Here is a 72,089-nt window from a genome sequence, read left to right on the forward strand (position 1 = left end):
TGAGTTAACATGTTTTGGCAGGTGTGGTTTTCTATGATGCTTTCCCTGGGCACATGACACATACTTCTCAAAAGTTATAAAGTCTCTGACAGGTAGACCACGTACCATCTCATTCTTCGCAAGACGATTCAGATTCTTAGCGTTAGCATGACCGAGTCGTCGGCGCCACAACATTGCATTCTGTTCTGAGACCTTTGAAAAAAAAAGGCAGGTGACTTGTTCGGGAATGTTACTGTTCATGTCAATTATATAAGCATTACCATCCCGCTTTGATTTGACAAGAATCCACTCTTCTGGGATGACAATGCCTGGTTTTAGAATCCTGCGGAATCATGTCAATTATATAAGCATTCTGCTCTGATACCACTTGTAAGTCCCCAATCTGCTTGTGTATCAATTAGATCCAATTGATGGTACGGAATCCCAATCAATTTGATGATGTCAGATCAAATAGAAGAAGAAGGAGAAGAAGAATAACTTGAATCTTGAATGTATTGATGAATATGATTGAAGTTCCTTACACAAGATTCAATTTTTCTCTCTACAAAACACCTTAGAATAAATTTGAGAAACACTCAACAAGCTGTGTTTTAACTCAGGAGCAAAGTTGACGTTCCCAAAACTCAGCACTCCATTTGTAACGGTTGCTCTCTGAGTGATTTTTCCACCTTCTCCGCCCGCAAAGGAAACATACCCCCGTTAAAAGATTGAATGTTGCTCAATTGGGAGATGTGTCCTGTCATATGCCGGGAGCAGCCGATGTCGACGTACCAAGGTCTGACGACATTCCTCCGCAACTGTCCCTGCAAAATGAGCGGGATCATTTAGATTTGGGAACCCAGGTCATTACTTTCCTAGGTTGACCCTTTAGAGTTATAGATTTATCCTTTAAAACATTAAATTTGGAATAATCATGTAAAACACTTTCATAGGATGACGATGATTGGTTGGGAATTAATTTGGGCATCAACTGACAGTTAGGTTTCTTAACAATCACTGGTGATTTTGAAACATTTTTCTGTTTAGTTTGCTTTGAACATCCGGGTTTTCTACTAGAAGTGGTTGAAGACCCGAATATGCTATTTGACGAAACCGAACTTGGAGGAGCCTTGTTCGATTTTTGCAAATTGTTCGTGACTTTGTTATTAAAAACCCATTTATTCTTTTGAAAACCTGCCCATTTCTTGTTTTGATCATCTCTCCAATCATCATCCCGAGAACGTGTTCTTGAGGAATTTCTAATTAAAGACCTTCCTCTAGATTCGTTCTCTCCTCTTGGTGACATAAAATGTACAAAAATCCTATTTGGCCAGTTCCTAGCTATATAACCACCAGTACCACAATTGAAACAAATCTGTTTGTTATTATTGAAATTTGTACTGACTTTCTCAGATTTATTTTCTTTACTAACACCCTTACTTTTCCCACAAGAACATGTGCAAGAAATAGGTTGTGAGATAAGTAAGGGTGTATCAAATGGCGTGACTTGTGGAATTGGTGTGTTTTCATCAGAAGCATCACAAACATCAGGATTATCAAATAACTCATCAAACATGTCAAAAAAAATTATCTCGGCATGAGCTGATGCAGAAGTATCACAAAAAGTATCATCCTTTTTAACATCAGAAGTAATAAAATTTTCATTTGAAACAGAAACGTCAGGTTCAGACACAGTTTTATTATCAGACACAATTCCTTCAGCTTTGTGCTTTGACTGATCTAAGGATTGATCTGCAGGGGAAGTAGAAATGTTAGTACTTTCAATATTAATAAATCCTCCTGAAACAACACCAGATGGCTTTCCATAAACCATGAAGGGTTCGTTAGCAATCTCCTCATTAGACAAAGGGTGATACTTATATGTGTGATTAAAAGGAAGAGGCACTTTATCATATCCTAAACCTTTTTTCTGGTTATTTTTGAATTGCAAACAATGATCTATCATATTTGATATTTGCAACTACTTCGCTTGACACATCAAAATTTTTTAAAATCAAAATATGTAGTTTCAAATTTGCCTTTTAACGTGTCAAGCTCAATAGTCAACTCAACATTTTGTCTCTTGATATAGTCATAATTTTCACATTTGTTATTGTAGTCTTCCTGAAGTCTCGTAAAGTCCTTAATTTTTGTTTCTAACTAGGCCTTTAGAGGTTTTTGTCCTTTTCTAAGTTGATAGCCTTCATATCTAGGGTCATCTACTTCTCTACGTAATGATTCTATTTCCTCACGAAGAATTTTAACATAATCAACACATGCCTAAGAAGAAGAGGGTAAACTCACCTCACTTTTCTTGGGTTCGGAAGTAGAAGATACCATCAATGCAAACTACAACTCCATCATCTTTTCTTCAGGATCAGCTGTAACATTCTCCTCGGAAGCATCATCATTGATTTGGGATAGGTGAGCATTTTCAGGTCCTGAAATATTCAGAGCCTGAATCTGGTCCTCCCAGTCAAATGACTGAGCAACCATAGCAGTCTCACCATTGACCGCAACACCTCCACGATTGTTTCCCACCACGAGCAAAATGACCCGGCTCGTGACAATTGAAACAGTACAGCTTCCCTTTGTTGAACCCTACTTTCTTGTCAGCATTCATTCCCCAGTTACTCTTCCTTGTCTTTTTAGCAAACTGCTTCACCCTGAATACTGCCATAGCTATTTGCCATGTAATATCCATTTCTTCCACATCTTCTGGATGAATCTGATCCAGATCAGCAAATGATAGCTGAGGTGGAAGCTCTCCAGCAACAAAGGCATTATAAAAATTAATGAGTCCAGTGGCGAGAGCAAGATTTTCATCACTTTCCTTTGAGTTTGAGGAAGAGGCCACAACTGGTACATTGGAGGAGGGAACAGCTTGTGGAGTGGCAGACGACTGGCTATGTGAGTGAGGCATGGATGACGCAATACTAAGAGTTTGAATCCGAGGCTGTTGAACAGCAAGCGCTTGACCCGAGGAAGAGATGAGTGATGAAAGGGCATTATTAGAAGAAATCCCAAGATTTGCAGTCAAATACGAATTCACATGGTTAATCTCTCATTGTTTATCATCAAGATCGCAAGCTTTGATGATCGCCATTGTTTCAGTAAGAGAGACGATTTACATCCATGGTCTTCTTAATAACAGCCATATTCATGTCCCATGATTTTGGAAGAGCATTCAGTAGCTTTTTATTTATCTCGGACTTGGTCAAGAAGATCCTAGATATGTTCATCTCAGTAGTGAGAGTTGTGAAACGCTACAGCTGAGCCTCAAGGGTTTCTCTGGGAATGTAGTTGAACATATTGAATTTTTGTCGCAGCATATCCTGACGACTTTCTTTCATATCCTCATTTCCTTCATATACCTCGATCAAGGCTTCCCACAAAGCTTTAGCTGAAGTATACTCTCTGAATCCTTGAGCTATATCAGGAGATAAAGTCATGGTCAGAGTGGCCAAAGCCCTTTCCTGTTCTTCAACTTTCTCAAAGTCCTCATCTGTATAGTTCTCAATTTCTTTGTCAATTTGTTGTCCTACAACAGTGGTGGTAATTCGGATTGGAACCTTGATGATGCTTCGCCAAACTTTGAAGTCTTTCATTTTAATATACTGTTCAATTCGGTATTTCCATTCAGGAAACCGGTCTGCAGACTGTAGTCTTGGAATACGCGTGGTTGTGCCCATGACAGAGTCCAGTTCGTGATGATGTGTTTGACCTTGAGAATCCATTTTTAATTTTTTTTTTAAATCAAAAGATCAAAAGATTAAAACAAAAATGTCAAGAATGAGTTTGCGGTCAGGCGGTTTACGGTCGTAAACTGAGTTTACAGTCTGTAGTTTATGGACACTTGTTTACGGTCAAGGTGTTTCCGGTCAATGAAGATTCACTGTTTACGGTCTTTGAAGATGAGTTTACAGTCTAAGAACACAATTTACAGTTAATGAATATTCTTGAGTTTACGGCTGTAAATTGAGCTTACGGCCGTAAACACTTGGCTGTAAACTCCCAGAAGTTCACGAAAACACGAATTTAGAGCAGATTCGATCCCTTTTAGTAGCGAAAGTACCAAATGCAATCTCAAACAGTGATGAACACAATTTTAAATGGGCGAAAACTTGATTGAATGATGCTTTGAAACCGGTTTTGCTCTGATACCAATTGTAAGGTCCTGGAAAAGGATCTTACAAGTGATCAATCAATCAAACAATCAACAAGAATAGGAATGGGAGTAAAAGAAGAATAATATCAAGCTTACACACGTTAATAACTCGAAAAACATCAGGTACAACTTGATGTTCTCTGGTCGTGAACTCTAAACTATCAACCACCACAACCGACCAAGACCAACCCTTTATATAGAGGACACGGGCCGTAAATAGGGTTTACGGCCGTAAACCTGTTTACAGCCGTAAACACACTTTCTATCCGTAAACACCAAAACAACCTAAATTAACAACAAAATGACTCAAAAGACCTTATACAAAGTAAAGCCTAGACCAAACCACTAACTGAACCTTTTAGATTTCACATTTCAAGCATACAAAACAAACGGGATTTCAATCCCACCACAGAAAAGGTTTTTACACTCACACTACACGTAAACTTGTTATCGTAAATTATGAGACTAGTCTTCATTGTACTCTTAGGGTACGGATTAAAATGCCTGTTAGTTATAACCAGATTCTTTTGTAGGGAGAGCGTGATAATTGTGTATAGATCTATATTGGGATTGACAACTCACACCCATTGCAGTTTCCAATAGTCCGATCGGTCAGTCGGGGGTGACAAATGTCATATCTATTTCGACGCTTGAAGAACGTCGCGTGCAGGTCATCTCTATTATAGTATGGTTATAGCGACTCACATAGGGAGATAAAGACACACATATAATTTACGAGAATTTCTACTTTAAAAAGGGATTTAGCCAATTAAATCAGCATTCATTGTTGCAAGTACGAAATAACATGCATACACTAGGTCTTGTGATTTAAGACTACATAACGTTATTTAAGGAAAATATTGGATTTTTCTTGGTTATACATATCATTTACAAACAAAGGTTTTCAAACTCGGGATACAACACTCGGTTTTATTTTATCTAATAAAACTACTATACTTACTAGCAATAACCAGGGTTTTCAAACTGTACATCCAAAAGCTTATGAACTCACCAACTTAATTGTTGACACTCTTTCAAAACTACTTGTATTCTCAGGTAATCAGTAAAATAGGTAACTACCAGCTTTTGAGGATGGAACTCTACGGCGTCAACGAAAACATTTTGTCATTATATTGTAATCGATTTTGAAACATGTAAACTTGTGAAATCATGTAACTTTCTCGATTATGTTTATAATGGTTGAAATTACTTTGAGCACTATTATACTCGTTATGATACTACACATGAAGTCCTCCATCCCCGGACGTTTCCGCCATCCTTGGTTCGGGGGTGTGAAAGATTGGTATCAGAGCATTGTTTATAGTGAACTTAGTATATCAAACCATATAAGATATACAAACTATAAAACACAATGGGACTAAGACTCTCTGATTAAACCATTTCCATACAAGTATACTTTTAAAAATAAAATAATATTTTTATAAAAAGTATAAGTACATGCATGCATACCGGTATAGTGGCACACCTAGGAAAAATCTCGAAAAGTAAAAATGCATGAGTTGTACACTAACATTATACCTTGGGATATGTAATTAAGTCTAGGAGGAATATAGCCTGATTAACTATATTCGTCCGAGAAGTGACTACATATGTCGGGGGATAGTAGTAGTGGGCAACAAGTCTATCAACCTACCAACACTTACACTGAACCTATAATTAGAGTAAAACCAAAATGAATAAAATACTATAGGAGTATTTTGTGTTACCAAAAGTACAATATTTCTTGATTCATTATGTGCTTCTTACACCCTTATTCTCGTACAGACTTCATGGCAGGATTTCATCTACCTGGAGACCCCTACTTTCCGAATCAAGGAAACAGTGGTTGGATTGAAGAAGACCCGGAAGAAGATCCCGAGGAATTGCCCGAGGAGGAACCTGAGGAAGACCCCGAAGAAGAAGAAGAAGTAGATGAGGAAGAACTTGAAGAAGAAATGGAGGACGAAGAAGATGAGGAGGAGCCGGAGGAAGAACCGGAGGTCATCAACCCTCCTTACATAGCTAGGGTTCCTGCGAACCGATTTGGTTACAACGGACTTGAGCCCCGTTGGGCGACCGAAATCGAAAGGTGGAGTCGCCAACAGCGACAATGGTCACCGTTTGGCAATCAGCGAGGTTACTACAACCTCAGCCACGGAGGACTGGTTGACAAGGCCCTCCCAATCGTGATCCAACAAATCACGAACTTGGGAAATCAGAATAGGGAAATTGCCAACCGTGATCAGGAGTTGAGTGTCGATGCAAAAGTTGCCAATGTGCACACTCGTAACTTGGAAAGAGACCACTACCCCAAGGACCAACTCATAGAGGACCTTGCCATTTCACGGGTGGAGGCAAGGGAATATCGGGAAAGATACCTAGCTCTCGAGGAGAGGGTAGCCATAGCCGAGCGACGAATAGCAGAACTTCAAGGAGCCTCGACCTCGTCCCAAAGTCCGCAAAGGACAAGTCGCCGTGAGTAGTGTCTGCACTACTCATAAATCTTTATAAGATAGGCTGAAGAGTACGTGTTGGTGGTACTCTTTTTTTTCTATGTGTATGTACAATCCTGCGATTATGTAGTTATGCTAATCGATGGAGCTTAATGTTTTCAAAAGCTTCTTTATCAACGATGTGTTGTTAACCCGCGTCAAGGTCAAATTTTCCCGAACTCTATGTATGAAAGTCATATCAACGAAAATTTGCATGCTTATTTTATTTTCATTGGCAGTATTATCACAAAAATTTATAAAACTATACATGTCATTGCTTATGGTAAGTCTATAGCTACTTGATGTAGGCAATAGAATTGTATGCAGTTAAGATTCTATCGGATTAGAATTGGTGGTTCCGCTCTAGGCCTTTTTCCTTGTTTGGTTGTGGACTAGGAGCAGACACGATACATTCAACGATCTATTCGATCTTAATTGCATATAACCAGTCCGCACTAATTAGATGTAGAAGGACCGAGCATGTATCAAGTCACAAGTTTGCACGCTAACACTACAAAATTCATGGGCTTTAAATCATATGAACTCTCCAGCATGAATTACTTACAATTACATTAAAAGGTCAGAACATAAATCATACAATTTTTGTTCAATAAAAATCGATTGTTCATTATTATTGAAGGCTTATCAAAGTTTTTCTTTTAAATTTATGGCAGAAATGTGCCACCGCAGAAAAATCCCAGGCCTATTCCTAATGTACCACCCCCTCCACCACCATCTCCACCACCACCTCCACAGTTTGATCTCGCCATGTTCCAAGCTGCTGTAACAGCAACCGTGGGAGTTGCAATGTCACAAATTGACACAAATGGTGCTGGTGGGTTAGGTTCTGGTGCAACCTCCTCTAATCATGGAGACAGTCAGGGATGTTCGATGGAATGTTCCTATAAAGATTTTTCGAATGGCAAACCCAAATCCTTCAACGGAACCGGGGGCGTTATCGCCCTTATGCAGTGGTTTGAGAAGACTGAATCGGTCTTCGAAATATGTGCCTGTCCTAAAGCAAGCAAATTTAAATTTGTAGCTAGCACCTTCACTGACCGAGCCCTTACCTGGTGGAACGGTCATGTTAAATCTCTAACTCTTCCAGTGTCGAACCGAACGAGCTGGGACGATCTGAAGAACCATATGCTAACAGAGTATTGCCCGAGGGGCGAAATTCAAAAATTGGAACAGGAGCTTTGGGGCCTTAAAATGACGGGCTCTGACATCGCATCCTACACTACTAGATTCAACGATCTGGCCATACTATGTCCTGGGATGGTCACCCCGGAAAGCAAGAAGGTGGAAAAATACATCTGGCAATTAACACCCCAGATCCAAGGAAATGTGTTGGCTTCAAAACTGACTACTTTTGACAGTGCCAAACAATTGGCACAACAACTCATTGACCACCGTGCCATTCATCGCATCGTGGTGGCCACCTCCAAGAAAACAAAAGGGGGAAACAAGAAAAGGAAATTCTAGAACAATAGGAAGAACCAACCGACCCAGGATTCCGCCAAGAAACAACAAATAGTGGCGGTTCGCGCTGCCACTACCGCCACCGCTCCAACCCCTCTGAGACAGTATGCTGGGAATCTTCCCAAGTGTAACAAGTGCAACTTTAATCATGTTGGCCCCGGTCGCGAGTTACATTGCAATATCTGTAACAAGAAAGGGCATACCACCCGTTCCTGTAGGATGACTACCCAACATGCCAACCCGACCGCCAACGCCGGAGCAGGCCGAGCCTATTACGGCTACGGGGAAGCAGGGCATTTCAAGAGGGACTGCCCAAAAGCAAGAAACACAAACACTGGCGATGTCAGAAGGGTTTTGGCCTTAAGGCAAGGGGAAACAATGGAAGATCCCACTGTGGTTACCGGTACGTTTCTCCTCGATAAATCTTATGCATGCATATTATTCGATAGTGGAGCGGAGAGGAGTTTCGTTAGCCTGAAATTGAAACACTTATTAAAACAAAACCCTCAATCACTAAAAGATACATACATCATAGAAATGGCAAATGGGAAGACAGAAAGCACTAACGACATATACTCAGGGTGTACCCTCACTCTAGACAACCACTCATTTAAAATCGATCTATTGCCGGTCTCAATAAAGAGCTTTGATATCATTCTCAGCATGGATTGGTTGATTTCTAATCATGCTGACAGTCTATGTTATGAAAGGGTCGTTCGCTTCAATCTGCCAAGTGGCGAAACTCTTGTCGTCTATGGCGACAAACCTAGTGCGAACCTCCAAATCATCTCATGCGTCAAATCACAAAAGTATCTCCGTAAGGAGTACCACGCTTTCCTAGCCCACATAGTCAATAAGAAACAGGAGGAGAAAGCCATCAAGGACATTCCGGAGGTCTGTGACTTCTCTGATGTATTTTTAGAAGATCTTCCCAGAGTCCCGCCCGCACGACAGGTCGAATTCCAATTCGATTTAATCCCTGGAGCTACCTTGTAGCCAAAGCGCCATACCACTTAGCACCAGCCGAGAAGCAGGAACTGTCTAGTCTATTGAACAAAATGCTAAGAAAAGGATTCATCCGACCAAGCTTCTCGCCGTGGGGAGCACCAGTTCTGGTCGTGAAAAAGAAAGATGGATCATTCCGTATGTGCATCGATTATCGTGAGTTGAACAAACTCAGCATAAAAAACCGATACCCCCTGCCCCAAATAAACGAATTGTTCGACCAACTCCAAGGAGCGACATACTTCTTAAAGATCGATCTTAGGTCGGGATACCATCAACTACGAGTCTAGGAGGAGGATATTCATAAAACGACGTTTAAAACCCGGTACGGTCACTACGAGTTCGTAGTGATGCCCTTCAGACTAACCAACACACCCGTTGTATTTATGGACCTAATCAACCGGGTGTGCCGGCCTTACTTAGACAAGTTTGTAATTGTATTCATAGTTGACATTTTGGTCTACTCAAGAAGTAAGGAAGAACACGACTAACACCTACGACAAGTCTTGGAGACTCTGAGAGCGGAGAAATTGTATGCTAAGTTTTCAATGTGCGAATTTTGGATCTGATAAGTGAGTTTCCTCGGTCATGTAGTCAGCAAGGAAGGGATTCACATGGATCCTTCCAAAGTTAAGGCGATTGAAAACTGGCCTGCTCCAAGGACACCCATAGAAATCCGTTAGTTCTTAGGCCTTGCAGGCTACTATAGGAGGTTCATCCACAACTTCTCCAAAACTACTAAACCGCTTACCACCCTGACCCAGAAGAGAGTAACCTTCCACTGGGGAGAAAAGCAAGAAGCGACATTCCAAATGCTAAAGCAGGCTCTGTGCAGGGCACCAATTCTATCTCTACCAGAAGGAACCGAATACTTTGTGGTCTTTTGCAACGCATCAAACCAAGGTCTCAGTTGTGTATTAATGTAAAGAGGAAAAGTCATTGCATATGCATCCAGGAAACTGAAAACACACGAGGTCAACTATGCCACGCACGACCTCGAACTGGGAGCGGTGATGTTCGCTCTAAAGATCTTGAGGCACTACCTCTATGGGACGAGGTGTACCATCTTCACCGATCATAAAAGCCTTTAGCACATCCTCAATCAGAAAGAACTCAATATGAGGTAGATACGATGGGTGGAGCTACTAAATGATTACGAGTGTGAAATTCGTTATCACTCGGGCAAAGCCAATGTAGTAGCTGACGCCATCAGCCGAAAGGAATACTCAGGCCATCGAGTCAGGTCGTTAACCATGACAATCCATTCACACATGTCCAGGAAGATTAAAGAGGCTCAGCTGGAAGCCCTGAAACTAGAAAACGTAACAGGTGAGGCCTTAAGAGGGATGGATAAGAGACTTGAAATTAAGGATGACGGGATACGCTATTTCATGGATCACATCTGGACACCCAAGTTTGGAGGATTCAGGGACGTCGTCATGAACAAAGCACACAAAACTCGCTACTCCATGCATCCAGGTTTAGACAAGATGTACCTGGATCTGAAGAAACTCTATTGGTGGCCAAACATGAAAGCTGAAATTGCTACCTTTGTGAGTAAGTGTCTGACTTGCGCCAAAGTCAAGGCCGAATACCAAAAACCATCAGGCCTACTACATCAACCAGAGATACCTAAGTGGAAGTGGGAACGGATCACGATGGATTTCATTGCTAAATTGCCAAGTCGACCGATTGACCAAATCCACCCACTTCCTGCCAATCAAAGAAACCTTCAAGATTGAGAGACTTACTCGAATCTACATTCAAGAAATAGTTCGTCTGCATGGGGTGCCTATGTCCATTATCTCCGATCAGGATAGCAGATTCACCTCGAGATTTTGCCAGTCACTCCAAAATCATTGGGAACTAGGCTGGACATGAGTACAACTTATCACCCACAAAATGATGGGCAGAGCGAGAGGACCATTCAAACTTTAGAAGAAATGCTTAGGGCGTGTGTAATAGACTCTGGCAAAGCATGGGATACCCACTTGCCACTTATCGAATTCTCGTAGAATAATAGTTATCACACTAGCATCAAGGTTGCTCCATTTGAGGCCCTCTGCGGCCGGAAGTGCAGGTCACCATTGTGCTGGGATGAAGTGGGCAACGCACAGCTAGCAAAGGGACAAGTCCCTAACAGTTCCCTCACTGGCCTGGAAATCATAAGAGAAACCATCGAAAATATTGTCCAAATCCGGGAAAGGTTAAAGGCTTCTAGAGACAGACAGAAGAGTTACGCAAATATTACACGGAAGCCCTTGGAATTCCAGGTTGGAGATCAAGTATTGTTAAAGGTCTCGCCCTGGAAGGCCTTAATACATTTCGGTAAACGAGGAAAGCTAAACCCGAGATACATCGGACCATTTGAGATCCTTGCTAGGATTGGTCCGATAGCATACAAGATTCGACTACCACAAGAACTCAGAAATGTACATCCCACCTTTCATGTGTCCAACTTGAAGAAGTGCTTGTCCGATGAGACTCTTATTATTCCTCTTGACAAGATTGAAATCGACGAGAGCTTTCACTTTGTGGAAGAACCGGTAGAAATAATGGACCGAGAAATCAAAAGAACGAAACAAAGTCATATTCCCATTGTGAAAGTCTGATGGAATGCCAAGCGAGGACCTAAATTCACTTGGGAACACGAAGATCAGATGAAACAAAATACCTGCATCTTTTCCCCGAATCTTGAAGTCCCAGTCAAAGTGCTAAGTTTCGAGACAAAATTCCTTCTAACGGGGGGATGATGTGACAACCGTCAATTTCTGGTCATGTCAAAGTCAATAAAAGTCATCAAGTCAAACCGTTCAACTCAATTAATCCTTGTATATTAGGGATTGCATTATGTTTAAAGTTGTACAACTCGCTATGTTAATACAAAGTGCCACTTGAAAGTCTCATGTGTTCAAATTTTTTTAGCCCTAATCAGGGTAAGTGATGGAACTACTCGATAAAACATTATTTCATACCCCTCGGGGGCGTATACCACTCATAACTAGGCTTAACAGGGTTTTCAAACCTTACATTGTGAAGCTAAACACTCGCAAAGGTCACAAACGAAGTCTCTCTCAATCTCTCCTTATCAATCTATCTCTACCTCAAATCTCTCTCAGATCTCTCCAAAATCTCTCTCATAACTTCCCTCAACTTTTTATAATCATTCAGGGCATCTCGACCCTTAACTCGATCAAAAATCACTCAAAACGGGAAGATTAATGGAAAAACAGCCTTAAAGAACCGAAACCTCTTAGGAACCGAACCTCTTAGAAGCGAAACCCGAAGAACCGAAACCCTCTAAAGACCAAACCCTGCTAAGAACGAAACACTTCATTTTGACCAAAGCTACCATAGGCCGAAGCCGAACCTCGGAGGACCGAAGGTCCCTTCGGACCGAACTCTCCCTTTCGCTTCTATTCAGTTTGGTTTGCTCTATCTTACATTTGGTTCCGTACTCAAACAACTTCGCCTTCGGTTCACATCAAGCAACCGAACCTACCTTCGGTTTTAGCTGCTGGGACCGAACCTTCGGCCCAATCCGAGAAACTTCGCAGATTGCTCCTTAATTTTCACCCGGTTTTCGACTCCGACTTCGTTTTAAGCTCGTTTTTCGTGATTTTAACGTGGAATTTTCACCCAAACTCGTATTTTGGCATATGAGACCCTATATATTCCTATTTTAATTAGTTTTAAGGGAAAATCTTAGTCTTAGGATAAAATCTATATGATAAGATATTGAAGTGGAGTGTTGACTTTTCCATAAGTCTATGACACAAGCAACCTCCCATACCCACTCCATGTCACTATTCCCACCTTGCACTAGTCAATTTGAGATATCCTCATGCCTCCATCAAATCTCTTCCATCAGCCCACTCTCTAATCCCTCACTCTTCCATCAATAAAACCCCACTGTCCTCCTCCCAATATACACTTTTACTTCCTCTTATATTCTCTCTAGAAACTCGAGTTCCTCCAGGGGACCCAAGTCCTTCCCCTGTTGCTGGTAAGTAACTTCACCCTACACCTAATTATCTTACATCCTTTCACTCAAATTATGGATTCCTTACACAAATATTGTCATATTTATTACTAGATCTTTAAATGCTCAAGTATCTCCTAAGTGTTCTTGACTTGGAAACTTCTTCCCTTCATCATCTATTCTAAAAAAATCACCTAAGGTGAGTTCATACCCCCACTCTTTCATGTTTTCTTCAAGTTATAGGAGGCAGAATACAAGTTAATTACTAAAAAGTTAACAAAACTCAAACATCAGCTTTCCATAGGAAAGTTTAGTTCCATTCATGGACTGTTTTGGACATCTTAAACATTTTCTTTTCTAAACTGTACTTGATGCAAATAGGTCAGATTTATACCTTTAAAATGAGTACATGCACATATTCACACGAATTTTCTACAATTTATGGTGAATTTTACAAAACTGTCTATCACTGTAGCTATGAATTCGGACCAGTCTGTGAATATGAACGTTTTCACACCAGTTAGTGACTTCTAAAAATCATAATAAAATTTATGAGCAAACTATACACATTTTCTAAACTCTCAAGAGTTTACGGATTCAGTTTTCGACATCGTATTATTTTTCTGTGATTTTTCTAAAACAGTGCAGAAATGTTAAAAACGAATCAACGGCTTATACTTTCACAACACTTTGTAACATGTTGAGCAAAGTGGTAAACTTTGACGAATTCTTATTTTGTATGTGTTTTTCTATTGTGATATAATTATATAACAGAAAAAATTCACTGAATAGTAAGAGTCCTTATTATTACAAATAATACAAGAGGAAACATAATAAGTGTAGTTATGTTTTGCTAAAATACTACATACAATATAAAAAGGGTTTTACTCTCGATACAAATGGGTTTTTGATTTACTACACAATAAACTATAAAGGGTATAGTTTGAGGATTTCACATTTCAAGCATACAAACCAAACGGGGATTTCAATCCCACCACAAAAAAGGTTTTTACACTCACACTACACGTAAACTTGTTATCATAAATTATGAAACTAGTCTTCATTGTACTCTTAAAGTACAGATTAAAACGTTTGTTAGTTATAACCAGAGTCTCTTGTAGGGAGAGCGTAATAATTGTGTATAGATCTATATTGGGATTGACAACCCACACCCATTGTTGTTTCCAATAGTTCGATCAGCCAGACGAGGGTGACAAATGTCATATCTATTTCGACGCCTGAAGAACGTCGCGTGCAGGTCATCTCTGTCATAGTATGGTTATAGCGACTCACATAGGGAGATAACGACACACATATAGTTTACGAGAATTTATACTTTAAAAAGGGATTTAGCCAATTAAATCGGCATTCATTGTTGCAAGTACGAAATAACATGCATACACTAGGTCTTGGGATTTAAGACTACATAACGTTATTTAAGGAAAATATTGGATTTTTCTTGGTTATACATATCATTTACAAACAAAGGTTTTCAAACTCGGGATACAGCACTCGGTTTTATTTTATCTAATAAAACTACTATACTTACTGGCAATAACCAGGGTTTTCAAACTGTACATCCAAAAGCTTATGAACTCACAAACTTAATTGTTGACACTCTTTCAAAACTACTTGTATTCTCAGGTAATCAGTAAAACAGGTAACTACCAGCTTTTGAGGATGGAACGCTACGGCGTCAAGGAAAACATTTTGTCATTATATTGTAATCGATTTTGAAACATGTAAACTTGTGAAATCATGTAACTTTCTCGATTATGTTTATAATGGTTGTAATTACTTTGACCACTATTATACTCGTTGTTATGATACTACACATGAAGTCCTCCATCCCCGGACGTTTCCGCCATCCTTTGTTCGGGGGTGTGACAGACATCAAGGAATCTCAATTTGACTGTCTCATTACATTGAGAAAGTACTTAAGAAGTTCAATTTTTATGATTTTTCTCCTATGAATACACCTTTTGATCTAAGTATGAAACTTATGCCAAACATTGGTAAAGCGGTTTCACAACTTGAGTATTTAAAGGTCATTGGGTGTTTGATGTATGCTATGACTAGCACAAGGCTTGATATTGAATTTGATGTAGGAAAGCTAAGTAGGTTTACTAGCAAACCTAGTACTCACCACTGACAAGCAGTAAAGAGGGTGTTGAATTATCTTAAGAAAACAATAGACTTGGTTTGACTTATGTAGGGTTTCCTTCAATTATTGAAGAATATTTAGATGCTAGTTGGATTAATAATATTGAGGACCATTCATCTACAAATGGTTGGGTGTTTCTTTTCTGTGGAGGTTCCATTTCATGGGCTTCTAAGAATCAAACATGCATAACAAATTCAACTATAGACTCTAAATATGTAGCCCTTGCAACTGCTGGAAAAGAAGCATAATGGTTAAGGAATTTGATTTATGAAACTCTTTTGCGGCCAAAGCATATATCACCTATTTCTATACACAATGATAGTGTTTCCACCTTGGAAAAAGCATATAGTTAAGTGTATAATGGAAAGTGGTAACATTTGGGTGTTAGGTAATGCATGGTATGTGAGCTTAGTACTCATGGTATCATTTCTGTTGAGTTTGTTCGATCTCAACAAAATTTAGCTGATCACCTGACGAAGGGTTTAGTTAGAGACTAGGTAAAGAAGTCGTTTATAGGGATGCGTTTATGTCCCACTTGATATCTTTATGGGTGAGATACCTAATTCCCTTCTAATACAATGTTAGAAGTTGAATTCAGTGTGGAAAGCTTGCTTATGGAGATTGAAGCACATTTATTTACTACATCCCAAGGTATGTGCTTATAACATGTATTCTAAAGTAGGTTTATTAAGTGCTTAATAGTTCTTTCTTAAAAGTGAATTAATATGTGCATGATATAGAAGGACTACATATATGAGTGTGAAGTGTTGCCACTTCAGAAAGCTTGGGCTTGGCTTTTATGAACTCATGAATGGATAGGATGCATGGTTGTAATGGTTTCAAGTATGAAACATTAGATATTGTGTTTAACTTATGTGTATAGTATCTTTAGTTACTCAAATGAGTTGATGGTTTCAATCCATAGGACACCTTGATTCTTGAGTATTTGACATGTATATTATACTAATGTGAGAATTCAATCTTTAATATATTTTCATTTATTCATAAGTTAGATTTTGTGTTTGCTTTTAGTTAATTAAGGATTACACTAAAATGGGGGAGGAATGTTGGTGATTTTAGTGTTGTCAACATATTTTGGTGTAATTATTATTAATAATGAGATAGACCGAACTCCATTTACTAACCGATCTTAGAGGTGCGGGGTGCACACTTAGTGTGACAAATGCGAACTCGAGAATACAGGAATCTGGGGGCAACGCCCTTGGGTGCAGATTTCCAAGGGGATGCAGCCCCTTGATAGAGTCTAGGGGCAGTGCCCCTAGCGGGGTCCCTCCAAAAACCCACTAGATGACATCATGATGATGAAGACATTAGTTATGTCCATTAACTAACATTTTTTGTGCCAATTCTACATGCAACCACTAATAACCATCATTCCCTCTAGTATAATAATATTTTATGGTTCCAGAAAACGGGTTGGAAATTATTTACACGAAAATCATATATTAATTTGTTCTATCTCTCAAGAACACAAAAACAGAAAGGCATGTTTTGTGTTTCTGATTTAGAAATGGTCTGACTTCTAAATTGAAGTTCTTTGGATTATCCTGAATCTGATTTCGTGATACCCCCAGACTATAGGTGATGGGTTTTGGTCATAAGACATCCTATGTGCTCATACAAACCCTAATGCTTGGATCTAGGTTTCTCTATTGTACATGCTTTGAATCCAAGACTATAAACCCTAATTCTAGCATATGGAAATCAATATTAACATATAATTAGGTTTAAGATATTACCTTAATTGTTATGTAGTAATAACAATCCCAATTCCTCCTTGAATTGACTTTGGAAGGCTTAGAGTCACAAGTGTTATTCCTCTAATGGCTTACAAGCACCAAGAGCAAATGGAGAAGGTATAAAGAGAGAGGAGAGAGGTAGGAATTCGTCCTTAGGACTTCTTGGGAAGGCTTAGACGAATTCATGAGCCTTAGGGGGTTTATATAGGTGTAAAGATTAGGGTTTTAGTCCTTATCCTTATCTAGTTGCTTGCCCACCAAGCAACCATAAGATAAGTCTTAGAAACCCTTATCCTAGTCGAATTCTAAGGCATTATCACCTTATATTCATTCATCCTATATTTAAGATAATCCTTACCTTATTTTGTAACTATCACATAATTACAATTCAGCCCCTCTAGTTTAATTAATTACACTTGATCACAAAATTAATTCTTAATTAATTATTGACCAATATTAATTAAACAAATATGATTTCTCCTTTAATATATTATTATTATAACATATTAATAAATCATAATAACATCTCTCTCTATTTATTTCTCCAATCAAGTTGCTTTGGTGAAGGCAACCCAAAAGGACCATGCACCATCGGGTCAAGTACATACCAAAATAGTTATGGACTTAGACACTAATCTAACAGTCTCCCACTTGGATAAGTCTAACAACTATTATGCGTATGACTTCAGATCCTAATCTGCAATCATAGCTTTCCAAAGCCGCTGTCAACTCTGATCCTATCAGATACGCGTGTCCTTAGATAAGGGATCATATATTCCTCCATTCTAGATATCATATGAGATATGATTTCAAATCATTCTCTTTATACTATATCTCGATTCCCGATTTATGACGACTGACTAACTGAACAAATCAAATTAGCCCTAGCCCGGCCGAGCATTTACGTTTGTCATCACTAAATCATCGAGGGGCCCAAAAGATATCGCTTTTATCCTAACTTGGATAAAAGGAACGGATAAACTTTGATACAATGTTTGCTTGTACTCACTAACCAAATCACACACAACAATATGTTTTATAACACCAAGTTACTAGTGTGTTTACATATTATCAATATGCAACCGATTCGCAAGATACAACTCACACATCTCGGTTTCAAGAATATAAGATGTTATCGTCTCACCAATCACTCGTGACACAATCCATGGAGTGATCCAAGTGAGCGTGGGTTTGATCCAATGCTCAAATCATATTCATAAGCACTCATGAACGTTGCAGCAAACATTTGCTTATGTCTGATGCTCTTTAGACAATCCACACACCAATTCACGACAGTCTTCATTCATACCTACTTCCAACATATGAACGACTGTGGCCCCGTTCGAATAAGTTAACTGTTCTTAACCAATTTAAATTATTCAGGAAGTCAAAACATGCAAATATGAAACACAAGAATAATACTAATCTCATATGGCCTCAAACCTTTGAGTATAAATAAAACACCTTTTATTTATCACCATATTGATTACTCATTATTTGTCGTTTCGGTTAATCAACTTCTTACTTGAATTACAACACTTGTCCCATGCTCCTAGCATGCACACAATGTTTACTCATGGTTCTTACTTTGTGAAATAGATCACATTGAACACATTTCCAATCATTCTCATTTCACAACTCCAAATCCTTTTTCCATAAGTGAAAGAATATCAAATTCTTGCTACTTATAGAATATGCTAGATTCTAACGTTCTATGCAACTATCCTTCCGTAATGTCACTGCACCAAAGTCACAAAGACTATTGCCAATGATATTACAAAGTCTTCTATCGGAGATTGTTGCAAGACAATTCCTTAAATATGATGTTTCTCACTCAAAGTACATTCCTTCGAACATCCTTTCGCATAAAGGTTTCTAATCTAGTCATAGATTTTTCAATATTCAATTCCCAATATGGACATACTTCCATATTTTCCATATGACAACTCATTCTTAATAGAATCTTATTTATTCGTAATGATGTCGATATGGTCCATCCAATATGGAAACATTTCCATATTTTCCAATACTATACTTCCAACTACTCACAAGCGACCAATCCTCGTCGAACTTTGGATTGTCCTTTGATAGTTGTTTAATCACTTTAGTCAAAACCGATTCTAGTCCTTTTTCCCTCTAAATGCGCTAGACATTTGGAAATTTTAGAATGGTCAAAGATTAAAGCATTTTCAATCGATCCTATACCCGAAGCGTATAGGACACGACGCATAATGTTTTATTTGCTATGTTCTCAAAATTCGAATTGTGAAGAGGAATGCTGTAATCATAATCGAAATTTTAAGAACATACTATGTACCCTTGACTAAATTTTATTAACATTCCAGAACCTAAGCCTTTAGATTTGAAATGAAGCATAATATTCTCTCCCTTAATTATAGCAAAACAACTTTATAACCCTTACTACTTTGCAAGGTTTAACTCTTGTTTTCTATAATTAATATTGCCAACTTTGCAATACGTGCCTTAATAATCATACAATCATAACATTTATGCTCCCACTATCATGATGATTATTATAAAACATAACACTTATGCTCCCACTAGCTTCGACATGTATTCATAAACATCTTAACTTCCAGAAAACAATACTTATTGAATTTCTTAAGTTCATGTTTCTAATACTTAGTGCTTTGATAATCCTTTATCAATGCTTCTTGAACTTATACACCTTTGCCTTTGATAGTTCATATGTGTGTCTAAACACTTAAAACTAATTGCCAAACCTCACAATTCAAATTATGGAAAGGGATACCGTAACCATAATTGAATTTGAGAATGCAATTTTACAATCACTATCTTCTTAAAATCTTTCTTAGTGAAAGCATTTCCTCACAATCATTTTCATGAAGGAGGAAATCTTATGACACTTAGATTTTAAACGGTGTACGTGTTCCTATCCATGTGAATTTGTTAAAAACAAGGTTTACGACAAATTCAAACTCATATGGACCGAACTTTCTTAATCTTGATTTCTTGCCTTATGGTAGCACGGCTGCCCACCATGTTTTCCAAGTAGTCAAACAGCTCACCTTTTCCTATCAATGTACCTTTCATCGATTAAGGTGCTTTGCCATTTATGCGTTCAAAATGAGAACTCATAGAACTCACATGCATAATTAACTCAATTGGAATAGCACAGAAACAAAATAATGTCAACACGATGGGTTGTAAACCTCAACTCGTGTGCTAGTGATGATTGATAAGGTTTATTTGATTTGTTCTTGAAACCTTTCAAGACCATTACGACTCCCACTGACTCTTTCACATATAAGATTCTCTTGTCAAAACATTTCTTGACAAACAAATATTCAAGAGTTAGTGTAGCTTTTATCAAAACTCTTCATAAATTGGTCCTAGTTGGTCTTTGTCTTATCTAAGACATCACAACTTACCACATTTAATGAATGTTTTAAACCTTCTTAATACTTTTCACTCATTGTCACAATCTTAACTCTAAGATTTGTTTTGGAACAAAGTATGATTGGCTTCTTGATTTGACCATTTCTTTAATCTTTGATTCCTCTTCTTGGACATACAATTGTACCAAGACTCACTTATAGGATCAATTGAGATATGGTTCTTAATCATTAAGACCTATCATAAAGCATAAAAGGTACTCTCCCTTCTTCTTAGAATGGAGAAACTTTTATCTCTCTGCCTACTTGATTCTTATTATTCGTTCTACTATTGATTTAAACTTTTTCAATCAATTCAGAATTACACTTAATCTTATAAGTATAATCATATTTACTAAACCTTTAGTAAATCATGACGAATATCTCGTTACTCTTATGGTGGACTTTGATCAACACACAACTTTGTGTACTCGATCTCCTAGTCCTTCACTTGACACTTTGTCAATGAATTAGTCTAATTTCCAAATACGAAATTTCTCATTCATCGTGCATCCACGTTACATGATTCCAAGTTTCTGTCCAATTGAAACTTGGGCGATGAGAAAGTCTCCCTATTTGGTAAATTCTCGACTTTCCATAACATAATAAGAACCAAATCCATTATTGCTAATAATAGAAACATTTTAACATCAATTTTTCATACACGCCATTGTAAGGATAAATAAATAAAATTTAAAATCAAAATTTATTTTATTGCGGAAAAATTTGTCCTTACAATGCAACTCATTAAAAAACTTATGCTCATACATCTTTCTTAGCAATCTAATTCTAACTCTAAGTAATAGCTCAAGAATCTAATCTTCGAGAAACGCGATTGAAATCCATTCCTTCACGGTTAGATTCTACTCACTTCTTCCCTTAAGCTTCCTTTCTTTTCTTCGATCCTACAAAACATCAATTGTAATCTTATCACATTATGTATTCAGAATCTAGAATGAAGCTTTAAAAGAGTTAGTCAATGGATTTAACCTAAATTAGAGCCATACGTTTCGACTCTCCCATCTCTTAGATCTCTTAGGTAAATGGGGCAGCTTTGTCTCCAATGCCCTTTCTCTTGGCAATAAAAGCAAATTGACTCTTTTGGAACATGACATGGAACTACTTCAGGCATTGTCTTTCTCTTGTGATCAAACTTTTCGATCATAGCATGTCTTTCGTTGCCATTGTCTATATCCATAGAGGTCTCGAAGGCAGATTCACCAATCAACTTTGCTTTTCTATTGCGCCAAATCATTGCAGATTCAGCAGCAATATGCATATAGGTGAGATCTATAAGGTCACGTCGTAGTTCATCATATAGTACTCTCTTACGAACTCACTATATGAGTTAGGAAGTGATTGAAGAACCCAATCAACAGCCATTTCCTCACAGACAACGGATCCCAACATTCTTAACCTATCAATGTGTGACTTCATCCCTAAGACGTATGCACACATGGACTTTCCTTCTTTATGTTTACTTGCCAAAAGGGCTTGAGTGATCTTGAACTTTTCAAGCCTTTGAACTTGTGGGTTAGGGAGAATAATTGGAGGAGGTGGAGGAAGTGAAGCATGATTTCTTGTTCCTCGATCGAATCGTGGAATATCATCTTCATGTGGAAAGCTTGTTCCACGGGATTTGAGAGAACCATAGTTGTCGAACTTTGACATCTACAAAACGGGAGAAAAACGAATTCAAGTTAGTTGATAGATTGAGTCCTTAGTAAATCACCCAAATGAAATACTAAGGCTAGGACCCAACACAATATTCTACAACTCGGAGAGGGATGCCGTAACCCTAATTGCAGAATATTTGAAGGTAAGTGAATGACGATTCACTAATTTCCACCATGAAAAACGAAAAAGAAATTTAAGTTTTAAATCTATGAAAACTCCTAGATCCTTTGAGATTCATTGAACTTTCAATGGCATGTTTAAATCTCGATATGCCCCTCTAATTTGTGACTGGGATGCCGAGGATCACAAAGCGGGTGTGAATAACCATGCAAACTTACATGGTGCCCTCACATGTTACAGTCACCTATTCGATGTGCCGGTAAACCACACACGCTCCACCGAACTATGACAAACATTGAGTCACCCTTTGCTACCTTTGCTTAGAACCATTTAGTGTGCCGGTAAACCACACACGCTCCACTAACGTCTTCGCAAGGGCACAAAGTGTAATTTCATGGAATTGCATCAATTCACTTTTGCCTAAGTAACTAAGATTGAGAATTTTATGAAAACATTTAGTTACTTTTATACTTCATTATACTTATAATGGAAGGTTTTGTCTTATCCTACCCGTTCGGCTAACGACCCTCCACTAGTCAAGAGTGCGGTGGGTAAGAGTGGATACCCATTCAATCGCCATTTTATAGGAAATTTCCTTAAACACCCCTTATAGACCAGCTTCGTGAATGAGGCCTACTAACGGTAAGACTGACTTTTACTCATACATATATATAATGTTAGACTTTTAATGTTATATATAGTATAGGGTGTATTTTACACTTTTAAAATATTAGGTGGTCAAATTTGACAATTATACCTTTAATTCAATTAAATTGTAAACCTAAACTTTTATGGATTTATTAAACCTCTTTTAATTATACACCTTAATTAATTAATAAAACCATAAGGGTGTGATTTGAACTTTTTCAAAACTATACTAGAGTTTTAGAATTTAACATTCCTTATTAAACTTTTAATCAACTTTTAAATTCCAAAACTTGAAGGCAAGTTTTGAAACATTTCAACACATTAGGGTTTAGAATTTAAATATACATCAAAATTAAACTATTAATCAAAATTTAAATTCCAAAACTTAAGGGCAAGTTTTGAAACCCTTTTCAAAAACATTAGGGTTTCAACTATTTAAATTTGAAAACAACAAAACTTTTGGGTTCAAATTTAAACTATAAAACCTAAAGGGCAAAATATGAAACTTTTCATAACAACAAGGATCAAATAACAAATAATTCAAATTAACATTTAATCACATAATTATCCATATTTGATTTATTTAATGATTTCTTGCAAAACAATTTATCAATTTACTCAAAATAATTAATAAATTATCACATAAGGAAACAATTATCTTATTAATTGATAAATATCTTCAATTAGATCAAAATTATAGTCAAATATATCATATAATCGGATTAATATTGATCTAACATGATAAGGTAACTATCCATAAGCAAAAACAGCAAGAAATCCCGGATATACCTCTGTCTGACGCACCGACTCGCCGAGTCAACCTATGGAACTCGCCGAGTAGGGCTGACTCGCCGAGTCCAAGAGTGACTCGCCGAGTCAGGTCGAACAATGAGGCCAAAAAACGTTTTTCAGTTACATCAAGCATCAATACAATAGAAACCAATCAAGTCTCTGATACCACTGATGGGTTTTGGTCATAAGACATTCTATGTGCTCATACAAACCCTAATGCTTGGATCTAGGTTTCTCTATTGTACATGCTTTGAATCCAAGACTATAAACCCTAATTCTAGCATATGGAAATCAATATTAACATATAATTAGGTTTGAGATATTACCTTGATTGTTATGTAGTAATAACAATCCCAATTCCTCCTTGAATTGACTTTGGAAGGCTTAGAGTCACAAGTGTCACTCCTCTAATGGCTTACAAACACCAAGAGAAAATGGAGAAGGTATAAAGAGAGAGGAGAGAGGTAGGAATTCGTCCTTAGGACTTCTTGGGAAGGCTTAGACGAATTCATGAGCCTTAGGGGGTTTATATAGGCGTAAAGATTAGGGTTTTAGTCCTTATCCTTATCTAGTTGCTTGCCCACCAAGCAACCATAAGATAAGTCTTAGAAACCCTTATCCTAGTCGAATTCTAAGGCATTATCACCTTATATTCGTTCACCCTATATTTAACATAATCCTTACCTTATTTTGTAACTATCACATAATTACAATTCAGCCCCTCTAGTTTAATTAATTACACTTGATCACAAAATTAATTCTTAATTAATTATTGACCAATATTAATTAAACAAATATGATTTCTCCTTTAATATATTATTCTTATAGCATATTAATAAATCATAATAACCTCTCTCTCTATTTATTTCTCCAATCAAGTTGCTTTGGTGAAGGCAACCCAAAAGGACCATGCACCATCGGGTCAAGTACATACCAAAATAGTTATGGACTTAGACACTAATCCAACAATAGGGTCGAAATCACAGATTTTAAAAAGTGATTGCAATCACAATCTAAGAAATATCCAAGTATATTGATATTCTTAAGACCAAAAATCTAACAAGCTTTATATCATATGGTGGTGTATGGAGTTCAAAACTTTGATCAGACCCTTTTTTTTTAATACTTTTTATGCAATATTGATTTGAAAAGAACATTTTTCTCTCTATCTCTAACATTTATATATATATATATATATATATATATATATATATATATATATATATTGGTTAAAAAGTTAATTTGATTGTTATCAAAAGAGAGAAATCAAAAAGGAAAAGAGCCTAAGCATCAACAATTTAGTTCCCATAAATTCTTTTCCTTTTGGTTTAAGAATTTTGCTAAATGAATCTATGTATCTATCTATCTCTAATAAAAGAGACCATACAAATGAGTATGGTTCAAGACATGTCGCATTTTTGAACCATATTCATTTGAAACCCCCATCTCTTCAACTTACTCTAATTAATTGATAGATTTTAACCTATATAAGAACCTTATTTCACATGAATGGTTACTTATATTTGAATATCTTCTTATTCCAATCATTTTATATGAAATACTTATAAATAGATCTAGAAGAATATTATAGTTATCATATGTCTAAAAGAAAGAATTCAACGGTGAAATATGTCATGGGTGATACGATATTCTTTGGTTATATCAAAAATTCAATGGATCAACCTATTTGATTGGTTTAAAGCAAATATATCAAAATTGTATAGCAAATGGAATTATATGGCCCATTGCCTCAATGTTTTTTTTTTCTATATATATTTTTTAATTCTATTATTTTATTATACATGATATTTATATGTTAAGAATATTATAATTAGATACTATAATTGTTTTTTTTTATGTTTGATTATAGGAGTGAAAGATCTTGGAATAACCAACAATCAACATTGATATATATATTTCATGATGTTAGATTATTCTTTAAATGTAAGAGTATCGTTTCTCAATCAATAAAGTAATTGGTCAGTTTATTATGATATTATAATAATAGCGAAAAGGTTTAGAAAATTTAGAGGTATTTGTATCACGAACCCATTGGTATGATTATGAATATGCTTTAACCTTAGTGGATTGTTGAAAATTTAAGACTTGCTATTTAATATATATCTTTTTTTTATTAAAATGTTTAATCTTGACTTCTACCCTTTTCTAACATAATGTAAATAAGTTTTGAAATATTAAGACATTGACATGAATACTGTTCTTAATTAGCCCTTTCATTGACATGAATATTACATGTTTTTTAGGTATCTAAATAACCCTTTTAAAAATCCTTATTGGTTCATTTGTATAAAAAGCTATTTTATGTTTTTGTTTTGTTTTTATATAAAAAGATATAAATAAGTTATGAAATATATATATGATTAGTTATGTGTACTTATGATTTCCACTTTAAAATAGTTAATCACCACAAATGAAGAATTTTTGTTAACTTATGGTTAGTAAATGGCAATTATTATTTTTAGTTTATTGATATAAAGACATAAATTGTCCACATATGTATATGAGATGGAGAAAAAAAGATGATTTGAGAGCTCTCAAAACCTTAAATTGTGGTGAACATATTTATATTGAATGAGAACAAGGAAGATGCAAATTCATATAAGTGATATCAACTCGACGTCCTCCATATTCATTTGCTTGAAAGTTACATTTGATAGAAAAGTAAGTCAAACATTAATCTCAATTATTTGTGGGATACATAATATGATTACCAGTGTGCATAAATTAGCATTGGCGGCCGATTAATTGGGGATTAATCGCTTGGCGGCATTGAGTCGATTACAATTAGAGCTTGGTGGTCAAATTAATTGTTGTGGGTCAATATCAGTCAACAGCAGTTCATGGAGGGCTAATCCGCCTAATTGGTCTAGATTGATTAACGAAAAAAAAATTTGTTGGGTCAAAATTAGAAAAAGGGCTTCCAAAAAGTCAATGGCAGGTTAAAATTAGAAAAAAAACCTCCAAAATCAAACAATCCCTAAAAGTTTCATTCAATTGTTTCTTTCTTCTTCACTCGACGAGGCCTCACATTAGCGTTCTTTCGTTGGCAATAGGCGACATAGTCCGACATTGGCATCATCATTGACACCATCAAACGTCCACTCAGAGGAAGGCGATGCAATACATGTATGTATGTTGTGATTTGATCGATGCTTCATTGGCCACATTCTCTTTCTGCTTCACTTTATGAAGTTTTTTGATCTTTCTTTGAATCCATGATTGAATCTTTATATGGTTTTTACTTTGTTATTTTTGCACATCTGTTATGAATGTTATGTGATTACTGTAACTTTCTTGTGATTATCGATTTCTCCACAACAGTGTGTGTGTGTGAGTTTACCTTTTAGATTTTGTTTATACTGTTTTTGAAATGAAATTTATGGTTATTTCTTATATTATATATGATTTATCATTTATTTATCTGAATATATATTAACCATACAAAACTACCATGTGTGTCCCTTATATACTATTTTCTCTTCTACACCAGACGAGATTCTCCAAAAATGACCCACAATAATACAATATTCACATGTAGCATTTGTATTATTATCATTATGTTCCATTTTTACTAAAATAATTCATAGATACTATTAAATGTATTGTTGTTGTTGGTTATATTACCGTGTTGAACATATGATTATGTTTTATCTTCAAGTTTTGTGATGAAAATATTAAAACTATTAGATAATATGCATTGTGATACTAGGTTACTGTAACACCATGTTTTGGATCATTCTGTGATTCAGGACTCGTGATCCATAAATCAATTATTTGAAGACTTTGGGGCTTTGAGAAAGTAAAGTTTATGCCTTTTTGAAGGTTGAAAAGTTTGGTTGTGAGATCTAAGCCCTTGAACCATGAGTGGGAACCAATGGTGAATTGGGGAAGGATGTCGCTTGCAAGGGTTATAATTTTGATTTCGACTTGTGTTAAGCCAAATTTAACAAGATATGGTTGTGGAGCTCTTCAATACCTTTCTGTGGGTATAAAGAACGCCGAAATCGGAGTTGGAACGAAGAAGTTATCGACGTTTGAATTTTAGATGGGAATGGGGAATTAGAAGTACGCTGGGCATACATGGGTAGTACGCATGGCGTACTTCATTAAATGAAGCGTGAGAATTTAACTAGTATGTTGGGCTTACCTACATTACACTCGCATAATTACACAATGAACAAAGCATAATTTTTAGGGTTTGATCACTATTTAAGCAACTTAACTTCTAGAAACTCTCTCCAAACTAAGCCTCCATCTCTCTGAAGCATCATACCAAAACCCTAGCCCTATTTGTGAAGATTTTGAGCCTCTTGAGTGTTTATGGGTGTTTTTAATACATCTTGAAGAAGAAGATGTCCATCATTGAAGCTTGGTGAAGGTCAATCTCTTGGATCTTGAACTCATTTTTCATTCCTCAACTTCAGAAGGTATAAAGCCTAAATATTTATCACTTATTTAACTAGATCTAGAATTCGCTCGTGTTTTGGTTATGTATTGTATGACATCACAAAAATCACGGCCAGAAAAGACCGATTCGTTTATGCTTTGTTTTAAAATCAGAGTAATCTTGTAAAGAAAACAGTTGCGGAATTTGTTCCCAAAACAAAATGTGATAAGAATTTATCAAAGCATTTCTTTAAAGAGATGTATTTTCATTAAATAACAAAATCTCGGGACGTCATGTTCCGATACAGACCAAAAGCATAAACAGTATAAAATAGACCTTACAACAATCATTTATAACTATTGATCTGTAATCCAAAATCTCTCGTCAACTCCACCAACTTATACTCTTGTGCCACAACCTGTAATACAAAGAAAATTGAGTGGGTCAGGCTTGGGGGCTTGGTGAGCATATAGGTTTTTCAACCCACAATATTATATCTTATATATATATATATATATATATATATATATATATATTCAATCATCAAACGATCATTCCAATTACCCATCCCCATTATCTTCCTTACTCTTAAGGGTCTACCCTAAGAGTCATCTATTCGTTCACTTCGTATTAGACACTAAGTCAATAGCTGCCAGGATTCTTTATGAGGCACTAAGACAATAGCTGCCAAGGTTCTTTCGTAAAGCACTAATTCCATAGCTGCTTTGGTTCATTCATCGGGTACTAAATCCATAGCTACCAACGTTTATCTAACAGTACTAAATCCATAGCTACCATCGTTCGTCTATACGGTACTAAATCCATAGCTACCAAGGTTCGTCTTTCGTCTCATCCTCAAACTCATCCGTCATCACACACCAACTAATTCGTCTACCCATGTTCTACCCAACATATTTGTAGATATAACATACATATATAGTTTAACTCATTTAAAACCTATATAAAACATCCATTCCACGTTTATCACAAATAAACAACAATATATAAACACATAACATGTATTTCGTAGCAAATACTTAATATTTATGTGTTAGAAGAAGGTAACTACAAACTCACACCAAACATATACTTAATACATTCAAACAATACTAGTATTAAAATCGTGTTTATGAAAGGGACTATACGCTCACACATATAAGCAACAAAACACATAACATGTAATTCATAGCAAATACTTAATATTTATGTGTTAGAAGAAAGTAACCACACACTCACATGTTTAGAAGATGATCGGACAACGCTACGGCTCTTGAAATAATCTTTTACGACGAAACCGGGATGTTTTCCTCCAAAACCGGGCTTCATGCGAGCAGAGCTTCGGCCCGGGAATCTTACTCATTGGGATCTTTGGGGCTTCGGGACTTGCTTCGGGGCTCGGGATTAATACCGGGGCTTCGGGATATTTCTTGCACGAAAAACGAGGCAAAAACTCAAGAGAAGGAAAGAAATGAGCAATAGAACTCGGCTGCACTCGACATCTATTTATAGCGGCTGAAACCCCGAATTACGTTGTGTGTAATCTTTAGTACGCTGGGCGTAACGTGGATAAGGTCGCTGACTCCTCCTCCCCCCCCCCCCCACCCCCCAGGATAATATCGAAATTTATAATTAAATTTAATATTTTAATTATTTAGTAAACTTCAAAAATTCATATCTTCCTCATACGAACTCCGTTTTCGACGTTCTTATATCCACGCGTAGGTGAGACTACGCTCTACAACTTTCGTTTAGACTCCGTCGGCTAATTTTGATTTATTTTTATTATTTATTTTTAGTAGGCCGGGACAAGAAAACTCCGTTATAAATTCATAACTTCTTCATCCGACATCCGTTTTCGTCTGTATTTTTACCGTCGCACTACTATCAACAAGATCTTCGATTCTTGTTTAGATTGTTTCGGCTAAAAACCGCTCGATCTCAAATCGAGTATTCGGACTGCATACCGCTAAGTCGAAACTTAGAAAAATCATAACCTCCTCATACAAAGTCAGATTTGGACGTTCTTTTTATGCATGCTCACGGTCTAACGAACTCTACGACTTTCATTTTGATCGCTAAGGCTAAATATCGCTCTAACGTAAATTCACTTTTTACGTCGCGTTGTGTCGTGCCGGTTCTGTCGCGAAACTTCGACATGTCATAACTTCTTCGTTATAACTCGGATTTCGGCGTTCTTTATATGTACGGAATCCTTGTAACATATACTAAAACTTAGTTAAGATTATTCCTTCGAAATAATCTTCCATCAAAAAGTCATTTTTGACGCTTATTGTCCTTAAATTGACTAGCCCTAATCTACGGGTGTTACATTTTGGTCCCATGGCTTGGATCTTGTGAGTAGAAGTTACTCCCAAACCTTTGAGCATCATTTCTGGTCATCTTAAGGCTATTAAGTCATAAAAATTTGATCTTGGGATCCATTACGGCATACAAAAGCTTAAAGTTGTCAACTTTAGCAGATTGGACATCAGCGAGTTACGTTGGGCGTATCATCTTGGTACACAGTGCGTAATGAGATTGCCTCGAATTCCATTTTTGTTGAGTCTGCGTACGTGGAGCGTAATTGGTGGGTACGCATGACGTACTCACTAGAAAGCCTTTTGGGCCTTGGGTTATTTGAGTTTGGGCCATGGTTAGATGGGTCAAGTAAGGTAAGGGTAAAATAGTCTTTTAACCCTTAGCATGATGGAATATGATTGGACCTTGGATTATGGGTGATTGACCTAAATATTGATTATGATGGTTCTGGTTATGTTTAGTGTGAGGATCCCGGTAGCAGTAGCACGTGTGTGTTCAATTATCTTCAGATTGAGGTGAGTCTGTTCACTGTGCTTGTGGGTTGAAGGCTCCAATACCGACCCACTGGATTATGTTTGTAGGATGATGGTTGTCTTTGTGACACTTGCTGATATGCCTATATGTCCTTGTTGTCTTTGTGTGTCATGCTTATATGTCTGTATGTGTACGTATGTGGAGTAAAATGGACCTGGGGGTTGATACAAACCCAACACATCTACAAGGTATTATATAGAGTCATTATATACTTGGGGTTGATACGGAGTCGAGGGTTGATATGGACCCGAAACAACTACAAGATGTTACATAGAGTCATTATGGACTCAGGGTAGATATGGACCTGACACAGCCACGTACTGTTATATTTGTATACATGCTGTATATGGTACTTTGGGAAACTCACTAAGCTTTGTGCTAAAAGTTTTATGAATATTGTTTCAGGTACTTCCAGTTCAAAAGGGAAGGCCCGACGTGACTGCACAACATCCCCCTAGAGTTTGGTTCTGCATAGTAGCTATTTTGACTTTTACTCTAATGTTTAAATACTATTTTTTCACTTTGAATGATTTTGGGAACAAATTGTTGTATGGATTAATGTTTTAAAAATGAAAATTTTTCCATGGCTTTTTGGTATGTTTAAGTTATAATTAGTTTCGTATTACAATTATATCTAAAATTTGTAGATTCATTTATAATATACAATTTTTTATCCTATTATTTTATTCTGTGCAAAGCACATGCATACACCATTAATTAACATATATTTTTTTAATATTTTATTAACCTACACAACGTGCTGACATTTGCGTAGTTTAGATATATAGTCCTTGTTTGTAGTCGTTAAATCATCTTGATCCATTAAGTGAACTCATCAATTCAATATTTATTATTAATACAAGATACCGTTTTTAGTTATTTGGAAAAAGAAGAAATAGTTTGTAATGCATCGTTTTAGACCAGTGCGAAATTAAATCGTTATCCATTTGTATGGTCACCTCCTATATGAATGAGAATTACCTTCAAATGGAACGTTGTTTTGGACAATTGTAAAAAACCCTAGGAAAAAATCAGGGCCGGTCCGTTGATTTTGAGGGCCTGTTCGACAAATAATATTTGGGCCCTAAGTATAATTTTTTTAGATATATGCAAAATTCATTAATACTACTTGTGGGTTCTGTAAATCAATTAAGGTGGGTGAGGATGAAAAAAAAAACATATTTAATTAAGAAAACGATTAATTAAGATGGATAAGAGCGATTTAAAAAAAAATGATTAATAAATAAAAAAATATTGTAAAAACTTATTAATTAAAAAATAAGTTAATGGGGAGCCAAGAATTGAAACCATTGAAAATTAAAGTAAACTAGGGAAGAATCCCCGCTTTGCGGGGTTGGAATCCAAACACAATCAGTGAATGCAAAACTTACAATGAGAAATAAATGTAAAAAAGCATGTAATCAACAATCGAGGTTTAGAGCAGTCCAAACATCTACAAACATGGAAAATTACTGAAAAGTTCTTATAAAATCAAATATTTGGCCAACAAAGATGGAATGGAAATTGATATCTTCATATTTTACTTCAAAAAAATACGTTAAAATATGTCAAAGACCACTGAAATCCATTTCACTCTTCTTTCTGAATCATTTCACACATTTATCAACCTCTTTCAATTGAGGAGCAATAGAAATAGAACCATCATGAAATGTTAGTATATTACAAATAAAAAAGGTATATACAAAAAGTCTACACATGAGACATAAAATACCTCTTTTCCTCCGTAAGATACAAATCAAAATATAAATCAAACCATGGCGTCATACATCAACTCCCAACCAAATCTCTAAGGTCACTCTAAAGTACCTATGGAAGCAAAGAAGAAACGTAAAATAGTCTTAAGCAAAAAATAAAATGAAAAGTCGAAAGGTTAATGTACTGATAAATACTGGAACAAATCTACAACCATCACTGAGTTGTCATTTATAGAGCCAAATGGGTTCAAAGCAGTTGAATTCTTATGGGTAAAACTCATTCTTTTGGTATACTTAGAAAGTGGAATGACTAAACATTAGATTCCTTCCAACAAATTCTCATTGTAAAGATAGATAGCAGAATAATTGAGCAAAAAATGACAAATTTACCCTTTATAAAAGTAAAGATCACTTCTACATCAATTGCAAGAGAACCTAGGTAAAAAAAAAATGTTATCCGCCAATAGTATAAGTGAAAATACATTGTAGTAAAGGAAATAAACCATAGCATCATATTATAATTAATTGATTTATCAAAATAAAATGAAAAGTATACCTTGACAAATAGCACAACAGCCTCATCGTATGAATTTTTTTGTTATTTTCTTCTAAGTTAGTGGTCTCATTTCTCCCCCTGAAAAAAAATGCAAACATAAATAAAGTAAAGTGGTATTTCTTTAACATAAACACCACAGTATATTAAATCACTGACCAATAATCCCAAAAAAATAACTATTAAGATATACCATAAGGAGATTTTGTACTACAATTATCAAACGGCTTAAACTCTCCTTATTCATTATCTGTGTTGCAATCCAACAGATGACATTCACTTTTGCCACACCCGGCTCACAGAAAACAGCGAGAATCTGTGATGAAGAAAAACAAAGCTGAGAGTTTCAAACTTTTAGTCTGAAAATGTAAACAGATAACATGTATACTGAATTGCTTGGTGGGTTTCATTTCTACTGAAGAACAACATAACCAATATTTTTTCCTTTCCATATTGGCCAAAATAATCCTTGAAACAAATAAATGTCAAATTAAAAGTAGAAACAACGAATTAGCTTAAAAACTTTCAATCTAAATCAAAATACTAACGAAACTGTTGAAATTCAGAATTGAAAAAAACCATAACCAAAACATGATGCAGTAAGGTTGGTGTGATTTACCGGTTGATCCCTCGTGAATTTGGATATATCTCTACAGCAGCAACAGGGCAACCATATACATCGAGGGTTTCCAAAGACCTTTCCCAAGTCGAAAAATTTGTACAGTATCGGAATCTGGTGGCAAGTTAGGCAAACGAAGATCGTCTTTTGGGGTCTAAAGAAAGGCTTATACACATCAACGAATTTCCAGCTGAAACGATTTTCCAGATCTTAGGGCAAGGGCAAAATTGGCATCAGTAGTCCTATGTATATGGTGGGGCTCAATCGGAGGAGAGATTAACATAATTTGGGGAAGTTGTACATAAATCTTTGAAGTCCTAAACCCATAGAAACAACAGCCCTCGTCGATTGTGATCAGAGTACACCCCCTGCACACAATAAGCAAGAAGCACAACTGAAAATAAACAAATTAACCAAGATTTGTATCACATCAATATTATTTTTGATGATTGATAGAATGTAAAGAATAAGAACAATGACATACATCTGTAACAAATATGCTTCAAGTATAAAAAAGAGAAAATAATTGGTCATTGTAACATGGAAATACATCAGTATTTCACACAATAATCAACATGTTGAAAATTTAAAATTTTATAAATAAAATAAATAAAAATGTAATCTTATCACCTACACCATTAATATTTACCTGGAGTTTCTTAATACCATTATTATCCGCCAATATATCACATAAAACCTGCATATAGAAGCACATACATTATTCCGTAACTATAAACATCATAAATATGAAATATTAGATAACTGGTAAAAAACAAAATCCAAAAATTAGTTCAACCAATATCTACCTTTTCATTAAGTTGAAAAAGGAAAAGCAGGGGAAAGCATCGCTATCATGGAAGTCTACCCTTTCAATCATAGTAACATTAGTCTTCTGTGTTGCTGGTGCAAGTCGGTCTGAAACCTTCCATATATTCTAATAGCAAAAGATTTGATTTTGATGGTAGTCAAGAAGGATACGAAGGGGGAATCGATCGTCGTGACACCAGAGGACCTTGAAACAACTTGATTCACAGGATGAAGGACCGGCCTAAGAGCCGTTGTTGTAACGTCGTCCAGGACAGAACAACAACAACAAACCTAACCCTAATTAGCGGAATCAGGGATGGAAAACGGGAAGCCACCGGAGGACGACGACATATATAAAAGGAGGTGCTGCGAAGCTTTCTGGATAAGAGCCGAGGGTTATATAAGAAACAAACTGCTGTGAATTCCAATTCCAATTCCAGTGAAGATGTTTGTGAAAATGGGTTTGAATCGGGGGAGGAATCAGAAAAATTAGTAAATCTTTATAAAACGATAAATTACCTGTTGCTGCTCGATTTTAGAGAAGGGATGCGACCGCCGTTTGATTTTAGACAGTCGACTATCAAATAGATTTCCAGCAAAACGAAGGTCGTGAAGACCGGCAGAAGGGCGTCTGGAGCTTCGACGGTTCCACGGTGGCGACCGATTCTAGAGCTGTATACATGCATAGCGGTGGATGGAGGCTTAAAGGAGGCAGAGACGATCAGTTGGGGGTATTTCAGAGAGGCGGTGTAGAAGGATATGGAGGCCTTGACCATGATAGATTCAGAGAGAAATGAGTATTAGATTAAGCGGTGGAATAATTAGAAGAAGGTATAAGAGATAGTGAAGTTGAGTCGGTGACAGTAAGCACATTTCTATCGGCAGTAGGCGGTGAGCAGATGACATCGGGCAAAGAGGAAGAGACTGATAAAAAATATAATTATCAAAAAGCAAAATAGAAAAAGAAAAATACAGCCAATGACAATAAAGTACTGTTCATGTGGCACTTGTAAATTAGTATGTATATATAATATAATACGGATACTTTGGCCGGTTGAACTAACAAACATATTTGAATTTGCATGAGTATAGTTTTATATATTAATATCAAACTGATGAATAGAAAAAAGAAGGAAAAAAGAGTGAATTAAGACTCGAACCCTTGTCCCTTAGTTGCCGCGATACAATAGCGCCTTTTGGCCAGCCGAACTGCTAGTGGTTATGGAACTATTTTACGTAAAATATTATATATATTAAATATCAACTATATAATTTGAGAAAAATTGGGCCCTATTTTTCTCGGGGCCCTGTGCGGCTGCACACCCCGCACCCCTTTAGGGCCGGGCCTGGCAAAAATCCCAACACTAGTTTTCAATTTTTTTTTCGAAGAGTGTAAACATGGACTCGGTGAACTAGGTTAGTTTCAGGTTTATTTTGTGTACGACTTAAACTTTGTATATAAAATTGTTTATCTAGATTGTGATGAACGAGTCTAGAATATGGTAAACACTACATGAACATTTTATCATTTAAAAGTCCGGATTCTATTTTTTTTTTTGTCCGTTTTGCAGTTAGATTCTTTATTAAGCTCCTGTAAAACCTGTATGTAGCTTAACCAATCATAGGTAACGAAGAAAAACATGTTTGAAACTGAAACTCTATTCGAAATATGAAAACAATATGATATACAAGAACACTTTGGTTGTTTGGTGCAAAGTTCTACATGGAAGACGACAAGAGAATATTTAGAAGATTCCTTGGTGAATGAGAGAAAATTTTCTTATGGACTTACATGATATTCCATTGGCATCCTATATATAGAGATTGTCATATTCATTTCACAGTGTACTTGAGAAACGTAGTTCACTGGGAGTTATGAGTTGAACTTTTAGTGTAGATCTACCTCATTTTTTTTATTCGTCATGATAATCAAATATATCTTTTATGTAACATCCCAAAAAATATGACAATATTTTTCATCATTTTTTTAAAAGACATTTTCATGAAACCATAAGGCCGTCAAAGATTGTTTTCAAAACAAATTCATAGAAATCAGAGTAGCAAAATAATCTCTTAATACATAAATCAGCAGAAGGATGTGTATCGTCATGCTTTCGCCTTGCCCCGATCATCTAAAGTGTATAAAAAAATTGAAATTAACAAATGTAAGCCAAAGCTTAGCAAGTTCCCTCAAAATACCCCATACAACAATACATATACAATGCATGCACAACGGGCCCTCAACATAAGACTGGATTTCCCCGAGCTCACAACAAAAGAATGCATTGTCCTGTCTTGCCCCCTTAGCTTATGACTGGCATACTCCTGAGCTGACATCATTAGACTGGATTGCCCTCCCGACCTTCAACTTATGACTGGATTACTCTCGGGTTTGTTGGATTACAGGACAATGTAGTATCACGTCAACCCAACCATACTATGGCAACATATGCACAAAAAAAAACAAGAAAACATAGATAATCATTATAGATCTACCAGTCTAACAAAACACTACAACATAACAACATCCTACACACAAAGATACATACTACAATACAGAGTATAGTGAGAAAACTCACCTTATAGTCTAGCAGAAAACAACACTGATCACAGATCCAATAACGGACACTACAGGTCACCTATACCACAAACAGGGACCAAATCTCAAACTACAACCCAAAACCCTAAAATTAACCTAAATTCACACTAGGTCAAAAATGCAATGGTCAAAGTGAGAGTCAACAATCAAAAGTCACTCAACCGATCGTGACGTCGTGGCCACCCTTTGGTTACGCCGTAGCAATGTGAGGACAAAATAATCACGAATCTATCCATCGCCACATCATGATAATCAACTCGTTACGTCGTGGGAACCATTCTTGTAAGTCCCAAATTAGCTTGGTGTATCAATCATATCCAATTGATGGTGTGAAATCCCAATCAATTGGATGATGCAAGATCAAATGGAGAAGAAGGAGAAGAAGAATAAGATGAATCTTCAATGTTTATATGATTAGAATGATGTTCCAACACAAGATTCACACACACACTTTTCTTCTCTCTAACTTTCTCTTTCTACAATATGATTATGAATGAATGCTCCTTGTACTATGTGCCCACACCCACTAATGCTACTATATATATATATATATATATATATATATATATATATATATATATATATATGAGCCAAAAAACCAATGCCTAAACCCAATACCCAGACCGAAAACACATGGGTTTTCGGTCCAAGCTACAAACAAATCAAAGGGGTTTTCGGCCCAAGACCGAAAACAATAAATGCTTAGAAAAGCAAAGTATAAACCAATATTTTAGACCCAACAATCCCCCCTTGGTTTATAGCTTTATTTTCTTTTACCCAACAAACTCCCCCTAAAAATGTAGCTGGCTTTTCTTGTCAAAATTCATTTGGAGCTTGTCTTCAGCTTTTTGTCTTGTATTTCTTCACAAATTTAAGATGAACAACTGAATCTTCTAGTTGAATGACTTCATCTTGAACGGATGGACATTTCTTTAGAATTTGGCTTTGAACACACGTTGGGTGTGGAGGCTTCATGTAGAGATTCTTGAAAATTGGCGCTTTCAGCTTGAGAATCTTCAAAGAGAACGAATCTTCTGGATCACTTCAGCAGGTACATAGATAGCAGCAAACTGATTGAGGATGCTTCAATGCAATCCGTCACATAATCTTCAAGAACAACTTCACCTTGCTTCTGGGGTTGAAAGATTGAATGTTGAAAGAATAATCTTCATTTCTTGTTCCTTCGAATGAGAATTCTTCAATGATCACGGATGAAGCCTTGGCTCAAAAATTCTTGATATAGTCTCCATGAGTCTCATTTATATCTGAATTCACTTTTCAAGACAAAGAAAAATTTGAGATAAAAACAAAACTAAAAGAAAACTTAGCACACAATATTTTTTGATTTTTCATATTTTCTGGAAACATAAAAAAGAAAAAAAAATATTTTTTTTTTATTTTTGATTTTTCTGAAAAATAAATAAAACGGAAATAACACTGTTTTTGGATTTTTTTTTTTATTTTTCTGATTTTTTTGTTTGATTTTTAAAATTTTTAATTCCCCCCCCCCCCCCCCCTTCAATTTGTGCATAGAGAAAAACTATGAACAAATTTAACAAAACAAAAATATTTGGGATCAAAGTTGTCAAGCAATTCAATATCGTTTATCAGCACACACCTGAATGTCTAGATCTAGTCAATCACCGGTATTGTGGTTCACTTAAACACAAAGGATATGGACAAATTGGACAGATTATAAGTGATAAGACAATTGTACCTATATATTTAAACAAACATTTAGCTGACGACTACCAAGGATATTGTTGTCCACTTAAATTCAGCAGCGAGATCTACAAACAACCTTTTAAATTGTTTAATTTTAGATGCACTAGAACGTGTTTCCCACTTTCCGATATACCCCGGTAATTAATAACTTCCAAAGAACTCCTTACTTTATGTGAGTATTCAATATTTTAGAGAGAAGATAAATATAGAAACGCATATGTTGTATCCCAAGTCAGAGGTCATCCAATCACGCAGAGGGAACAACATATGACTAACATAGATAGAGGATTTGAGAGATAGTAGAGTGCATATGATGTGTCCCAGGTCGGATCTTCCAATCACACAGAGGGAACATCATATGGCTAACAGATAAAAAGAATTGCATAGATAAGGGTATGCATAGAGATAGAGTTGTGTACGTTGCATTCCAGGTCGGATATGTTCCAATCGCACAAAGGAGGCAACATATGACTGACAGATAGAAAGCAAGAAAATGATTTCCTACAGACCTACTTTATCAGAACCCCCCAGTCGCCCTATCAGAACTGGAATTAAGGACATAATTTCGTACATCGAAGAAATGTTGAGCCACAGTTCTAGATAATTAACTTTTAGTGTATCTCACAGGTTCCCATGTTTATCTCACTGCTCAATCTACCCGAACATCGTATTGTCAGTCCAAATGAAACTATTTAAGTTCATATTGTCAAGTCATTTCATTTGTCAATCAATGTCTAGTCCTTTTGAATCCTTCGTGCCTACCAGCACATTGAACACAGAGTCTAAACAATTTAACTTTAGTGCATTACATGAATATCAGATTGCCCTTTAGCACTAGACTTCATATCACTTCCCAAACAATACTTACAAACAAAAAACTATAAGAAAATAAAAGATTCTCTTCAAAAGGAATTAGTTTAAGATAAACTCAGGAGAATCAAGAAGAAAACTCAAACCGTAAGTCATCAATTGAATTTGCATCCAAAAGGTCTGAGAACAGCATGCATATTTCAATCTCAGAATAGATCCGAAAATTCTTCACATCGTTAAGCGTAAACCCCATGTATGATTCTCTTTTTTCTTCCTCTCCCGCAAAGGACACATATTCTCAAACTAAGTTCTGAGTGTTGTACAGTTGAGAGATGTCCTCTATCATGTTCCTGGAACAGCCACTACCAACAAACCGAAGTCTGATGATATGCCTCCATAGCTGCTCCAGCAAATAGAGATCAGTTGGTCTATGGAACCTAATCCATTTTGAAACTGGGTTAACCGTTACCATCAACGTAAGGTACTCTCTCCCATGACATGTCCTGCTTATCACAAACATAAGACGGAGAAATATTAGAATCATTAGACGATTTGGGAGATTGAACCTTTTGTACCCATCTGTAGTTGGGTTTAACCCATTTCTTGTTCGAGTGGATGGGTGCCTCGACACTTGATTTTGAACTTGAAGCCGATCTTCGAGATGACTTTGATCTAACTGATCTTGGTTTCACTGGAGCATCTCTTGGATTGGACTTCTTGGACGACTTTTCCTTCTTGTTCTTGGGAGTTAGATTCTTGGCCTTCAACACATTCCAATCACCATTGCACGATTGTGACCTTGAAGGGCTTCTTTTGGGGTATCTCCCTCTTGGCGCGTTCTGCCATCCTTGTGCGTAATAGGGAACATATGCACGATTAGGACAAATTCTGGCAATGTGTCCAGGTGTTCCACAGTGAAAACATGTATTTTCTTCACGTATGAATTGTTTCTGATTTCCCCTTGTAGCATGCCCTTGACTTGTCTCTGATTGTTCCCATAAGCATACTTGCAACGGGCACTCTGTTTAGCTTGAATTAGTGCCCTGTATTTACCAACAACAGGTTGATTAAAAGTAAATGAGTTAGAAGCAATAGATTCAGAGTTCAAGGAGACATTGGTTTGACAGTCAACAAAATCAACAGAACTAAATTAATTCTTTTCTCCTTGTTCTCATCTTCCACTGCTTTACCTGCACAGGAATAAGAATCATTAGAATCGTTCATCTCAGCACCCTTAGTTAGCCCTGATTGTTCAGTCTTAACTGAAGCTGGAGCAGTGGTTTGGCCATACTGAGCAGGTATTAATTTCTTCCTCGTTGGTCTCAAGGGGTGGGTTATAGTTTTCACTAAAAGAAGGTGGAACACTATGATACCCTAGACCCTTGGGTTGATTATCTTTAAATGTTAATTGTTTTTCTATCATGGATGCAACTACCTCACTTGACACATCAAATTTCTTAAAGCTGAATTCAGCATCTCTATATTTAGCCTTTAATACATCAAGTTCGGCAATCAAATTAGCAAGCTATTCCTTAACATATTTATAATTCTCACATTTGTTGCTATATTCTTCTTGAAGTTTTTGGAAGTCCTTGGTTTTGGCCTCTAGTTGTTCTTTTAAGGGTTTTTGACCTTTCCTAAGTGTATATCCTTCGTATTTAAGATCCTCATTTTCTTTTTTTAGTAAATCATTTTGTTCACGAAGAAATTTAATCGTAGCTTCACAAGATTGAGAACATGAAACTTCATTGACCGGGATGTTTGAGGAACTCATTGTTTATCAAAAAAAATGCCCTTTGACTTAAAACCTCAAAAGTCAGCCTTAAAAAGTCAAACTTAAAAGTCAAACCGAAAAGCTAAAAGTGAAAATTTGAAGGTTAAACTAGAAAGTCAAATGTCAAACTTGAAAGTCAAAGTCAAAATTTTAAGTCAAAAGCCAATTTAGGAAGTCAAAAATTATAAGTCAAAATTTTGGGTAGAAAATGGAATTTTAAAATTCGAAAATTGATTTTTGGGCTAAAATTGACAAAAATTCAAAAATAGGAGCGAAATGGCGAAGCTATATGATTTAATCAGGGGAGCATCAATATTATCATAAAAATCATTGCTTTTTGGACATGCATATCCGATGCATGTCTTATACACAAGCTAGGTTAAAATGAAGGGAAAATGAGATCAAATCTCATGCATGAAACCCATAGCTCACTAACTTTCAAGATCTGGGACAAGGGGTTACAAAGGAGTCCCAAGAATTCATAAAGTTGCCAACTTTATGAGATTCCAACACTCAAACTTCATCAATCATTGAGAAAAGTGGCTAAAACTCTAGATTTAACATGCTTGAGCTAAAAAGGTAGGAACTTGAGGACTTACAAAAGTCCTAAGGCAGCTAAAGATGATGAGGGAGTGGTTTGCTAGTTGAGATGATGCACCAAGACGCGTTCTCTTCTTCTTCAAGGCTAAAAATCACCAAAAAGGAGCTCACAGTCGACAATGGAGGATTAGGATTTTGTTAAGGGTGAAGGGAGGTAATGGTGGCTGAGGGTGTGAAAACTTTAATCCTCACTTCCCTTAAATAGAGGCACAAACCTTATAATTAGGGTTTCGCATGCAAGGGTTGTCATGTCGTGTGACCAATATATTATCACGTCGTGAAACCCAATGAGATGTGCGTCCTTCTCGGTACCGCCATACCGTGACACAAACATGGTCACGCGTGGGCAAGGTTTCCATCCCTTAAGACTTAATTGATAAACTCAGAAGTGATGCTTACCGGGAATTGGGTGTTACATTTTAATACCGAAATTATCATGTCAATTGTCTCATTTTTATTATTCTACATGTCAAATCAAGCGTTTTTGACTATTCATCAGTATCGACTATTCGATGTGTATAGTAAAATTTTATTGTTTTCCCTTTGTTTATTCATTACGTTCTTTAATTTTTTTTAATACAAGTACAATTGATGTTCATACATCAAAATAAGGGAAAATGACTTACAAGCCCAACAAAGTTTCCAAACCGTTCAAAAAACTTCAATCATGTTTTGCATGTTCAAAAAAATCCAACGAACTTAACCTCTCGTCTAAAAAAGCCCAACGAAGTTTCCAAACCGTTCAAAAAACCACAATCATGTTTTGTCTGTTGAAATATTAAGTTCGTTGGGTTTTTTTGAACAGACAAAAATGATTGAGGTTTTTTGAACGGTTTGAAAACTTTATTGGTCTGAAAATTCATTTTCCCGATATGGTAATAAGCCACGTCATATGTTTATCTTCTTTGACTTCCATAGAATTGAACAAAAATATAACTTAGTTGGGCTTTTTTTGACAAAATGTTAAGTTCGTTGAGTTTTCTTAAACATACAAAACATGATTGAGGTTTTTTGAACGGTTTGAAAACTTTGTTGGGCTCATAAGTCATTTTCCCAATCCCTTAAGATTTAATTGATAAACTCAGAAGTGATCTTACTGGGAATTGGGTGTTACATTTTAATACCAAAATTATTATGTCAATTGTCTCATTTTTATTATTCTACATGTCAAATCAAGTGTTTTTGACTATTCATCAGCATGACTATTCGATGTGTATAGTAAAATTTTATTGTATTCCCTTTGTTTATTCATTAAGTTCTTTAATTTTTTTTTAGTAGAAGTACGATTGATGTTCATACATCAAAATAATGGATTTTATCTATGATGAGATAAAAACGCACCTATCACGACTTTCAACATTAGAGTCGTTTAAGTAAGCAATCTTTAGATGCATATGATGAGATAATAATGCACCATATTTGCAAAGACAGACAAATGTTTTGTAAATAAAAAGAAATCAACAACCACCAAATCCAAATGTGAAAGTAATGAGGGAATCTATCAATCTAAGACGATGCTCAAACTTAAACTGACAAGAGATAAAACTTCCAAAGATGGGAGTGGGTCAATCTTTGACAGACTATTGTTTTAGACTAGTGTGAGATGTTTTTGGATGTCGCTAACTCCATGAACTAGTAAACCTTTTATAAATTCATGGACTTGTTCAAAAACTTGTAATTTTTATCACATTCTCAGTACCACCTCTGCCAATAGAATCGGAAGTGATATATGTGTTGAGGTTAGAGAAATAGAATCGAAAGTGATATATGTGTTGAGGTTAGAGAAAGAGGACTTATTAACAACACTATGTTGGAATTCATTCATGATTTTAAACATGTCTACGAACAATTAAAAGAAATAGAGATTTCATTACCAGCTTGAGAAGTCGAGGATTATTGAAAGTTAGAGATTTAGAATATACAAATGCTCTTGATTAGAATGTATAAAAAAAATACAAGAGTTACTCACATCTATAGAAACAATCAAAGAAGCACGCATGCTAAATACAACACCTAGGGAGTGAGTTGTAATGAACAATCTATACTAATAAATAAAACTCATTTTCTGCCACATGTCATGTCCTCATTGATTTGGACACATGACATTTTAATAGATTTTTAGAATTTATTTATTTCTACATGTAATTTTCTGATTTGTTCACATATCATAACTTATTTCGTTTATAATATTGAGAGAAATAAATGTTTCCTTGAAAAAGAATTAATATATTTATAATGTAATAAATGTCATAATTAATGAGAGCTCTAAAATTGATATTGATATTAAATTTAATGTTTAAATATTGATATTAAATTTTTATTTTTAATAAACCCGTGTATTACACGGGTCTTACACCTAGTACTAGTAATATCTTTAACACAGTCCCATTACCTCATAAGCATGTCAATCTCCGCTGCCGAGCCATCAATATACTTTTCTGCCACGTTAAGTCCTTTTTTCTTGGTATCCGTTAACTATTAGTGAAACATATTACATTAATTGGTAACATAAATACATTGGATGATGGGAATTGTTTGACAATTAAAACATTTTGAATGAAACTTATGTGTACAAGAATAAGGAAAATGAAGTTTAGCTCTTGGGAGTTGCATAGGAAAGCAATTAAAATAGGTTAATACATAAGTGGACAAGAGTCAAGATGAACCGAACATTATGGGCTGCTGAAGACCATGCGATCTTGGCCTCGAGGTCCAAGTCACGTATACATCGATCGAGCTCGCATATATAGGCTGAAAAACATCAGGGAGTTGTAACAACAAACTCGAATCAAGAAAAAAAAAAAAAAAAGGGAGCTAAGGTCGATTGACGAAGTGTTCATATCCCTTGATTTACTTCGCTATTTCTTTTGTTCAAACCATCAAACCTAGAATCGCAGCTGGGATTCCTTGTTCCTGTTAAACGATGGAAACTTTTATCCTTCTTACTAACTGAATCTTTAAACATAAAAATTAGTCCAGAGGAGACCAAGAAGCAGATTTCGTAAATGGGCAGATTAAAGGTGATTATCACAGGTATGATCTCATGTGGTGTTTTTGAGCTACTGATGTTATAATTTCATAAATAGCATAGGGCTGATCTAGTGACATGATGATCCAAATTCAATCTTCACTGCTTCATGGATTGATGACTTGAAAATCTACAAATTTCATAGATGATTAAGAAGGTCGCTATGGATTGTGTAAACTTGGAATTTACAAGATAATTTCTCTTTAACCAATGTTTAAATCCTTCTCATAGATTTGAGGAGTGGGATTTGTAACCAAACTTAACCCATTTATGTTGGCAACTTTGATGCTTTGGGTGTTATATGTGGAAGTTGAATACAAAAATAATCCGGAATGTTTGATGTTCTGTCAAGAATGTAACTCATTTTCACAAATAATAATATTTTGGTCATTTTTAATCATAACTTGGTTCCTAACGGTGAGTTTACTCAATATTTTAAATTTGTTGCTAAAGGTGAGTTTACTCAATTGTTTAATTTATTGTAATTAGACGTTTTGGAGGTAAGCTACATATGCAACTATGATTATGTTTGACAAAAATGGCTTGTACATTGAAATTGGAAACTACAAGTATCCGTAAAAATGTTTTGATAAAAATAAACGTAAGTCTTTTTTTTTTTTTTTTTTTTTTTTTTAAATATATTATTATTATTATTATTATTATTATTAAAATTTGCAAAATATAACATTACTTGAACAGTAATTCAATAGATACATTATTCATACATATTCAAATTAATGTTTGAGATATTACTTTGGATAACTTTCAGTACAAGAAAAATCCTAAATAGCTACGGAAAGTTATTATGGAATGAAAATCCGTTGCTATTTTACTACGGAATATACTATGGAACGACTTGTCGTAGCTATTTTGCTACATAAATGGTTACGGAATTGCATTATGTAGCTAAATTTTAAATAGCTACGTAAAGTTGTTACGGAATCTGAATTCATAGTTATTTTAATACGGAATAGGTTACAAAATAGTTGGTTGTAACTAATTTGCTACAGAAATTGCTACGGAATTACATTCCGTAGCTAAATCTTGAATAGTTGCTACGGAATTAAAATTCGTAGCTAGTTTACTACAAATAATACTACAAGGTTTTTTGTTGTAGCTAGTTCTCTATGAAACTTGTTACAAAATCTATGTACGTAGTTAGTTGGCTACATAATACAAAATAAAAATCCGTAGCTAGTTAGCTATGAAATTAAGATCCGTAGCTATTTTGCTAGGAAAATTTGCCACAAAATAAAATTTTGTAGCTAATCTATTATGAAACTAGCTGTGAGACCCGTATATTATACGGGTTGATTAAAACAAAATGTTAAGTACGAACGATTAAATAGAAATTTTATTTGAATTTGAAATTGAAATAAGTGAAAATTATGAGAAAATAACATGCAAAAAATAAAGAAATAAAAATTATGTATTTATTGTGTAGTACACAGGTTAATTATAACAAAATGTTAAAACATGAAGGTTTAAACCGTAAATTTATTTGAAATTTAAAATTTAAAATTAATGGTAGGTTTAATTTATGGAAACCAAATTAATGATATATTGAAAATAAAAATTAAAGTAACGACAAGTGGAAAATAAATATATATTTCAAATTATAACAAAATGACATGTGGCTAATAAATTATGAGGGAATGACATGTGGCAAAGTCATTTTCATTTATTAGGGTAGACTTGTTACAAAAAGGTGAATTTGCAAAATAGCTACGAAATCAAAATCCATAGGTATTTGGCTACGGAAAATTCCGTAGTTAAATAGTTACGGAATATGTTTCCGTAGCAAAATATAGAAAATTATTGAAAAAAATATATTAAAAATACACAATTATTTTTGAAAACGCAACAACAAAGATAAAATATTATTTTTAATTCTTTTGAAAATTTAATTATGATATTATTTTTACATTATAAATACAATTAGTGGTTGATTAAGGGGTTCTTTCTTTTTCTTTTCTTCACTTGTATAAGTAAAATAAAATAAAATAAACTCTTCATCACCATTGATTCATATTCATTATCAACAATTAAAATCTATCACAAGAATAAGATCGCATAAGAAAACCCTCTCAAAAATCTTAATAAATCGAAGACCAATTGTTCCAAAACTAACAAGATAGATTCAAATGCATATAATCAAGCTAAAATGTATCAAAAATTGTTCCATTAACTAATTAAGTGCTTTAAATTTCCGAAAAACTGCTTAAAGAAAGATCCACAGCCACTGTTTGAGTTTCATCAATATTGTTGTTCACTTAGCCTGCAAAAACAAGGTTTTATGGAATAATTAATTAACATTTTTACTATCAACTTATTATAACATAAATAGATAATAAGTTATTAGAGATAACAACTTATAAATAAAAGTACGATGAGAAATGTAAGAAACCTCATCTCTCTTACTTTCTATATTATGTCTTTCTGTAATAAATAAAAATGAAACACTGAAATTTCATACCTATTTGTTCTTTACTTTCTTCCTGCAGCCCATCCTTCCCCAACAATGGTTGATTTTCCGTAATTGCCCCTACAGAAGTTATAAGCTCGTCTGGTTCCTTTACACGCAGCTCGCACTCATCCCAACAATGGTAAAAAACGTGTAGTATTCAATTGGAAGGTTCAAACTGCAGAAAATTGAGAAAGAAGTAATTTTATTATGGGCAAATGGGTCAAATCACATGATCCAAATATACTTCTTCCCCAAATCAGAAAACAGCCGATCGTGTTGTTGTTCCAAAAACTATGCCAATCCCAAATCTGAAAATTGTCGATCTCGGAAAATTGCTAGGGTAAAAAACGCCATTATCCACCGGACATCACTCTATAAGTAGATTTTTCTCGATCGTCCCTACCAGGTAACATTCTTCTCCGTTTCTGTATTTAATAGCTGATAATTTCACCTTTTTATGAATTTGTTTCGCTTTGATTATCCTTTTATTTCGCTTGATTCTATGATATCTATATACATATAAGCTTGATCGAGAGTTAAATTAGGATACAAGAACAGAGAGATACAAATCATGCAATTTGATCAACGCCTGTAGGAGGCAATTCCAGTCCGATAATCTGTCTGCGGTGGGAAGCAGCTTCTTGGAGTTTCTTTCTTCGAAGTCTCTTCCTATGAGCTCTTGTGAGCTTTTGAGACCCTAATTCATCATCTTCCTCGCTTGACGCTGAGAAGTTCGTTTCAGCTTCTCTCTCCAATTCATCTGTATCTATAAAATTTTCGAAAATTCAGAGTGTCAAGTGTATAGACAGATTTCTCAGAACGTAGCTTCAATTTGTATTCACATAAACGAAATAAAATCAAAAGTTAAACCCACTAATACGATGATGATCTGAATTGGCGATTTCCTGGGCTAAATCGAGGGTTTGTTGATCATATTTGTTCTCAGGAGGTGGTGGCGAAGGTGGAGTATAGAGCATGTTAATCAGGGAATCATGAAACTTTAGTTGTATCTCCCTTCTCTTCATGGTGCTAAAATTGATAGATCTTGAGATGCTAAAAGAAACTCTATTCCTCTGTATCAGAAAACAAAAACTATGCATTTTTTTCTGCTATAAGGCCCTAAAAGTATGAACTATGTAATTATCCTTTGCATTTTTTTCTGCCAAATTAGAAATAAAAGTGTAGTAGTGTACAACTAGCTATTGGTTTGAGATAGAATCTAATCTAAGGTATGTTCCATTGTTGTGTAGATACAGGAGGATTTTAGTATTATATGAGTAACATTGTACCTTAATAACAACCACAATCTGTTATCTATGTGAGGTTGCTGGAGCATGTTAAAACGATTTGATTAATTATTTGCTTAATTTGATTTTTATACATAAAAACAACATATTAACATATAACATACCTGAATCTTGATTTGTGTTCTTAGCTCATCGATGTAATCTTTGGATCTTGGATGTTCTGAAGATGTAATGAGCTGTTGTTCAAGCAACATGATTCTTTGTTGCAGTTCTTTAATTTCAGTACGCTGCAATAGAATAAAGAAAATTAAAAAACATGTGTTATTTTAATACAAAATAAACGATGTATTCGACAAATACTATAAAAAAATAGACATGATTCAAAAGCTACATGTCTTTGTTGTATAAATTATAAATAAAAATACCCTGTTTTGCAATTCTTCTTGGAGGATGCGGTTTTCTGCTGACATGGTCTGAATTTTTATCCAGGGCCTTTTGAAAATGGGACTTTTATAGGTAAAAATGCTTCAGGGAATAATGGGGAAAACTTGCATTCAGACTCTTCTTTTGCAAAGTAGTAGATTGTCATGCTGTTAGACATCAAGGACAAAAAAGGAAAAAAAATAATTAGTTTATTTACAAGTTCATAAAGAGTTAATTACACATATTATCCAAGAAAAGAATGCAAGTTTAATTATCAAATCAATATTTGTTTATACAATACCATTAAACAAATATCATATATCTAGACTACACTTTATGATGGAAAAAAAACAGGGCCTTAATGTAGATGAAAGCAAATAAGCAATGCTGATATTCACTCTGATATCACCAATGAACTTATTTCTTATGTTATCCGCTTCATAAACTTTGTGTCATTACATTGTTGAAACTATTACTTACATATTATTGTCTTTGTGCAGATACCACCAAGGAAAACTACAACATCCTACAGGTTCTTATCACAAGTTCTCAACCACTTCTCTTCCATTCTGCATAAATCTGTTACACATGAAATACATTCAATGATAATTTTTCTGCTTAAACAGCATGTACTCATCTGTCTTGTTGGCTACAACAGACTACAAAGTATCTAGATAAAGTAGGAGCAACGATTCTCATTGTTTTTTTATATGGACTATTAGATTTTGTTGCTAGTTTGCCATGGTAAACAACAAAATGGACTATTAGATTTTGTTGCTAGATAAGCAGCATGTTCTCATTGTTTTTTTTATATGGACTGTTATTTATGGAACTGGAATTCAATTCCATTCCAATCTCACATTTGATATAATTTTCTAGGTTTAAAATTACCCGACTCTTCTATGCTTGTTTATGCTATTCTACTGTTGGCATCTCAATTATATGAAATATCTTTAGAATCAACATTCATAATATATCAATTAATGATTTTTCTTGTTGGATAATGCAGGAGCTTGGATCCCGCTTTGTTGATTCTTACAAAGAATATTATGAAATTAGGTCTTTCTTTACTAACAAACAAACATGCATACACTTTTATAGATAATTTTGAATTTTTGGTCCTATATCTTGTTTGTGTATTAACACTCTTGTTTAAAATGACCTCATTTCTTCTAGATGTATGACATTTTGAATGCTATAATGAGCTAATGTGTATAGTATCTAGACACCTCTTTTTCCATTCCTAACATTCCTTTTTTACTATGTTATAATGTGCTAAGTTGGTGAAGGGTAAAACGGTCATTTATCATACTCAAATAGTCTTTATGTATGCAATATTAATTAAAGGCATGAACTGTTTCAACTTTTTCTTTGTTCCAGGTTCCAATCCACTCCACTCCAGTCCATTCCAATCTAATCCAATCCAATCCAGGTGATAACAAAAGCATCATGTTTAAGTTTTGTGCTTTATCTTTTATACTTACTATGACATTGTAAGTTGTTATTTTTTTCATTTTTAAATGCAAAAAATAACAATCTACTTTCATTAAAGTATATGCATTATACTTTTAGTTTTTGTATTTTTCAAAGTAAACAGTAGGATGCTAAAATAAATAAGCAAACAAAAATACATTAGTATTTTAAAGTAAAAAGTAGTATGCTTAAATTTTTAGTAAGATATTTCTATAATATTTGTGATCTAACAGATTTATAACTTCCTAAGTTTTTAAAATTTCCGGGAAGATGTCACAATTCTTCTTATTAAGAGACACATTGAAACGAAAGCAACATACAAGTGTACGTTTCATAAACAAACGCACCGATAATGCAAAATCTGTTGGTAATGTATCTGCCCCATTATCTACACCAACATTGTCGTCATCATCATCTCGTACCACATTATCATCTGTTGGTACTGTATCTGCCCCAACATTTGTTTCACATGTTGGTGCCACATCATCAACACATGCATCATCCATACCTACATCATCCAACCAGTCTTCCTTACCTACATCATCTACCCAATCATCTGTACCTACATCTATCCAATCATCTCCACCTGCATCTACTACACCATCTGTACCTAGATCCACAACAAATTGTAGTGAATCGATTGAGGAAAATGTTGGTGTTCAACATCAAGGGTATTTACTTGGATCTACAAGACTGGATGGGCGTCTATACATTGGAGTGCGAGATAAGGAGTAAGTTAAAATTCTTACATTTTTTTTATCAACATTGAGCTTCATGAATTTTACAATGCGATTGATTTTTTCTTTTGTAGGTTATTTCCTTCGGGACCATGTTCTTCCATTATCTATGAATCTTTTGGTGAAAGAGCTGATTTAAACAGGTATAGCTGGGCAACTTTAAGTGATGAGACAAAACTCCTTTATTGGGACGAGTTTCATGTATGTATCTCGTTTATGCAATTATTAGGTACTCATTAACTAAAAAACTCATATATATATATATATATATATATATATATATATATATATATATTGTAGAAAAATGCCATTGAGATGATGCAAAAACTCCGTTAGTCCAAGCTTGTTGGGAAAATAAGGCAAAGGAAAGATATAGACAATATATCTACAATATAAGCTCAAAATGGAAAAAGTCGACTCTAAAAAAAACCAGTTAATATAACATCAGAAGTGTGGACATGCTGGACTGCAAGATGGAATACTGAAGACTTCAAGAAGAAATCAGAACAAAACAAAAAAAATAGGCGTAGAGGTGTAGCTGATGGACAAGCCCTTTCTACGCATACCGGTGGATCGGCTTCTCATTCCAAGATTGCTTCTGATTTAGTAAGTACTCATTTAATTTTATATTATAGCAATCTACTTTCATTTAATTTTATCTAGTTCTATTTTGATTTTTATAAGGACTAAGCCTAAATGCATAAAATAACAATCTACTTTCTTTTAGTTTTATATTATAGAATTCTAGTTCCATTTTTATTTTTAAAAGGACTAAGCATAAATACATAAAATAGCAATATACTTTCATTTAGTTGTATGTTATAGTTTTTCTAGTTCCATTTTGATTTTTAAGAGGACTAATCCTAAAAAGTATGTTATTTTATTTTTCGTTTTTAAAGAGTGGAGCCTAAATGCAAAAAATACCAATATACTTTCATTTACTTTTGTATCATAGCAATCTAGTTCCATTTTGATTTTTAAATGGGTTTAGCCCAAAACTAAGTTGGTATTTTTTTCATTTTTAAATATCTAAGCCTAAATGTAAAAATAGCAATCTACTTTAATATTGATTTTTTTTGTATATATGTAAAAGAAGCTTTGGGGACATGATCTAGCACACCATGAACTATTCTTGTATACACACACTAAGAATCACGATGGAGTGACTTTTTTAGTTGACAAAGCTAAAAAAATTCATGTAAGTTTTATTTTTAATAATTTCATGTAAGTTTTATTTTGATTTTTTGTATAAGTTTTATCTCAACACAATTATAAAATTATAGGATGATTTTATGGAACGATGTGATCGGTTGGAAGCAATAGGAGAGGAAATTGATGAGGACAAACTATTTTATGATGTTGTTGTGGGACATGATCGAAAAAGAGATTATATGGATTTGGCTCATATGGAAAGCGCATTCGTTCTAGTAAAGGATCTTCTGAAATGCATCGCGAACAATACGAGGATAATAATGCTGAGACAAAAGTCGAGATTGAGAATTTGAAGAAGTTAGTTGAGACGCAACGCAAACAATATGAGGATATTCAACAAAAATATGAGGATGTTCGGCAAGAATATGAGGATGCTCAGAAAAAGAATGTGGAGTTTCAGCAGAAAAATGTGGATGTTCAAGCAAAGTTTGAACAACAACTCGCACAAGCAATGAATGTTATTAACACATTGACTGAACATGACAAAAATTTTATTAATCAATGATAGAATATTATGTATCGAATAATGTTTTACGTTAAATTTGTAGCGACTTTTGATTTTGAAATATGTATCTTTTGATGTATTGGATATTTCTTTTAGTTTCTATAGAAATACTTTGTCATTTTTGGTTTTATATTAATTGTATTTTTGTAAATTGATATAATAAGTCAAATTAAATAACCGAATTTTATAGAAAAAATGGTATGGAACGATTGTTATGGAATTGACTACAAAAAAGTTGTTACGAAATTTGCTATGGAACGAATGGCTACGGAATTTGTTACGGAACGAATGGCTACGAAATTTGCTACGGAACAATTAGCTACGGAAATTGCTATGGACCAAATGGCTACGGAATTTACTACGGACCAAATGGCTATGAAATTTGCTACGGAACAATTAGCTACGAAATTTGCTATGGACCAGATGGCTACGGAATTTGCTACGGAACAAAATAGATACGGAATTTGCTATAGAATTCATTATTACGGAATTGTGATGGAAGTGTGTTGTAGTTGAAATGCTACGGATAGATGTCATAGCAATGGCCATAGCAAAATTGCTACGGAACTATAATTTCGTAGTTAAACATTTTGCTACAAGAAATTTTACTATGAAATCTCATTGGCAAATTCCGTAGCAACTTCCGTAGTTAGTTAGGTTTACCTACGTAATTACATCATTTTGCTATGGGATTTTTCCGTAGTTAAATCGAAATTTTCTTGTAGTGTTTGTTTTAGTGAATTTTTAAGGATTATGTCATTTTTTTTAACGTAATGACTTCAAAATTTTAAACTTTGTTTGGGCTTAAGGACATAAAATTCGAACTTAAATTCGCGCTTTTTTAAATCAAAGTTTTTCTTAACTAAAAATCCTAGTTACAGTAAAAAAGAAAAAACTTCAAAAATTGTGTCTATGATATATATATATATATATATATATATATATATATATATATATATATATATATATATATATATATATAGAGAGAGAGAGAGAGAGAGAGAGAGAGAGTTAGGTTCAAATGTTTTTAGCAAGTATTGTGTGCCTAAATGCACCAATGAGAATTCAAGAAATAATAAATAATTAAATAAATCATTTAAGGGTATTTTGGACCTTTTATACTTTTAATTAAGGATATCATTTAATTGAATCTTGCAATTAAGGAAATAAAATATGTATATTTGACTTAGCCTCTCTCTTAAATCCTGTCTAATAAAACCTCCAGAATCTTCAAACCCTTTTCACTCCTACTTCACCAACCGAAAGATGCGATTGAAAAATTCTTCAATGGCGGAAGATGCGAAGGAAGGCAGTCAACGGTTCTTCATTCCTCTCCTGTCTTCGGCAGCAAAGAAGATCAAGGGTAAGACCCCCCCCCCCCCCCCCCCCCCCCCGTGCTCATCTTCGTCGGATTAAGGAGGAGAAGCACGATTGGAATCAGAAATCGGGAAGCACCTCCAGTGATTCACCGATTTGAAGGAGGAGGAGGAAAATATCGATTCCATGAAATCGTTTATCGCTAATCGAGTCATCTGTCATCAAAATCGATTCTAATCTTATTAATTGATTTTGTGTTTGAACTAAATCAATTTGTTGAACAGAAATCGACGTCAATTTCGGATCTTGAATCGTGTTTGGTATTGATTGAAATAGAAGGAATTAGTCTGATGTGGTTGTCTTGATTCGCATCGGGTTTGTGATTGCAAAAGGTCAAGGAACCGGGTTCGCACTCATGATATATTGAATAGTTGTGTATCACTCACAATTGCTTTGAAGAACAACTCGGATTTGGAACTCAATCGGGATGATTTGAGCGGATATTCCTACGAGTCAACCATAAAAGTCAAAATTGGTTTAAAAGTCAAACCTACAAACGTTCATTTACTTTGAAGGTGGGTAAAGTATTCACTGTATTTGGCAGGCTATAAATCTAGGTAATTGCTCTTCATCTATGTTTTTCAATAACACCATGAAATTTGGGGGAATTTTTAAACCTAAAGATGGGGAAAAACATGATACTAGTATGCTGTTTTTTTCAACTATATTGCATGTTTTGCCATTTCTGACTTTTCAAATATTCATGAGTCAGATATTTTGTTGGAATTTAATGTATGTTAGGATGATGCAGGAATGATGAGGAAACTTATGAAAGAAAGATATATGATACTTCATTCTCAAAGAATGAAGAAAAACAACAATATTCTTTTAGAATTTCAGGATTCAACATCCAAAAACAGCAATATTCTTTCAGAATTCAAGAATTCAAGAAGAAAACATGGAGAACGAGAGTATTCTAGCAGAATGTTGTTATTTTTTTTTAAGAATGTTATTCATTTTTGTTTATATTCTTTTAGAATATTTTATAACTATATTAAAATGTATAAGACTTTTAGTATGTAAGAATATGTACGAATTTGTATTTAAATTCGGATGTATAAGAATATATTAGAATGTTTGTTATTTGAACATCTTATTCAAGAATTTTGTTTTTCTTCAGTAATATTTTATTAGAATAAAATTCTGAAAGAGTATCATTCCAACAAAAAATATTCTGATAGAATAAAATCGGTAAAAATTGAAATTGAATTAATTAAAAAATTTAGATTTTTTTAAATTAGGAGAATTAATCATCCCTAAAAATCCGAAAATTTCCTTTTATAAATGTAGTTAATTGTCCAAAATACCATTTTGCTAAAAAAAATGTGATTATATGGTACATGTTACCTCGTTGTAATATCATACACTCTCAAATCATGTCCATTGATTAATTCCATCCGTTGGTCCAGATCTGTGCATTCTGGCACACAATACTTAGTAAAAACAAAATAACCTAAGCCTATATATATATATATATATATATATATATATATATATATATATATAGGGGTTAGAAAATAGAGATGTGGGTGACCAAGAGGGGAAGGACGTTCAAGGAGCTATCATTGTTATACTTGGTGTTCTAGAGAGAGAAAGTAGAGAGAACAAATGTGTGTGTGAATCTTGTATACATGGATAATCATTGCATACATTGAAGATTCATCTTCTTGTTGTTCTTCTTCTCCATTACATCTTGTATCATCCACTTAATTGAGATTCTGCACCATCAAGTGGATCAGATTGAAACATCAAAGCGATTTGGGGACTTACAGTTGGTATCAGAGCTTGGATCGTATCAATTAATTCGGCAAGATTTTGAACTTTTTTGGACTTTTTCTTGAAGGTTTTGGCATTTTTGATTTGTTTTAGAAGAACTATTGGGTGTTTGTTTCTTTGTGTTCTTCATAAATTTGACTTTTTGATCGAGTTTTGCACTAAAAAGTTGAATAATCATGTTTTTTGGTCGTAACCAGCGAGGACGAGGCAGTGGTTTTCGGTCATAGCTGTGTGTGGTAGGATTTCCGAGGAGTTCTCGGCCAGAAACTCGTATTTGGTCAGCAGAGTTTACAGTCGAAAGCGAGATTGCGGTCTGAAACGGGTTTGCGGTGGAGCGTGGCTTCGCAGGTTTTCGGTGTACGTGTTCGGTCTCGTTTTTGGTCAGCAGACCTTCTTGGTGCGAGTCTTCTCGGTTAGGACCAATAAGCTTCTCGATTTCGGTCTAAATTTCAGATTTTTAACATTTTTGGCCCAAAAATTCATTTTTTCGAATTTTGAAGTTTCGTTTTTGGCATAAAGCTTTGACTTTTGATTTTTGACTTACTAGTTTGACTTTTGACCTTAAAATTTGACTTTGACTTTCAAGTTTGACCTTTGACTTTAAACTTTGACTTTCTCGTTTAACTTTCAAGTTTTCACGTTTGGCTTTTCGATTTGACTCTCAAGTTTGACATTTTAAATTTGACTTTTAAGGTTGACTTTCAAGGTTTGAAGTCAAAGGGCATTTTTGATAAACAATGATTTCCTCAAACACCAAGGGAAATGAAGCTTCATGTTCTCAGTCTTGTGAAGCTAAAATTAAACTTTATTGTGATCACCAAGGGTAATGAAGTCTTGTTGTTAGTGTGACCTATTAGTATCATATGTTAATTAGCAATATCACTTTAATATGATTCTTGAGCGTACAAGATCTTTCAGATTTTAATACAAGTATTAATCTAAGTATTAAATATTTGTTAGAAAGTATATGTGAGTTATATGCTTATTGTTTGGTTTATGTGTTAGAAGTATATATTAGGATGTACTATATGCAAACTAGATACGGTTCTATATATGTTAAAAGATATACATCTATTATCACATGATAACAATAATAGAAATATTATTCGAATGAAAATTAAAAGTATATTAGTGCCTAAATACTCTATGTTAAACATATACACCAAGATAGGATAGTGTTGGCTAGATAGAGTAGGTATTAAGGGCTTAGTACTTATGCCCGTTAATAAAGATAAAACTTATTATAGATACCTAGTTCAACTAAGTTTGATATCGAGTAGTCTCATTCGGGATATACGTGTCTAAGTTAAGAACAGAGAGTAGAGTTCCGTTCCTTGACAATTTCAGGTATTGATGGTACAAAATACGTACTGGGGTACAAATCAGATTCCTTTCTGAATAACCAGGAATGGTGGGTCCAGATCAAACAACTGTAATGGTATGTCAGCTTATTCTTTTTGTTGATCAGAAATGGTGGGGCCATTTCAGACAACTGAGACGATATGTCAACTTACTCTTTTGGGTGACCAGGAATAGTGGGCCCAGATTAGGAAACCATAATGGTTTGTATGCATAATCTTTTGGATTACCATAAATAATGGGTCTAGATCACGCAATTATAAATGTATGTCTGGTCATCTTCCAGATGACGAACACTTGATTATTCTAAACAATTCACCAGGAAGAATAATCCTTCCTGATAATCGTAGATTTGTGTCTGTGAGGATCAATTGGGGTGGGTATGTTTAGGTATGAGGGTTTATAGATATCCAAGTCAAAGACACATCTATATATTGTTTGGTAGTAGTTGGTTTTGTGCAATTAATATATATATATATATATATATATATATATATATATATATATTATAATATTGTGGGATATAAATCCCGATGTACTCACCAGGTTTCCCAACCGGGCTCATTCAGTTTATTTGTATCACAGGTAGCGATACGAAGGTATTGATTGATAATGCACTTATCTCATGTGAGATTTAAGAAGTTCTTAGGCTACGTGAATATTGATGTAAATCCTGCTGATGCTTATGTTTCTGTATCACTTATGACATCCGAAGTTTTTAATAAATCAATGAAAAACATTTTCTTCGGAAATACTATTATGGGACAAATTCTGAATTTATAAAGATTACTCTTATTTAAAATAAGCATAAATAAAAAGTTTTAGAAAGGTCGTAAATTTGGAGATGACACAGTTTGTAACGTCCCAAATTTCAAGACTAAAAATTTCTTTTATAAAACATTAATTAAAACACAATTATCAATCCACAACATAATCAGAGCATTAATTTCATAACATATCTTCATTATCAGAGCAAAACATCCCAGGCTGTCTAATCTATGGTGAGTGTCATGCGATCACCCCGAGCTCTTCCCTCCGCTACCGGAAGTACCTGAAACCAAAACTGAAAACAGTAAGCATGAAGCTTAGTGAGTTCCCCCAACCTACCACATACCATGCATAAACACATACTGCACATATTGGGCCACACCCGCTATTCTGGGCCTCGCCCGCTACAACGGCCCTGCCGCTCTAGGCCTCGCCTGGCTTTGAGCCCCGCTCGGATATAGATCTATTTCACTTAGGCCTCGCCTATCATTGGGCCTCTCCCGTCAACATATACTAACACATAAACATATCGCAACACATATACTAAACGTATACTATCGAATCCTATTCTAAAGGCCTCGCCTATCTTGGGCCTCGCCCATGTCCTACAACTGATGAGTCATTGAACCCCGTCCACACTCCTACTGATAGTGAGATACGGGCCCGGCCCACACTCACTCCTTCCCTAACCTGGGCCTCGCCCTTACTATGCTGCTAACGAGATATGGAACACCGTCCATACTCTGTTGTTGGTGAGATACAAGACCTCGCCCACACTCACCTTCCTACCAGGCACATACATGTATCATACAGACAACAAGTATGACTATCATGCAAACCATTCCTTGGGCACCCGCCCGCTAACATTGGACCTCGTCCTGAATATCATACTAGCATACTGTGCCTAGGGCTAACCCCCGGGTCTTCCTACTCATAAATATATGGGCCGACATTGTGGCCGTTGATCCTTCCACACAAAAGGGAAACTCACCTCGAACTACTGAACTTGCTGATAACCCTCTGGGTGTTGACTAGAGATACACACAAAAACCGGTTTCACTATTCAAAACCGGATCCAATCCGAAACCGGATTGGGTCAAAACCGGTTTTGACCAAACCGGATCGATCGGATTTGAAAACGGATTTTCAATCGGATCCTGATCCTATATTCCAAATCGGATTTGATACCGGATCGTAAACCGGATTCGCTAAAAACCGGATCCAAATCCGCCCCAAAATCCAATTAAAACCCACTAAAATCAGTTTAAACCGGTTTCAAATCGGATTCGGATTTTGGTTGGAACCGGATCGGATTTTTGATGACGTAAGCGAAACCGGATCGGATTCGGATCCAGATCGGATCGGATTCGGGTTTTGTGCATCTCTAGTGTTGACCGACAATTCTCTGAACCGCTGATCCGCTAGCCCCCCCCCCCCCCCGAGCTACCAACATTAATATAACACTTAGTCTAACTGCCCTCCGAAAGTCAACTAAGTCAACTCTGGTCAAAGTCAAAGTCCTGGTCATAGTTAACCTTCCTGGTCAACCCTACTCGCCGAGTCTGCCTAATGACTCGCCGAGTTTATACGCTCAGAGTCCTTCCATTTGCGAATCGACTCGCCGAGTCCACCGATTTCCGTGTCCTGTCCTGACGACCTCACTGAGTATCCACTCGACTCACTGATTCGAGTCTTAAATCGAAGGGTTAGGGGTTTCGCGACTTGACTCGCCGAGTCCAAGAACAGACTCACCGAGTCCAAGGCAAACTTCAACCGACTCGCCGAGTTGTTCATCCAACTCGTCGAGTTCCTCCTAATCTTCATACTACTCGCCGAGTCCACTCGAAGGACTCGCCGAATCTATTCAGTCCTTCATACATTTAGAGGCTTTTTGATTCATGCAGGGACTCCAAACTGTAGATCCACTCTCCCAAAGCCCATTCCCCACGTAAAGTTGCAACCTTTACGTGTAGCTAAGGAGATCTAGGCTAAACACACCACAAACTAGGGTTTAGGAAAACCATGCATCGCCTACACTTTCAAGACTGATACTTTATGACCGTCAAGGCCAAGACACACCTGGAGCTGAAGGGATTCAGCTTGGGGGATGTCTAAACCCGAAATGTATCATACTTGGTCCAAAATCTCATAAAGAGGGGCATGAAAAGATCCAACAAATAACAAGGCAAGGAAGGAACTTGGTTACCAAAATGAGCAGCTAAAGAGATGAACCTTCTGGATCCACAACCTTCCTCTTGAACCCTTAACTCCTTCTTCTCCTTTTAGGCTTCAAGAACACTCCAAATCTTCAACAATGGCTCACACACTCAAAGAGAGCACTAGGGTTTCGTGGAATAGCTTCTGGACAATGGGGGCTACAAATGAGGCTGATAGAGGGAGAATGAGATGCTTAAATAGGGTCCAAGTCCCGGAATTAGGGCTTTCTTAATCCAGACAAGACTCGCCGATTCAGTCTCCTGGACTCATCGTGTCGGCCACTTAAGCCGTGACACGGACCGCGCTCTGACTCGTCGAGTTCCTCCCTAGACTCGACGAGTTGACCCTTTTGACTTAGGGTTTTCTTTCCTTTCTTGGCTTTTCTGATCTTGGGTGTTACAACTCTCCCCTACTTAAACTAAACTTTATCCTCGAAGTTCACTATGGCCGACCGACCTAAGATATGCCTCCAACACTCTGCCTGGGAAACCTAACACCCGTTGGCTACCTCTGTCGGTCCTCCGCCTAGTCCTTCTGACTATCATTACTTCTTGCGGGTAATATACTCAGGTTTACCCTAACCTCGACCCTCCTGGAAACACAACTTACTCACCTGACAATCCTTCTGGTACTCCCCGAGTACTGAAACTGAACCCCTAGGGGTTCACCCCACTCTTTCATTGTGCATCTTTAGACCTCCCCAAGGCAACGTTCCATAACCAGCTACCTCCCTTATTGCTGTGAAGCACTTATCCTTCACCAAATCCATTATCCATGCTACTCTCAATGCGGTCATCACTGCCTGTAGCTACTGGATACTTCTTAACACCACTGCCATTGACTAAAAATTTTTGTTGTCCCTTGTCTGCCTTCCGGATGAACCGAGACCACCCTGGTCCCTACCAATCTATCAATATCTGGATTACCGGCTCCCACCGGTCGCTAACCCCCAACACAACTCCTAGTCGCTCCCAGTGACTTTCGAAGAAACTTCGACTACCTATAACTGCTCAGTCTATTCTGCCATTCTGGCACTACAATCCTGGGATCCTCAATCCCCTATCTTGACACTACGGTACCTACCAGGTCCCACCTGCTCTACTATAATCTCACGGGCCTCGCCCACGGGTCTCACCCGCCTATAACCTCAAGCAATCTATCCTTCTAGTCTCACTTGTCTAGCCACTCTCGCACGGGCCTTGCCCACGGGTCTCACCCAACCACACTACTGAGCAACCCTGCTCTTAGGTCTTACATATACTGCTAATCATATGGGCCTCGCCCACGAGTCTCACCCAACTACATCCTGGAGTAGCCTCTCCCAAGGTCTCACCTCTCTAGGGCTGTACAGATAACCTCCCTGCTATCCTCAACTACTACCCTTTCTTGATCCCTACCTTGATCACTAGGAGATAAGGGCCTCGCCCCAGCTCCGCTAACAAAGCTACTAGGGAATGCTACGGCTTACCCGTAGTCTTACAACACCTTCCATGCCAACTGACCGCTAGTGAATGCTACGGCTACCCTGTAGTCTTACAACACCTTCCATCTCTGACTGCTGCTGGAGAATGATGCGGCTCCCCCGCCACTCCACCATGCTCTACATGCTATCTCTGCCACTGACTATTAACGCGAAAGCATCCCATGCTATTTGTCCTCAAGATCTTCATTCCGACTCACTCGAGTCCTACAGGCGATCCTCCACCTGAATTCTCAACCACGTACTAACCATCACCATTGCATGCACTAACTGATGGGGAGTTTCTCAAACTCCCAACCCTGAGCTCCTCAACCCATCTAACGATGTGTCACTCCCTTTCCTCCTTAGAGACCATGTACTCATTCTGGATCTGCGTGCTCTTACCCTTATACACTCGGAGGATTCTCCCCCACTTCGATCCTGCTTCCACCTCACTGCTCAATGCTTGAAAAGAATTCCAGATCCTTGCTACCATCCCATAATCAATCAGCTGAGGAACCCAAGCTTACCATAGCTAGAGATCTAACCAGTCCATCTCTAAACGATACATTTCCGAACTAGCGAGACATTCCAAGTCCCACACAGGCATGCTACAGTTACTGCATCCCAAGTGACCTTCTCCGATAGGGCACATTCCCTAACTACCCTTTAAATATCCAAGGTATGCAGATGGCATATAACTAAATCACAAGCAAGCCGCACAAAATAAAAATACTCATACCAATAATGATGCAGAACCATAACAATGTAATCATGCATAAAGAAAACAGAAACGGAAGTCGCATACCTGCAACGTCCGACACTACCCGCGTCTCCATGGTAGTCATCTGAAAAGCCCTGCTTCCTACCGCAGGAGCCTCTGCCCGGCCCTGGCGGCCGTCTGTGATCCTCAAGGTTGCAGGGGCAGGTGCCATCACCCGTCCTGCCGAAAGCAAACTGGGAAACCGGGCCTTCTTGTGGCCCCACTGGTTGTAGTGAAAGCATATCAATTATGATCCCTGTGTAGTGGTAGCAGTACAATCCCTGCTAAAATGGCCAGTTCGGCCGCACTTGAACCATCTAGACTCACCACTGCTACCACTCCTGCACGCACCCTTGTGCGTCCTGCCACACTTCCCGCACCGGCTGCGGTCCTGATAATCCCTCGACCTCGAATCCGATTCCTTGAGCCTTTTGCCTGAACCTGTGGCTACCTGAACCTCATCTGGCTTCCTCTTCCGGATCTGCTCCAAATCAATTTCCCTCTCTCTAGCCCGAGCGATCATATCCTCCAACGTTTTGCAGCTAGACCTGCTCACAAACTGCCTGATATCATCCCTCAACATCTCGTGATATCGGGCTTTCTTCATCTCCTCATCCGCGACATACTGTGGAACAAGGAAGGCCCTCTCCCTGAACTTGGCGGTGATCTCCGCCACAGTCTCAGTAGTCTGCGTCAAATCCTTAAACTCCCGTGTCAACTGCTGCACCTCAATAATCGGTGAAAACTCATCCCTAAACCTGGCCGAGAAATCGCTCCATGTCATTGCGTCCAACACGGCATCGTCACCAATGGCATGACCAATCTCCTTCCACCAAGCCCTCGCTTTGTCCTTTAGAAGACAGGAGGCGAGTCTCACTTTGTCCCCCTCGGGGCACCGGCTCGTATGAAATGCGTTGGCAACATCAGCCAACCATCTGCTGCTAGCAATGAGGTCCCTAGCCCCATGATAATCTGGTGCCCCGCAAGCCCTGAACTTTCGGAATGTCAAAGTACGCGCTCCCATCAAAGCCATCATCTCGGTACGGAAGGCTCCCAGCCTCTCATCCAAGATCTCTAGTATACCCTCCTTGACCGTGCCAAAGATCACAGGAGTATGGTCTAGTATGCTACGCGTAACCTCAGCTGATATCAACTCCCTCATCCGCTCCTCGAGCTGCTCAACCCCTGAACCCGAGCCTGATCCCTCTCCGACACTTGATCCGCCTACTGGTCTCTCTCGCAATGTCACCATGCTGAAAACATATCACAATAACTATCAGAATACTCATCACTGCTGAGGGATCATACACACACACTACACGTTTCCCGGTCTCATCTCGGCCTTTCTCGAATCTAGTACGGATCCTCTGCTTTCAGTAGTACGGGCCCATACTACCTTCCACATCTATCCGTACTTTCCTCAAGAACTGCTTCGACTCCACCAGGTCCCTTTTCCTACTACTACTGCTCCCAGCACTATCTCATCCTAGGCTTACCCTAGGGAATCCTCTGACTCATACCAAACCAGTCCTCAGCCGCTGAAGGCCTCCTTATGATGCCAATTAGCCATCACCTGGATACCATCACATGTGACGAGGCTCAGATAATCCTTCGAGTAAAAGACTCGTCCCTACAACGGTTGGACTCAAACAAGAGCTGCGCAATAGGGCCAAATCCAGCACTCTGAGATTATTCAACCCTGATCACATGTGACGTGACGTATCCACCTAATGGCTAACTCCCATCATTCAGAATCCCACAATGCACAAAGCAAGCAACATTTAGACAAGGGAAAAATCTAACCATAACATACTCAAGCAACCATAATCTCATATCAAGAATCTGTACTAGCATGCAACATAAGCTCATAAACTCAGGCATAAGCTAAACAGGCTATCCTCCTACTGTCTAACCAGTACTATCATGCAGCTCACAAGCACATATAATAGGCACATAAGGCATCCTCCCTAGATCCTTAGTCATAATCTAGCATGTTGTTCTACTAACTGATAATCATAACATAAACTTGTATGGGTATTTTGGGGTACTTACTTGAGCTCGGCTGATTGCATGCACCACACCGCATTTCTCTTATCGAGATTCTTTTCTTTCTGAATTCTTTTTGCTTTTCTAAAACTGTTTCCTTTCTCAAAACTCTTTTTACAAAACTGTCTTTTCATTTTTGAAAATTTTCATACCAATTCCTTAGTTTGAGTTCAGACACACCCGAGAGTATGTCCGAATCCCTCAAACCAAGGCTCTGATACCAACTTGTAACGTCCCAAATTTCAAGACTAAAAATTTCTTTTTATAAAACATTACTTAAAACACAATTATCAATCCATAACATAATCAGAGCATTAATTTCAAAACATATTTTCATTATCAGAGCAAAACATCCCAGGCTGTCTAATCTATGGTGTGTGCCATGCGATCACCCCGAGCTCTTCCCTCTACTACTGGAAGTACCTGAAACCAAAACTGAAAACCGTAAGCATGAAGCTTAGTGAGTTCCCCCAACCTACCACATACCATGCATAAACACATACTGCACATACTGGGCCTCGCCCGCTACAACGGCCCCGCCGCTCCAGGCCTCACCTGGCTTCGAGCCCGGCTCGGATACTGATCTGTTTCACTTAGGCCTCACTTATCATTGGGCCTCGCCCGCCAACATATACTAACACATAAACATATCGCAACACATATACTAAACATATACTATCGAATCCTATTCTAAAGGCCTCGCCTATCTTGGGCCTCGCCCATGTCCTGCAACTGATGGGTCATGGAACCCCGTCCACACTCCTACTAATAGTGAGATACGGGCCCGACCCACACTCACTCCTTCCCTAACCTAGGCCTCGCCCCTACTCTGCTGCTAACGAGATATGGAACACCGTCCATACTCTGCTGATGGTGAGATATGGGACCTCGCCTACACTCACCTTCCTACCAGGCACATACATGTATCACACAGACAACAAGTATGACTATCATGCAAACCATTCCTTGGGCACCGGCCCGCTAACATTGCACCTCGTCCTGAATATCATACTAGCATACTGTGCCTAGGGCTAACCCCCGGGTCTTCCTACTCATAACTATATGGGCCGGCATTGTGGCCGTAGACCCATCCACACAAAAGGGAAACTCACCTCGAACTGCTAAACTTGTTGATAACCCTCTGGGTGTTGACTGACAATTCTCTGAACCGCTGCTCCGCTAGCCCCCCCCCCCCCCCCCCCCCGAGCTACCAACATTAATATAACACTTAGTCTAACTGCCCTCCGAAAGTCAACTAAGTAAACTCTGGTCAAAGTCAAAGTCCTGGTCAAAGTCAACCTTCCTGGTCAACCCTACTCGTCGAGTCTGCCTACTGACTCGCCGAGTTCATACGCTCAGAGTCCTTCCATTCGCGAATCGACTCGCCGATTCAGCCCATAACTTGCCGAGTCCACCGATTTCCGTGTCCTGTCTTGACCAACTCACTGAGTCTCCACTCGACTCACTGATTCGAGTCTTAACTCGAAGGGTTTGGGGTTTTGCGACTTGACTCGCCGTGTCCAAGAACAGACTCACTGAGTCCAACGCAAACTTCAACCGACTCGCCGAGTTGTTCATCCAACTCGTCGAGTTCCTCCTAATCTTCATACTACTCGTCGAGTCCACTCGAAGGACTCGTCGAGTCTATTCAGTCCTTCATACATTCAGAGGCTTTTTGAGTCATGCAGGGACTCGAAACTGTAGATCCACTCTCCCAAAGCCCATTCCCCACGTAAAGTTGCAACCTTTACATGTAACTAAGGAGATCTAGGCTAAACACACCACAAACTAGGGTTTAGGACAACCATGCATCACCTACACTTTCAAGACTGATACTTTATGACCCTTTAGGCCAAGACACACCTGGAGCTGAAGGGATTCAGCTTGGGGGATGTCAAAACCCGAAATGTATCATACTTGGTCCAAAATCTCATAAAGAGAGACATGAAAAGATCCATCAAATAACAAGGCAAGGAAGGAACTTGGTTACCAAAATAAGCAGCTAAAGAGATGAACCTTCTGGATCCACAACCTTCCTCATGAACCCTCAACTCCTTCTCCTCCTTCTAGGCTTCAAAACACTCCAACTCTTCAACAATGGCTCACACACTCAAAGAGAGCACTAGGGTTTTGTGGAATAGCTTCTGGACAATGGGGGCTACAAATGAGGCTGATAGAGGGAGAATGAGATGCTTAAATAGGGTCCAAGTCCCGGAATTAGGGCTTTCTTAATCTAGACAAGACTCGCCGAGTCAGTCTCCCGAACTCGTCAAGTCGATCAATTAAGCCGCGACACAGATCACGCTCTTACTCGTCGAGTTCCTCCCTGGACTCGACGAGTTGACCCCTTTGACTTAGGTTTTTCTTTCCTTTCTTGGCCTTTCTGATCTTGGGTGTTACACAGTTGGTATTAGAGCATTAGTTTAACCGAACTAGGTATTTTAGGGAATTTCTAGACTTAAAATTAGAAAGCTAAGCGATGATAGTGAGATGTGTGTCTATTATATTTTAGTACACCTGAATAGACATAAGCACTAGCTTACCTTAGGATAAGATTCTTTAATGGATATTATGTGCTAAATGATTTTTAGTATGCCTTAGGTTGCCTACCTATAATACTAATACATGAATATATGAAAATTCTATTGTCGAACATAACTTAGAATAAAGAAAATTTATACGTTCAGGATTCTAAATGTTTAAATTATGGTATTAGAACTGGTATGTAAATTTTCGGAGGGATAAGGAGGACTTATGCGTCTATCATATATAAATAAAACCTTCTATATCTATATTCTCGTGTCGGTAAATTGAACGCCTATACTGGTGTACAATTCATAATGGTGAGAGCATGTAGTGGATTCAGAAACAGTAGAGAAAGATTAATAGTTGAATTGCGAAAGGTGGGGAGGAAGAACACCGAAGAGGAGACAAGGAAAATTTGTACGAACATAATAAAACGCATAATCATTATTAGAGTGTCTAGGACACGTGCTTATTTGGACACGTTTGTATGTGTTAAATCATTTTGTAATTTTAGGAATAGGAACTTGGTGACTGCGAGGCAATTCATGGGACGAGTATGTGTAGGTGTGAAAGGTAGTAGAAGCCTATACTAACGGAACCACCAGACTAGCAATTGGATTAGGAAAAAGTCACAAGGTTATTAAGACACTAGTAATTGAATTTATTTTGTTCATTTCCATCATTACCTTTGTATAAGTGATGACAAAGAAGATGAATTCCATTCCTACTTTAGTGATCATATCAAATCGAGTCCGACAAAAAATCTACAAAGTAAGTTTGATATAATGTGTGCTATCAAGACCAAGAAACATGTAGCTATAAATGTTACATGTTATGATGTGATTATATCACATTAGAACATGAAGGGAGGTATCATCCATACTAGAGTCTGACTTAAAGAGACAGGGTATAGTTGTTACATCATGCAATGCAAGATCATTAGAGCATGACCGTTTGGTTTGCTATGGTAGTTGAAGTAAAGAACCTATGATAGGTTAAGACTGTTCCAGAAGGAGCAAGAGTCTCCAATAAAGATCAACTTTGGAAGGAAGAGCATGTGCAAGATTGAGCACCATCAACAACCAAGAAGTCAAAGAGTTAGAAACTCACTAAAAAAGACATATGAGTTATGGTTATTACCTAGGATAGAAAGGAAACATGCAGAGTCATTATGCAAACCCTGTTTTGTTGATGATTCCGGGACGTAATCATCCAAAGGGGGAATAATTGGAACATCCACATATTCAGGCTAATCAAATTAGATATAATAAGCGTTAAAAACGACCATTTTGATAGAAGATTATTTACGATAAATAATCTTAACCAAAGTTGTAGCATATGTAACAAGGATTTTGTGCATATAGAGAATGTCCAAATCTGACTTCATATGAGGAAGTTATGATTATTCGAAGTTTCAACATAGTCGTATATGGCTCAGATGCCAAAATTGAAATCGATTGATTATTGGGAAAACCAATATAAATGAGAATTCAAGATCTCGTCAATACCTATCCATTGATATAAAGACAGTCAAGAACAGATATCGTATGAAAAAGTTATGAATGTTATACGAATTTTAGTAGGCTAGCCTACGAATTTTTGAAGTTTCCCGAGTGCACCTCACCTAATAGAGGCATGAGGCGTATCTGTTATGTCATACTTTTAGCTACTTATTTGATTTCCACACCAACTCGGACATCCAATCTAGAGTTTCTATTTATTTTAGCCTATTTCCCCTTAGTTTTAAGAGACTGGATAAGCCGTGAGGTCCCTAAGAGCCTAACATCTAGTAGCTAGCAGGCCGAAGTTCTGCCAGCACAATTTCCGAACATCTGTCTAGGAAATCTCTGAAAGTTAGATTACACTCAATATTATTTTAAGTGTAATTTATATTTATATTTATAATTGTTATTATTAATTTATAAATAAGATTTATCATTAATACCAAGTCATTATACTGATTGATCTACTTACAGTAGATGTATCTAGAATGGTCACGTTGGCTAGGTTGTTGGATTTCATAAAAGCTATATGCTGAAATGGTCCTGCCTCCCAACTGTCCTGGTTGGTTGATCCTTACTTGATAGATCTTGATATAGACATTGGAATTGTTAGGGAACCTAGACTATCATTAGTCATAAGAAATGATAAACTAAGACATAATGATATTTGTACCTATGTCACGTTTGAGGAAAAAATAAAATACCAAGGCGAAGTTCTTCCTAAATTCAGAGGCATCAACTTTATCAAGTGAGTGTATAGTCCCTTTCATGAACATAATTTTAATACAAGTATTAATTAAAGTATTAACTAATTTATTAGAAAGTATATGTGAGCTATATGCTTATGCTCTGGTTTATGTGATAAAAAAATGTTTGAGGATATACTATATGTGATTCAGATATGATTTTATATATATTAAAAGATATACATCTATTATCGCATGATAACAATAATAAAAATATTATCAGAGAGAAAAATAAAAGTATATTAATGCCTAAATACTTTATGCTAGACATATACACTAAGATAGGATAGTGTTGTCTAGACAAAGTTCATATTGGGGGTTTAGTAGTTATGCCCGTTAATAAAGTTAAAACTTATTATAGATACCTAGTTCAACTAAGATTGATAGTGGGTAGTCTCATTTGGGATATGTGTGTGTAAGTTAGGAACAGAGAGCAGAGTTATGTTCCTTGACACTTTTAGGTGTTGATGGAACAAAATACGTACTGGAATATAAATCGTATTTCTTTTTGGATGACCAATAATGGTGGGTCCAGATCAGACAATTGTAACGGTATGTCTGCTTATTTAATGGTATGTTTGCTTATTCTTTTAGGTGACCAGGAATGGTGAGCCCAGACCAAGCAACTGTAATGGTATGCATGCATAATATTTTGGATTACCAGGAATGGTTGGTCTAGATCAGGCAACTGTAGAGCTATGTTGGGTCATCTTCTAGATGAAGAACACTTGATTATTCTAAACGATTTATCTGGCAGGATAATATTTCTTGATAATCATAAATTAGGAAATGTGGGGGTCGATTAGGGTGGGTATGTATAGGTATGAGGGTTTATAGATATCCAAGTCGAAGACACGCCTATATTTTGTTTGGTAATAGTTGGTTTTGTGGAGTTAATATATATATATATATATATATATATATATATTACAACATTGTGGGATTGAAATCCCTACATACTCACCAGGTTTTCCAACCTGCCCGACTTAGTTTCTTTGTGTCACATATAGCGATACAAACGTACTGATTGATAATGTAATTAACTGCTGAAAGATTTAAGAACTTCATAGGCTTCAAGAATATTGATGTACGGCCTCTTTATGCTTATGTTTCTATATCAGTTATGACATCCCAAATTTTTAATAATCAATGAAAAACATTTTCTTCGGAAATACTATTGTGGGACAAATTTCACATTTATAAAGATTACTCTGATTTAAAATAAGCATAAATAAAAACTTTTAAAAAGGTCGTAAATTTGGGAATGTCACACGAATACACAAATTTCAGTGGCATCGTCCCTATAATCATAACTCATACCTTCCTCATGTTTTTTTGTTTTGTTACATCCACTGCCACCTTGAAGTTTCTTCAAATCTGTGTAATAGGAACATACCCATCGCCTACTCTGAGTTCTTTATTCACTTTTTTATATTCATGTTTCTGATATTGGGTAAAAGTTGGAAATTATTTACCTTAATTTGATTAGAAGTATAAAAGAGTATGGATAAGATTCCAACGGCTTTTTTGTTCTAATATGGTATAAAAAGTGTTTGAGATATTGCCTGAATGACTAGGTCCAATATCTTTTACTATTGTTTTGTGTATTTTTATGAAGGTGGTTTAGTAATTAGCATTTGATCTCGGTACAAGAACATCCTATATTCCATTATTCTTATATATTATGAGTATAAATATCTTTCTTTAATAACAGGTTCATCATGTATGCCTTATAAGTTGATTGTAGGAACTTGTGTGCATCGCCTTTAGGTGAATATTGTTGTAATTCCCTGTAATTTCTGTTGATCCTAGATGCCACCACTATCCGAGATTCTAAACTCAGATTTCAGTCCAATATAAAGGTCTTTTTAATGATTTTGATTATGTTTAGATTGACCAATGTTTTGTTGTTGATTGTCTTCTAACATATGGAATCTAAAATCAAGTTGTTATTTGTATGTTACTTTTGAGTTCATTGTAGAGATTTGAAGATAATATGACTCTTTCTAGAGATTTGAAAAGTATATGAACTTTGTAGCAACTAAATTTTGAGCATGGAAGTTTTCTTAGAAAAATACTTTCTAACTTGAGTTTGTATATCTTTTTTCTATAGGAATGTGGAAAAAAAAACATATACGGAGGCTTAAAGATCGAATCAATGGTGATTGAAGCACTTGAAAAGGTAGGGGAGGTACTTTATTCCCTTTATTAGAAACGAAATAATACTTTCGAACTTGAGTTTTCTTTTGGTAAAAAAATTAAGTTTATTGCCTATATTATGTGAAAAGGTAATTCACGTGAGTGAAAGGA

At 36.4% G+C, this 72,089-nt stretch overlaps 1 protein-coding gene and 1 long non-coding RNA gene across 11 annotated transcripts; one reads left to right on the plus strand and one right to left on the minus strand.

Moving 5' to 3' along the window:
- Window positions 1-32,359: 32,359 nt before the first annotated feature.
- On the minus strand, window positions 32,360-34,936 carry LOC145068967 (uncharacterized). Of its 4 annotated transcripts, XR_013689188.1 has the most exons (7): window positions 34,640-34,936; window positions 34,483-34,530; window positions 33,834-34,201; window positions 33,408-33,530; window positions 33,218-33,295; window positions 33,052-33,096; window positions 32,360-32,773 (listed from the first exon to the last, which is right to left on the minus strand). It is a non-coding gene; the product is annotated as an uncharacterized LOC145068967 (long non-coding RNA). The 4 variants fall into 4 exon arrangements; XR_013689187.1 differs by having other exon boundaries at window positions 32,360-33,096; XR_013689186.1 differs by having other exon boundaries at window positions 32,360-33,295.
- Window positions 34,937-47,643: 12,707 nt separating this feature from the next.
- LOC145066514 (uncharacterized) lies at window positions 47,644-53,370 on the plus strand. 7 transcript variants are annotated; one of them, XM_079013793.1, is made up of 9 exons: window positions 47,644-48,049; window positions 49,814-49,845; window positions 50,323-50,372; window positions 50,694-50,745; window positions 51,020-51,517; window positions 51,598-51,666; window positions 51,824-52,129; window positions 52,617-52,721; window positions 52,807-53,370. In XM_079013793.1, exons 5-7 carry the CDS (start codon window positions 51,057-51,059, stop codon window positions 51,840-51,842), a joined length of 549 nt encoding a protein of 182 aa, XP_078869919.1. In that variant the 5' UTR covers window positions 47,644-48,049; window positions 49,814-49,845; window positions 50,323-50,372; window positions 50,694-50,745; window positions 51,020-51,056; the 3' UTR covers window positions 51,843-52,129; window positions 52,617-52,721; window positions 52,807-53,370. The 7 variants fall into 7 exon arrangements, with proteins under 7 accessions (XP_078869919.1, XP_078869922.1, XP_078869920.1 ...); XM_079013796.1 differs by having other exon boundaries at window positions 52,620-52,721; XM_079013794.1 differs by having other exon boundaries at window positions 51,037-51,517.
- The last annotated feature ends 18,719 nt before the right edge of the window (window positions 53,371-72,089 follow it).

Source organism: Lactuca serriola, chromosome 8, assembly GCF_051521515.1.
Source record: "Lactuca serriola cultivar US96UC23 chromosome 8, Lser_US96UC23_V15, whole genome shotgun sequence".
NCBI classification, from domain to species: Eukaryota; Viridiplantae; Streptophyta; class Magnoliopsida; order Asterales; family Asteraceae; genus Lactuca; species Lactuca serriola.

Bases quoted from the DNA above. Each gene is read 5' to 3' on its own strand.
- LOC145066514 (XM_079013793.1), top strand. From the start codon at position 51,057: ATGTCACAATTCTTCTTATTAAGAGACACATTGAAACGAAAGCAACAT. The intron at 51,518-51,597 runs GTAAGTTAAAAT...TTTCTTTTGTAG, and splicing joins ATTGGAGTGCGAGATAAGGA to GTTATTTCCTTCGGGACCAT.